The sequence below is a fragment of the Lepidochelys kempii genome, chromosome 2, assembly GCF_965140265.1.
Source record: "Lepidochelys kempii isolate rLepKem1 chromosome 2, rLepKem1.hap2, whole genome shotgun sequence".
Lineage (NCBI taxonomy): Eukaryota > Metazoa > Chordata > Testudines > Cheloniidae > Lepidochelys > Lepidochelys kempii.
Window position 1 is genome coordinate 62,069,483 of NC_133257.1, and position 71,927 is coordinate 62,141,409.

At 43.7% G+C, this 71,927-nt stretch overlaps 3 protein-coding genes across 3 annotated transcripts; all 3 read right to left on the bottom strand.

Moving 5' to 3' along the window:
- Nucleotides 1-1,382: 1,382 nt before the first annotated feature.
- On the bottom strand, nt 1,383-33,618 carry ADHFE1 (alcohol dehydrogenase iron containing 1). Its single transcript, XM_073330997.1, has 14 exons — nt 33,520-33,618; nt 26,412-26,449; nt 22,691-22,734; nt 22,462-22,515; nt 19,685-19,839; nt 18,132-18,328; nt 16,691-16,768; nt 14,137-14,242; nt 12,855-13,007; nt 11,523-11,621; nt 10,253-10,331; nt 10,004-10,100; nt 7,171-7,328; nt 1,383-4,741 (listed from the first exon to the last, which is right to left on the bottom strand). Exons 1-14 carry the CDS (start codon nt 33,573-33,575, stop codon nt 4,658-4,660), a joined length of 1,398 nt encoding a protein of 465 aa, XP_073187098.1. The 5' UTR covers nt 33,576-33,618; the 3' UTR covers nt 1,383-4,657.
- On the bottom strand, nt 29,213-31,409 carry LOC140906649 (uncharacterized). Its single transcript, XM_073330998.1, has 2 exons — nt 30,447-31,409; nt 29,213-29,859 (listed from the first exon to the last, which is right to left on the bottom strand). Exons 1-2 carry the CDS (start codon nt 31,033-31,035, stop codon nt 29,345-29,347), a joined length of 1,104 nt encoding a protein of 367 aa, XP_073187099.1. The 5' UTR covers nt 31,036-31,409; the 3' UTR covers nt 29,213-29,344.
- A 4,238-nt stretch (nt 33,619-37,856) lies between the features above and the next one.
- On the bottom strand, nt 37,857-39,286 carry RRS1 (ribosome biogenesis regulator 1 homolog). Its single transcript, XM_073331000.1, has one exon. It carries the CDS (start codon nt 39,191-39,193, stop codon nt 38,141-38,143), a length of 1,053 nt encoding a protein of 350 aa, XP_073187101.1. The 5' UTR covers nt 39,194-39,286; the 3' UTR covers nt 37,857-38,140.
- Nucleotides 39,287-71,927: the final 32,641 nt, after the last annotated feature.

Below are 71,927 nucleotides of genomic sequence, written 5' to 3' on the forward strand. Positions count from 1 at the left end.
GCCCCCTCCCCCAAGTGATGCAAGTTTTGCGCTGTCTACACCAGCACTATGTCAGTGGGAGACGCCCTCCCATCAACATAGCTTATGCTTCTCGCCCAGGAGGAGTAATTATGCTGACAGGAGAGTACTCTCTCATCATAGCATGTTGTCATAAATATAAAGGGAAGAGTAAACACCTTTAAAATCCCTCCTGGCCAGAGGAAAAACCCTTTCACGGGTAAAGGATTAAGAAGCTAAGATAACCTCGCTGGCACCTGACCAAAATGACCAATGAGGAGACAAGATACTTTCAAAGCTGGAGGGGGGGGGGGAACAAAGGGTCTGTGTGTGTGATGCTTTTGCCGGGGACAGAACAGGAATGGAGTCTTAGAACTTAGTAAGTAATCTAGCTAGATATGCGTTAGATTCTGTTTTTAAATGGCTGAGAAAGTAAGCTGTGCTGAATGGAATGGATATTCCAGTTTCTGTGTCTTTTTGTAACTTAAGGTTTTGCCTAGAGGGATTCTCTATGTTTTGAATCTAATTACCATCTAAGGTATTTACCATCCTGATTTTACAGAGGTGATTCTTTCTACTTTTTCTGCTATTAAAATTCTTCTTTTAAGAAACTGAATGCTTTTTCATTGTTCTTAAGATCCAAGGGTTTGGGTCTGTGGTCACCTATGCAAATTGGTGAGGATTTTTATCAAACCTTCCCCAGGAAAAGGGGGTTAAGATTTGGGAGGATTTTTTTTTTGGGGGGGGGGGGAGAAGAGACGTTTCCAAGCGAACTCTTTCCCAGTAACCAGTGTTAGACGTTTGGTGGTGGCAGCGAAAGTCCAAGGGCAAAAGGTAAAATAGTTTGTACCTTGGGGAAGTTTTAACCTAAGCTAGTAAAAGTAAGCTTAGGAGGTTTTCATGCAGGTCCCCACATCTGTACCCTAGCGTTCAGAGTGGGGAAGGAACCTTGACACATGTCTTCACCAGACACACTATAGCTGTGCCAATGAAGCACTGTAGTGTAGATTTGCCCTAAGTGCATTTGCTAACTGACCTTAGATTTTGCCCTGTGTTTTCCACATGAGCTACCAACAGAAGACAAAAAAGTTGCCAAAGATTAATCTGTGTTAAGTGTTTTTAAATAAAATATTTTTCAATCTATTTTTGACTCCTTTGCTGCTTTGGGTGTTGGACTTGTTTTTAAACTAGATCCTCAACATACTCTGTGATTTAAATGTAAACTATCCATAAGAAAGTCATTGAATCCATGTAAACATCAATCAAGCTCTACTGCTAACAATATGACATTCAAAATATGCTGATTTTGTAACCATTTATAATAGGACTTAAACTCTATATATTGAATATTCAATGAGGTTTTTTTAAATATTCAGACAGTGCAGTAGATAGGATGCTCTTTATTTTTGTAAATTGGACATTCGTTTCAATTATCCATAATGCAATGGTTTGTCAACATACTGTCAGCTCATTGAGTAAGCATCTAATCAGGAATAACCATACTGCCCAGTGAAGCTAATGAACGCTTATTTCCTCTGAATGGTTTGGATTCACAATTACATTTCAAGATTCAAGTTAACACGACAGTTAAAACACAGTTCTCAAACATTTTCACAAGCTTATATTTGTAGGAAACACATCATTACTTGTTTGTATTGCAATAGCTCCCAAAGGCACTAGCCAAACTATATAAGATACATTATGAAAGGCTTTAGTGTTTGAGGCGTTAACATTTTTATAAATCAGAGAACAAGTGGCTCAGATTCTCTACACATGCCCAACCAATGGGTGTTCACGAGTTGTAACCACACATGCACAAGTCCCATATTCAGGAGTACAAACTGGACCTGCACAAAGATATGTGCACATGTTTGAAAATGTGGACTTCAGGTATGGAATAGTGTATTTTATTACATTAAAAACCTCTAATTCAGTGGCAGATAAAACTGCCAGTAAATTATACTTGTACCCCAGATCCCATTCTGGATTTAACCACCACTAGCACTGTCAAACTTACTATTTGAATGGGATGGATTCATCTCTCTTGATTCTTCTCACACAGTTTTCAGCACTGGCTAATGATTAGTAGTAGAAGGATGGTCTTACAGATAATGCGTAAGACTAGGTGTCAGGAGACTTGGGTTATGTTTCTGACTCTGCCACAAGCTTCCTGTGTGACCTTAGACAAGTCACTTAATTGCTCTGTTCCTCAGTCTCCTCATCTATACAATAGGGGTAATATTATTAGCTTACCTCCCGGGCTGTTGTGAGGCTTCATTCACGAATGTTAGTAAATTGCTTTGAGTTCCTTTAATGCAAGGGGTTATATGTAAGTGTAAAGTACTATTAGTAGTGAAGCTATTCTACTATTTACTTGCATACCAATATAAATGCAAAATAAGAACCATGCTAGAGTGAAAGACCCCCTTTCCTTTTTACCCATCAAAGCACTCATGAGAAACAACATACCTAATAAACTCATCCGCTGTTCAACTGGAAGAAGCTACATCCCCTCCAAACCCAAAATGTCTGGCTAGAAAATAGATTCCCACAACAATTGTCTCCTCAGTGCACCATACCATTGCTATTGCACAAAGATGAAACTTCACAGAGGGAGAACAGAAATTATATATAAAAGATGCAACACAACGTTAAGGGCGGGGTGAGTCTTTGTTGAGATAACTTAGTGTAATATAGAAAATAAAATCCACATATTGTGAAACCAGCTTTCACAATTGAAGCTCTTGTTGGCATTTGCACTAGAATGAAGGAGGTAATGGATATGGAATGACAGGGAAAATGAATTAGCTTCTCAGAACAGGCTGAGGGATATTGGCAGATCTGTCTGTATAACCACTGCCCATGCTGTACCTATTCAGCGAAAAGACAGAGGACCTTCAGCCTCCCATCGCTACCCATCCGAGCACTAAAGGGACCTAAAAACCCCACAGCCAATATACTTCCATCATAAGGTCCTAACATGTGGTTGGAAGGCATCAGACTTATTTAGCCAAGATTAATAGTCATAAATGTACAAGACATCCTTTCTCTACTTCAGTGGAAGAGTTGCATGTGAAGTGGCTGCAGAACAGAATCATAATGAGGCAAAGAGTAAAAGTAACTGAGTAAAGGAACTAACTAGCATGTTATGCTTTTCCTACATTGAACTTGTGCTGTGGCCACTGCATGAAATTGGTGCCAGAACAGAATTTAAAAGACATCAGAATTTGTTTTTAAATGAATACAGTATGAGTATTGTGTATACTGCTGCCGGTGTTGCAGTACAATGCCAATGAAATCTGTGCCTAATAGAATAATTTTCAATTAAAAAACTTCCTGTTCTCTCTTTTGTTCTGTGATACAGACGTGCCAACTTTCAGAGTTTGCTGCAGCAAACTCTGAACATGACAGGACATTAAAGCCCTGTCTAGTACAGAGAAACATTTTAGACTGGTTGATATTTTTTGTTTAAAATTTTTTTGAAAACTAACCTTTTTTGGAAAAACTTTCTGCCAAATGTCACCAGTACCAAAATTTTCTATTTTGTGAGAAAAAATTTTTGGCAACATTTTTAATTGCTATTTTTATCAAAATTGTTTTCAAAATTATTGATATTTTTCTGCTTTCTGTAAGAAAACATGGCTTTCAATAAATAAAAATTTGATAAAAAGTTTGATAAAATAGATTAAAATAGCAATACTAAAGTCAGAGTTTTTGTGAAAACCAGTAAATGGGTTAATTTAAAATGCCACAAAACAGTAACAACTTTAAAAATCTCTTCAAAATAATGTTCCTGTTTTCCAATATTCTCTGTATAAGACAGCTGTGTGAAGCAGCAAATGCTATGCTACGTAGGCAGCAAAACTCACTACCCCAAAGGGGCTCAAGAGAGGATGAAAAATCCAGGAAAGACTTTAATACTTACATTTGAATTTTATCCTCCTTCTGCCTGTTCGCTTTCTCAGTTGACAGGTAACCAGTTAGCTACCCTGTCGGAACAAGTGAACTTATTCTCATGCATAACTTCTGAATGAAAAGACAAAAATGCCTGGCAAATCACTTTAAAAATAAATAGTGAAACAAAAAACTTTTGGGAAGCCTTTTCCAGACTTGTTAAAAAAAGTTATATTTTTTTTACCCATGATCTTTACATCAGGCCCCAAATTAAATGAGAAGGTAAAAAAAATCATAAGGTGAACCTTCTGAATTGAGCAGGTTCAAATTTTGTGTTTGAGAATATTGCCTGAGGAAGAGTGGCCTGTTTTTCCTACACAGTTTATAGTTTTAGGGTTTTTTAGACAAAAATAGTCATAGAAAATTAAAATACAAGATAAACTCATCCCCTGAACATTTTCAAAAAAATTTCCATGACAAATTATCTCCATTTTTTGTCCAGCTCTCAAGAGAAAGTCCTCTGCAAAGCTTAAGATCTGAGCCAACAACCTTTACAAGAGTAGTCCCTTTGATTACACAATCAGCCCCATAATCACAAAACAGTGTTGAACTGAACATGAATTATCTGACCTTTTAGTAGTGGATAGTAAAATACAAGCATAAGAGGTACATGTTCCTTCCTTATCTGAACTGGTTTAGACCAGGTCTGTGGGAAATTACCTTCATGTTAGTTTTTAATCATTAAAGAACATGTAAAATATTTAAACTAATAAAGTTTCATGGATGCCTCAAACAGGGCAGATAGCTCTTCTTCCGTCTGGGGACGAGGTGATAGTTTAGTCACTCTTTCCTGAAAGATTAAAGTAAAATTGGATTACATAAGGCTTTTTGCAAAATAAACAGTGTTGAATATACAGTAGAATGTCACTCGTTACTCAGCATTAATGACTGAAATCCACACTATAGATTGCACAGAATTTTGCAAACCAGTAAAGCAAGTATTTAATCAAAGAAACAAGGCTAATGCATCACCAACTGTACTTTAATCAGTTATTTTAACAAGTGTATTTCAGTTTACATTATTTATAAACACACACTCAGAGGCCAGTGGGAAAAACAAAGTTTCTGTCATTACGATAGCTGGTTAAAATCAATATTTCTACTCTCACACTCAACAGCTTCATGAGATTTCCTCCCAGGTTATGCAGAGAACAGCTACAGTACAGAGAAAAAGATAACCCGCCTCACACAGTGTTTAAAAAAAGGCTTCACATTACTTAGGACAAAAACTCAGGTTCTACAAAGGTTTAAAACTAGTTTAACACTAAAAAAAAAAATAGTTATTTAAGGTGCTCAATGGTGTCATCAGACCAATTTTCCTACCAGTCAGTGGAGCGCACAGATGGGCTAAGAACACCTGTCCAAGCAAATGACTGGAGACATGACAACTGTAAAGGGCCACAATGTTCACAATGGCTTTGGATAGAGTGCAATGAATAGAAGCTTTTACTATACCTTTAAATAGATGCAGCTTGCATTCCCTTAACACAGCGTTGGTGATATGGCCAGTACACAGAGAATGGAACAGTGGGTCTGCCTCTTAGTAAATTGGTTGGTAAATTTTGGTGCCAGGTATAGTCATCCACACCCCTTGTGCTCATCAATGGTTGCAGCCAAATTATGGCTGCCTCTTGTATGTTTACATGGAGGAGAGGTGGGGTTAGGGAATAGGTCCTTTCTGACCTCTCCTTTCAAATCCACCCTACCCACCACCTAAACCAGAACACCCACACAGGACCAGCCATTATTTGGCCCATGGAACAAACTTCTCCAGATTTCCTTGTTGTGTTGTAAGCAGGATCATTTTCAACAGATTATTTCAAGTGTAAACATTTATGCTTTGGAGGTTTCAAACCTCCAAACTGGCTGACTAAAATCTGTTCATTTTATTTCTCTACAGCATGCATTTTATGATTGTAGTACACTTGGCAGTGTTTGTTTATTTGTGGTCTCAATCTGCACCAGGGTGTTTTGCAAATATTAATAAGTGGTGTTGGTGTTCCAAAAAAAACTGATGGCTGGATCAAAAGAAAAAATATCAAAGAGTTGACTGTTTGAAATCCGCTTGTGGGTAACGTATTACACAGGCAGCAGCAAATGAATTTGGACTACATTATACTTTATATACTAAATCAGGGTTTGAAAACACACTAGCTCGCCTCATTATACATGCAATCACTAATTACTGCTGTTGTAAAAGGACAGTAAATTAAGTTGGGCTTCTGAATTAATAATCAGTTACAGAGGAGAAAAAACCTCAAGCCACAGGTGAACCTCAGCAAAGCAACAACAAAAATACCTCTTTGGGATGTTGTGTTTATAAAATATTACTTTTTATAGATTATTAAGAGGACCAACATATTTATCAACAAAAACTGTCAAAAAGTCCTGTCGCACACATTTGGTAAAGCATCAGATTGGGAGCAAGAGACCTCGGTTTTCTTGCAAATGTTGCCACTAATCAGTGTGACACCTTGATCAAGTCACTTCCCTTCCTGTAAAATGGGAATGAGGATATCTTCTTTTGTAACATGCTTTGAGGTTTATAGAGGTTATAAAAAAAGTGAAAATTTTTAATTTTTTTCAGCATGACAAACCTTTGTAATATTTTCTCATTTACTTGGAGATTAATGAATTTTCCTCTAATTTCAGTCCATCTTTGAAATGTTTGAGAGTATAAAAACGTAAAGGGTATTACAAGTGTATGTTGTTTCATTGAAGGAAGACATTAGTTCAAATTCAGATGGAGGACAGTGGAACAAAGCCATCTAGAAGAGTACTGAAACTCCTTGGTAGGGAAAACCTAATGCAAAGCAAGTTTAATCATTCTTAGCACATAGCAGTCTTACAAAAGCATCAGATAGAACCTTACCTGCCTGTATAATTAGTACAGCTAGATGAAAAAATGGGAACATTTTTCACAAAAAAACCCCTGCAAAAACATGTTCCTTTTCCCACCTGAAAAAATGTGCATGTTGGAAGATTTGACCAGCTCTAATAATTAGCCTTTCCTTTTGAAGATGAATGGATGACAGATGAAGGCCAAACAACATATACACTATCTCACTGCAAGGAAAAACCCAAACTGTACTAGGAAAAGAGAACTGACTTTATCTAGCATTCTCTCCATTTAAAACTGCTAAAAGAAACATTTATTTTAAAAGAAAATATTTTAAAAGTTTGCTTTTTAAGAAAAATCACCTGTGCTTTCTGTCTTACCTGAGGGAGAGTGCCTCTGACTAAAGCAGGGATATCTGCTTTAGAATAACCAATTGCAGCTAAGCCATCATCAACATTCAGATCAAATAAGAATTTCCGGAGTGTGTCTGCCAAAATAAGCCCAGCATCTTTGATTTTGGCAGTGCGGATGTCAGCTCCTAAAATAAGACAAAGCCTTGACTGTAGAGTGGAGAGAGAGAGAGGAGGAAGCTGTTCTGGATTTAATGTAATCATAATAGCAGCGGCATATATCCACACATAACAGCCTACTTGCTAAAGGCAACCCCAAATAAAAAAGGGGAATCTCTATCTTCATTTTTCAGTTAGACTAGTTTGTAGAGATGAAATAAAACAAAATCAGGAGAGGTAAGTTCACTGCTGCTAGAAAGACTAACTGCCATGTCAAGTTAACTTCCTTCCCCACTGTGCTTGCCTGGAAAAGCACTTTTCAGTCAGACTAATTGCTGGAAGCAGTGGTGGAAAGGAAGTTAAAGCAGATCAATGTCTGTGGATAGCCATAATATTTATTTTTAGGGACAAAGTGCCATAGGCTAATTTTTTCAAAGCCTTGAGTTTGCTGACATCTAGAGGATGTGCAAACCAGTGACTAATGATTCCCTTCCCCTTCTCAATTTTATGTTGACAAGCATTCAAACAGTGGACAAGTGCGTGTGTGGGGCCCTCTATGGGTGGAGCTCAGGTGCTTGCATTATATATTGGTTAGTATGATATAATAATATAGATTAGAATAAATAGGTAGATTAGATAGAAGATGAGGAATTATAGTCCTAGGAACGCTGTGGAAAGGAGGTGAAAGTCAGCTTTTATGGAAAAGCTACAGAAGTTTCTTATATAAAGGGCTATTCATCCTCCCTCCCTGTGTGTCCATAGCTCCATTAGAAATGGGAAATATGTACATGCATAAAGGCAAGAAAAACACCCCAAGTTTTATTTTTAAACCAATTGGGCCAAATTCATTCCACCAGAACTGAACTTGTCTCATGCAGTTTACTGAAAAATGAGTAAATGTGAAACAACTACAAGAAAAAACACTCTGGTTTTCTAAGAACTCAGTGCAACTGTCAAAACAGTTTAAAGTTAATGGGAGGACAACAAACTCATTTCAGGGGGCTTAGATGTTTGGTATCAAGTAGCAAGATGGCAGCAGCTAGAAGAGATTAGGTGACAAAGCATGAGGGAGTCTCGTATGAAGTTTCATGCTAATGGAATGACTGCCACGCAGTCAATGTCCATTCTCTGTGTTGCAGTATAAAGGGCAGTTAGAATATAAGAGCTTCAGGGAATGATCTGATAGTAGCAAAAGAGGAGGAAAGGAAAGAAAAGAATGAGGAAAGGAAGAGGTGGTCTGAAAAGCCAGACTAAAAAGTGATGAAAAACTTATTATTGTTCCAGTGACTGGCCTTCTGCTAACCTAAAGAATGCATCACTGTTCGGGCTGCACTTATATTTCCTTTACTGCAATAAATCTACGGCCACACATCCCTTTTTCTATTAGGAGAGGCCTTAAGCTTTTATTTGGCTGTACTCAAATCTGCAGTTGTACATATACATAAACATAGCCGTTTGTTACTACTTTACCGCAAGGCATAGTGTTTGACAACCTAAAGTATTTGAAGCAGCTACTGCAGTCACTTGGACACTGAATTATGGTCCCAAAGTAAATACCCAAGATGAGTTAATTTATACACACTTGATACATTTTATACAGAATCCTTTTATATAACAGCAAAGCAGACAGTAACCAATTGAATTTCCATTGAGGAAGTCAAATGTAACTAAGAATTGCAATGCTTTTTAGCAGCAACTTATACAGCAAAACTAGAGGAGATGCTGTTTGACTAGTTAGCCTTAAAATAAAGGAACCAAAGTTCTAATTCTCCAGATACTCTGGGCTGGCCATCTAGCATACATATTTTTAGTATTTTCTCAGCCAATGTGTCATTCAGAGTATTACCATTTGAGTTAGAGGTTACTATTGAAGGGCTTCTTATAGGGATGTAGGAATTGCAATAGGTAATCAGACAATTTGTCCATCTAGTCCAGTATCTCTGAGTGTGGCCAACAACAATTGCTTTGGAGGAAGGTGCAAGAAACCCCATATCCAGCAATTACAGAATCATCTGTCAATAGGGGAAGTTTCTTTCTAAGTCCACGAGTCAATGGGTGGCATATGTTCTGAAGCAGAAGGGTCTAAATCCCTTCTAATGTTGTATATATCCTTTTTAAAGTAAGTATAGACATTTTCCCAATCCATCTAAAGGGCTAATCTTTTCTTGAAGCCTACCAAGCTCTTAGTCTCTGGATATTTTGTGGCAATGAGTCGTACAAGTTAATTATCCACTGTGTAAGAAAATATTTCCTCTTTCAACGTTTCCTGCTTGCAAGTGTTTAATTTTATTTGTTTTATAAATCACTTCCTTTTAGCAAATGCAGATGTAAGTGTACTTAAATGTGTACGTTCCTTTTCTTTTATATGATGAAATAAGATTTTCAGGAATCTTCATCATATTTGACTTAGGTACCTTGTTGGGAAGCCTCAGGCTGGATCACTTTAAGGGAACTATGTTGTTTGGACTTCTGAGTAACCAGTAAGGTAATAAAGAAGCTGTTTTATGCTGGTTTGGTAAATCTAAGTATTGGAATATACACCAGCTTTTTGGGGTTTGGCTGTCCTATTCTTTGCAGTTCACCCTAATTGAATGATCATAGCTGGTCCCCATTGGGACCCTGGTAGCAGTAGATTTTATGGCCCCCATTAGGACCATGGTAGCAGTAGGTTGTACCAGTAGGTTTTATGAAGAGAGATTCATACCCAGTATCTCTGCAGCCTCCAAGTGCCGTTCAGGGCACATCTCTGCTGTGAAAGTAAATACTGCTGGGGCGGTGAGTACCACAGAAAGACCATGTGGCTGGAGAAAAACAAAACACAGTGCACATTAACTAGACTTCTCACTGCTGCTACAATACGTTTGTTAGGCCAAGGTAATTTAAAGCTTGTTAATGTAAGATAAGTACAAGAGCGAGGAAGAACTGTAGGAAAATGAAAATAATCAGTTCTTACCACCAGAGGATGATCAACATTATAATCCTTTGCTTTGTAACTCTTCACCAAGCCAGAAATAGGGTAAGACATTCCATGGCTGGAGAAGAAAGGAAGTGGTCAGGGAACTAGCCTGGGATCTGGGAGACCTCCATTCAATTCCTTGCTCTGTAACACTTCCTGGGTGATCTTGAGCAAGTCACTGAGGGGCAGATTTTTAAAGGCTCCTAAATACGTAAGTCCCACTGAAGCCAATGGGAACACTTCAAAAATCTTGCCCTTAGTTGCACTGTGCCTCAGGTCCTTATCTATAAACAGGAGATCACAGCACTTCTCTATCTCACACATTAAAAGACTGTGAAGAGTTCAGATACTGGAGTAATGGGGTTGGCCCAAAGTACCTCAGACATTCTTCACCTTACTATCAAAATCTGGGAGTTTCTTATCATGCTAACAGTGCTTAAGGGAAAGTTTTGGAGGTTTATTTACAAAGGGGATTTTAAGTGATCAAACCAAAGGAGTGCAGGGACGAGCCTGGAATAGATGAATATTTATAAGTTGCAATGATTTTTCAAAGAATTTTGGGCCTAGGCCTTGATTCAACACATTAAGCACACGATGAGCATGGGAGTAGTGCCACTGAGCTCAATGGGAACATTAATCTGTACTTTACTGAACTGAAGATGCGACAGTCATTAGCTTATTTCAATGGGCATCACTTAATCCACAAAAATGTTAATTATAGCTCATTTTAGCCTGAAAAACAATTAACCCAGGAACAAGTTTTATTGCATGTGGCCTTGATTCAGGAAAGGCAGAAGATCTTTCCTCTGGGTATGTTCACTAGCTTGGTGTTATAGGTGTTATTGGTGCTGAGTACAGGGCTCCACAACAGAGAGTTAAACGTGTTATTTATTTTTAGAAGAGTGGACACTGACATTTGATTTTTTTTATTTTTTATTTTTAAAGAAAAAATATTATGCAACCTGTGCCTACAAGCAAGGTAAAGTAGGCCAAATTTTGGTTCTAGAAACTTTCATAAGACCGGACTGTGTTATCCTTATGAACAGCAAGAAGTAGCATACTCCACAAAGGGTCCCATCAACTTCGGTAGGAGTACTCATGACATAAGGGACTCTTTCACATGAAGAAGGGTACAACAATCTGGCCCAAAGTATCTTATCACATCACTAGATCAGGGACTACTTGTCTGAAAGATTCCTTGGCAATTTGAAACAAACACTAAAGAAACAGGGTTTTAGAAAGGGGCTGACACACATCCTCTACTCACCAAAGATGAACACCAGCATTTCCAAAGCCGATGCCAGCAAAAGCACTTGCTAGGTGCATGTTAGCCCTTGCTTCATGATCACCTGGCATTCTGACAGCTCTGTGCACAAACATTGAGCACTAAGAAATCCACAGCTGCATTGACACACTCAGGAGAGAGGTGAAAACGCTCATTTGGGGGGTGAGTAATACAATCTGAACTAAAATAAAAATGGAAAAAGAGCTGGGAAAAGAATCAGATAGAACAGGGGTGGGCAAACTATGGCCCGCAGGATGGGTCCGGCCCCTCAGGGCTTTGGATCCGGCCTGCGGGACTGCCCTCGGTGGTGCTGCAGGTCCCGTGCTGTTCTCAGAAGTGGCCGGCACCACGTCCCTGGGCGGGGGGCAGAGGGACTCAAGGGCGACTTCCACCCTAAAGGTATAATAAATAGGATATCCGGATAACTATGTACTATAAAAGCCTTTTATAAAACACCGAACAGCTGAAAGTTACTCACGGACTAGATCTTCATCTCCCACTGAAGTTAACAAAAGCCTCTCCATTTGGGCTGTACCCTAAATGAGCTACTTTCAAACAAACATATAATTTTAACACCTCACAGATGAACGTTTACTTGATGTACTTACATAGTATTTTGTATAAATGTTCTTTCACTATATTGAAAGCCATATAGACAGATGATAGCAGTAGATGTGTTACCTTATATTGTGTTCTGTTTAAGGTTGGTATGGAAAGGTGAATATTCAGAGGTACATTGCTCTAGGATTTAGCTGTGCAACTTATGACTACACATTGGGGATTCTCAACTAAATCCTCATGCATTGCTTTAGAAAGTCACCCCTGAAGATCAACTTTGCTCAATTTAACCTAGTTCCAATTTTACTGGACATTTTCTGCCTTGCTGAGGACAAAGTCAGGGTCTAGGATAGAAAATGATGTCCTAATATAGTGATTCACCTCATCTCACGGTATGTCTACACAGCAAAGAAAAACCCTTGGCTGGCCCATGCCAGCTGACTTGGATTTGCGGGGCTTAGGTTGCAGGGATGTTTCATTGCTGTGTAGACTTCCAGGCTTGGGCTGCAACCCGAGCTCTGGGACCTACAAGGTCCCAGAGCTCGGGCTCCAGCTGAGCCCAAACGTCCACACAGCAGTGAAACAGCCCTGTACCCTGAAATCCTGAGTCAGCTGGCACAGGCCAGCCATGGGTTTTAATTTGCGGTCTAGACGTACCCTCAGAGTCTAGCACTCAGGTCCTCACCAGCATCCTTTCTGCCAGGTGTTCATGATCAAACTTATCATCAAGGTGAAAGGTTGCTAGACATACATTACCTTTTCAAATACTTTGCCACAATGCGCAGTGCATGGACAGCCCAGACATCACTGATAGGATTGCTGCCTTGGTAAGCAGGCCGGTTGATTGGATTTGAAGGGCAGGGACTGCGCATCTTGTAAGGAAGAGCGGTGTACGCTTCTAGTGCGTGACTAAAAGAAAGAAATACTTGAAAACGGAAGGGTTCCATTTTTCTCCTATACACAGTCTGTCCTGCAAGGGATTTGGCATTTTACAAGCTCAGTTCCATTGAACAACATGAAGCTCATGCAAAAGGGGCATTCCCTTCTAACAGGACAGGAGAGATTTAAAGACTCCAGGACTATAAACATAAAAATCTACCTTCTTTTAAAGGTTTTGACCTTAAAAAACTGGAAGTATGATATTCAAGAATACTGGATGGACAAGTGTCCTAGGTATGGCAGTCATGAAACGTAAGAATTATTTACATTTTTAACCAATAGAAAAGCATAGCCAACCCATTTAGAACTTAAAAATAACTAAACTCCATTAAAAATAATGAATTTTTCCATACACTAGAGTCAGCGAATAGTTTGAGAAACACAACAAATACAACTTTCAATACATTTGTCATCCTATTTTAACATCTGCTATCTCCTGAAGGTGTCTCTGCATAAACAAGCAGCCGTATCAATGAATCCAATCTTCTGAATATCTTATGCAGTTAAAATCCTTAATCTATGATTGTTTCAATGTGACTTTCAAAACTTTGAAGGATTTTTGTGCTAAGCAATGTACTAAAAGCACTGGTTTGGAGCAGCTATAATGCAAACTGGGCCAGTTTTGTGAGTTGAGGAAGATTGAGATCTTCTCTGCAGCGCTCTGCACCTCACAGACTTTCACAAAAAGCTTTGTCAATGTGCTTCAGTACTGACCTCTAAAGTCCCTGCTATTCTAGTCTCTGCTCATGAGAAGCCGATGACTGTCAGACAGCCTAAATTAGGTTTGCCATGTGTTGTGTCTGCTCCAGCAAAGCATTTAAACCTTCATAGCTGGCCTCAAGGATTCACGCTTCTGATAGTTGGTATTTTGGCTCATGCATCCAATGTACATTTAAATTGAGTGAGGCACTTTGATTTGTTTCAAAAGGGGTCAGAAGGACTGAAGGGAATGGTGCATTGAAGTAATAGGAAGGTGGGAGTGAGACAGACTGAAAATGGACACTTTAGGGAAAATGGTGTTTTTCTGCCTCTAAAATATTTGTTTTTCTAAGTTAAAATGACCCCCCCCCCAATCCAGCACCCCACATAGACTACTTACCAAAGCACATCAAAGCCACTGTTGGCTACTACTCGCTCTGGCATATGGAGCGTATGCAAAGGATCAATCATACCCAATGTGGGCTTAATGGCTCTAGAAGCAATGCCTAGAACATGTGAATTATAAAACTGTGTTAATAAAAAGGATTGTTGTCAATAAACAACACAGAAAAGAGAAAGCCTTAATCCTCAAATTGTAAAAGAAAAGTTATAGTCTCAAAACACGATTGCCATTAAAGATAAGAAAGAAGGAAAGGGAGAGCCTGAAATGCATATTCCTCCAAATTCTATTGAGAAAACTGACCAAGATTCTGCAAAAATATTCACTTTGTCAGTCTTAAAGACAATATTTCTGGGGGAGTGAATCATGCAGGTAATGGGATAGGTTTTTCACCTCTAAACTATTCAAATCCATCCTAGGAAGGTTGGTTGCTGAAGGGTGTTACTAAATGCTGGCTGATCAGGGCCCTCAAGTGAAATGAGCTTATGCTCTTCATCTTGTCCCAGGTTTCTACATCGCAAAAATGGGACCCCTCAATGGCAGACTCAGCAGAAAGGGTGAAAATACAAAGACTGAATGGACACAGAAATTGAATGATCTGCTCAGCCCTACAGTGATCCATTTTTCCATCCCAGCATAGGAAAAGGAGGAGACTGTCAACCAGTAGAAACAGAAATTGACTTTAGTTTGGAAGGAATCAGACTTAGTGGAAAATAATTCAGATGCTGATTTACCAATAGTTTCTGCACACCTATACAGGGATTGCAGGTCTCGAACCTGGGTCCGCAGCCAACACCCAGCAGCTTACTGGTACCAGAGGGGAATGTGGGCTGGTAGACCCGAGTGGAGGAGACATCTGTCCTTTATGATTGGCTCAAACTCACTATTTAATCCAGAAGGAGGTCCAAGATGTTGTCTGAGCAACTAAGTGAATCCCTGGCTGGCTGCTACATTGGACCCTGCCCTCCCACCTGAATCCTGATTCCTGCCCTCCTGCCTTTTTCCAGATCTCTGCTTCTGGGCCCCCACCCACAAGTAATGACTCCGACCCTTGACCAGACTCCTGACTGTCTTCAGCTCCAACCCCTGGCTCCCAATTCAGACTCTGACCACTGGACCTGACCACCTACATCCCAATCTTTGACAATCTGCTTATTAGAACCCCTTTACCTTCCCCAGCTAATGTGGAAACTTTGCCTTTATTTCTGATGTATCTCATTTATTGGCTTTGTTCAGAGTTACAAGCCCCCTCCCCCCACCCCCAATCCAGCTGACTTTGCATGCACAAATAAAAATCTGAGGGCACAGGATGGTTATCAACTGGAAACTCAGTTTTTCTGTGAGCTTAAGGGGTCTGCTATACAGGAGACTAGAATGTTTCCTGCCGCATGGAGCGCGCATGAGAGGTGACTCTTGCCTGGACTGAATTCCCTGGGGCAACCCTTTGCCTCTCAGCTGGAAACCCTCCATAATGCCCCAGCAGCTGCACTGTCAAAGTGATTATGGAATCACACCGATCTTTAACTTAACTGCTCACAAGTAAGCAGCCATCAGATAAGCAGAAGGAATATTTGGTTCATTTTCTAAAATGAATTGATGTTTTGCTGCATTTGGTATCTGTGTCTTGATACTTTGGTGATGGCTCTTTAGACATGCTAATAATAATACTTACATGCTTTAGACTGATTGAAATCACAACTAATCTGAGTTAAAACTCCTTAATCTGCCCTGTTGGGCCCCATATATATTGCAGCACACATGGTACATAAAAGCCACCCAATGTTAAAAGACCACTGCAAAACCTCAGAAAAACTATGACAGGTTTCAGAGTAACAGCCGTGTTAGTCTGTATTCGCAAAAAGAAAAGGAGAACTTGTGGCACCTTAGAGACTAACCAACTTATTTGAGCATAAGCTTTCATGAGCTTTTTCATACTTTGTGTGTATATAATAAGATCTTCTACACTTTCCACAGTATGCATCCGATGAAGTGAGCTGTAGCTCACGAAAGCTTATGCTCAAATAAATTGGTTAGTCTCTAAGAAAAACTATAAAGTTTAAAGATGACATTTTAGCCTTAATCCTATTTTCCAGGGATGAAAAGGTCAAAGGAATAGACAGTGTTCCTTTCTTTTGCAGGCATAGGTCCAGAGAAGTCAGGAAAACAAACATTTGGACCCAATTATACAAAGAACTAGGGGGTCTTAAAAACAGAAAGACAAAAAAAAAAAAAAAAAAGAAATAAGGAACAGTTGGCTGAACCCAAATATAAGCAGAAATGTCCTGTGCACTTAACATATTTCACTTTAAAGATTTTACTTTCCCATTATGCCTTCAAATCACGATCTGCTGCATTATAATGCGCATTTCATTGCTAACATGCTTTAAAATTTCATTCAAGAGAGAAAGCTTTAATCTGCTGAGATTTGTCTGTAGCTGTTGAATACAGTGACATGAGAGCTGAAATTGCAGAAGGTGTTTCTTTATCTTATAGCAGAGGAAAATGATGCAAGTTTGGAAAAGAATCTAGATAAGTAATAGACAAAAAGTCTTACCGGTTTTTACTTTTAGTTCTTTGTAGTCAAAAATGGCAATGCCAGTGGTTTCACTTCCAGTTCCAGCTGTTGTGGGAACTTAAAAAGAAGAACAGACAATTGTAATAATGCAACAAAAGAATAAACGTTACTCACCTGTCAGCAGAGTTCTTGGAGATGGACTCTGCACGGTCACACTCTTTGGATTTGCTGACAGTGCAGCCGATAGCACAATGGGCGCATCCCAGGAGTAGGAACATGCACTCGAAGGTAGTATTTTAAGTTTAAACTTAGCATAAAACAAAGCACAATGTTATATAAAGAATAGCACAGCATTCTTTTATCAACTTTAGAAATGGCTTTTCTAGCATAGGCACAAGTCCAGGATTATTACATATTTGTAATGTGGTAACACCCAAAGCCATAAAGACTATTGTGGCCCCATAGTGCTATGTGCTGTACAAAGGCATAGCAAGACAAGGGATGCTGCCGACCTTTTAAATGACCATTAACATCTGCTGCTGCGCATCCAACCTTAAACCAGGCTGTATTCATCATTGGCGGAAGCAAATGCACATTTTGTTAATAAAAGCAGCTCTCTTTGCATTTGGAAGCTGGAACAATGATGATTTGGGCTTAATCTGCCTTGGGTTCTATATCAAAGCAGCTTTTAAACTTTACTAATCATCATTCTTTGTTAATCATCCACCTCGTGGGATCAATTGTACATGGTTTTATAAGTGTGAAAGAAAGGGAGAGCTGTTTTAAATGGAAGATAATAAAGGTGGTATGAACAAAGAAATGCGTAAATTACTAAGAGAGGATTCAAAGCCCATTAAAGTCAACGAGAGTTCTTCCATAACTTGAGTGGGCTTTGGATCAAGCCCTAAAATCTGGATATAATAGATAATTAACTGGTTAGATAAATGTATCGCCAGTTATCGTATTTGGGACTAGGTAGGTCAATGCTAATAAAATTCTGATATACTGTACCATTAAAAAACCAGCGATCGAAAAAGGAAAGAAAACACCATCCAATTACATAAGCAATAAAATGCATTCCTTATAGCATAAGGATTATATAGTTAATAGTGGGGTGTACAGATCAGAGTATTTTATACTTATATAGCTCCCATCATGACGTACTTTGGTATCGTATATCAGAACCAGTTAATAGATCTAGGTCCAATGGATCAGACAGAAGTAGTCATTTTATCCTCTAACCCCCACAGAGGAGTAAAATAACTTAACTCAAAAAAGAGCAGCTGGTGACAAAGAACAAGATCCCATTCCCACTTAAATCAAACTTCAATTGAATTCAACTAGAGCAGAAGCAGGCCCAAGGAGAGGGTTAAATGGTCAAAGGTAAACTTATTTCAAGAGGAAGAACTTACACAGAGCCTTGAAGGAAGAAAAAACAAACAAACAAACAAACAAAAACACTACACTTCTGCTTCTTTACCTGCAATGAATGGCTTGAGAGGCACAGTAACAGACTTTCCTTTTCCAATGGGAGCATTGACATAATCTAAGAAATCTGATTCAGGACTGGATGCATACAGGTTGGCAGCTTTACAAGTGTCTATTACAGAACCACCACCCACGGCAACATAGGCATCAAACTCTTCCTTTTTAGCAAACGTGATGGCATCCATGAAACTTAGAAGGAAGAGAAGATTTTGTCATTAATCATGCACTTTGCAAACTTTACTGTTAAGCTCTGTGTTAAGATTCACGGTGATTGGGCAACAAAATGGCAAATGAAATTTAATGTGGATAAATGTAAAGTAATGCACATTGGAAAAAATAACCCCAGCTATACATACAATATGATGGCGGCTAATTTAGCTACAACTAATCAGGAGAAAGATCTTGGAGTCATCGCGGATAGTTCTCGGAAGACATCCACGCAGTGTGCAGTGGCAGTCAAAAAAGCAAACAGGATTTTAGGAATCATTAAAAAAAGGGATAGAGAATAAGATGGAGAATATCTTATTGCCCTTATATAAATCCATGGTACGCCCACATCTTGAATACTGTGTACAGATGTGTTCCCCTCATTTCAAAAAAGATATACTGGCATTAGAAAAGGTTCAAAAAAGGGCAACTAAAATGATTAGGGGTTTGGAACGGGTCCCATATGAGGAGAGATTAAAGAGGCTAGGACTTTTCAGCTTGGAAAAGAGGAGACTAAGGGAGGGGATATGATAGAGGTATATAAAATCATGAGTGGTATGGAGAAAGTGAATAAGGAAAAGTTATTTACTTGTTCCCATAATATAAGAACTAGGGGCCACCAAATAAAATTAATGGGTCACAGGTTTAAAATAAATAAAAGGAAATTCTTCACACAGCACACAGTCAACCTGTGGAACTCCTTGCCTGAGGAGGTTGTGAAGGCTAGGACTATAACAAGGTTTAAAAGAGAACTGGATCAATTCATTGAGGTTAAGTCCATTAATGGCTACTGGCCAGGATGGGTAAGAAATGGTGTCCCTAGCCCCTGTTTGTCAGAGGGTGGAGATGGATGGCAGGAGAGAGATCACTTGATCATTACCTGTTAGGTTCACTCCCTCTGGGGCACCTGGCATTGGCCACTGTCAGCAGACAGGATACTGGGCTGGATGGACCTTTGGTCTGACCCAGTATGGCCATTCTTATGTTCTTAAGATCAATGTACGTGTCATTGACAAATCAGAGGCACTATGGGTTATGTATACACGGAAGAAAAAAAAAAATGCAGCAGCAGCAAGTCTCAGAGCCCAGGCTCCGAGACCCTCCCTTCTCCACAGGTTTCAGAGCCCGGGCTCCAGCCCGAATGTCTACACTACTATTTTTAGCCCTGCAGCATGAAACCCATGAGCTTCTGTCAGTTCACCTTGGCTCTGAGACTCACTGCTGCGGGTTCTTTTTTGCAATACTGATGCACCAAAAGATACTATAGTGATGGGTATAAGAGCCTAAATAGATATTCTGAGAATATAAGTTTTCGGAAGCATATAAAAGAAACAGTACCTCTGATCCGTTGGCTCCACCCGGACATCATCATACATTTGAAAAGTGATTCTATTTTTTGTCAAGGAATTCAATACTTCTTTTACTGGAGGGAGCTGGCAGAGGTTCTTATCTGTCATCACACAAACTTTTCTAGCACCCAGATTCTGCAGATCCTACAATATCAATTAAAAAACAAAGTCTGAAATCTTAAACTACAATATTTAAACCGCAATCCAATTAAACTGAATTATTTGATACAAAATATTAAAATTTGCAATAAGGTCTTTCATCACAAATGTATATAACATCGATACAGTAAAATAAAATGTTTCACATATGCATATAGGGTTATAGAAAAAGGTGTAGTTTAAAACATAACTCAGGCATGTAGAATTGAGGACATGCAAGATACTGGAAGTACACTAGTAGCTGCCCCCATGAGTGAATAGACAGCAAGCCAAAGCCACATAGGTGGTAGTCAAGTTTATAGAAAAAAAATGCATCTTAGATTTCAAAAAGTATTTTACAATTGCATTTATTTACACAGCCCAGGAAATCTAAGAGGGCAATACTAGAGAATTTATCTAGCCTAGATTTTCAAAGAATGCCTATAAACCAAGTACTAAAGCCCAGAATAAGAGGAGTACGTACCTAACTGTAAAAGCTAATTTTTCTGACATAATGTGAATGAAGTGGACTAGATCATCTGGGTCTATGAATTGAAGCTAGGTCTCCTATATGGCAGTAACTTTGCATTGCAGCATTAGTGAAGAAGTATGGCACATTGCTCAGCATTGTGCAATAATATATTTGAAGATCCTATTACAACACATACTTGCAAGGGGGCCAAGTTAAGGTTGCTATGAAGACGAACGCTTGACTTTCCTTAATTCTGCAAAATTAAAATCTGAAAAATTTAACACTGCATTGATAAAATATAGCTCACTGTATGCAATTTTTAAAAATATTTTTTTCTAAAAAAATAAGTGTTTGGAAAGAATGTGAAGACAGAATACCAGATCACCCTTTACTACAACAATTATTGCTATAGAATTCTATCTACATAAATTCTGAAGTTTTTAGTGATCCTGGTATTCAGTCCTCAATACTATTGTCCAATGACAGCAGCTATATTTAACTATCATTCTTGCTACGTACAAAACAATTTCATTTACAATGTTTACATTGAAATTAAAACTGGCAATGCATAAGTGCCAAGAAGGGGGTAATAACTGCAGAACCTGATAACAAAGACGGTGCAAAACACAAGAAGTTAATCATGATACTTGACTCATCCCACACCTTTGATAGCAAGGCCGGGGGTGGGGAGCCCTGACTTCAATGGCACAGGATCGGAGCTCAAGGTGAACAAAAATTAAGAGCCTCAACCAATGTCCAATAAAGTGAATGGAAAGTCTCCCATTCACTTCCATGAGCATCGGCTTAGGTCTTAAGTGACTGAGGTCTTGAAGTTAAGGCTAAGATGGGATTCAGGAGACCTGAGTTAATTCTCAGTCTCTTGTCGAGACTTCCTGTGTGACACTGGGAAGTCAATTCAATTGCCTGACAACCAGTGCAAAGTTGATGTAAAATGCTACTATTCTGATTTGATGGTATTTTACAACCATTTTGCACTAGTTCAAATGACTGTATGTGGTGCAAGGCAACAAAGAATCAGGCCCATTATATCTAAGCCTTGGTTTTTCATCTATAAAACCAGTTGGTAACACTTCCTTTTTCCACCACTGTGTCTGTCTTCTCTATTAGACTCTAAACTTTTTGGAGTAGGGAATGTCTCTCACTACAAGTATATACTACATCTAGCATAACAGAGCCCTAATCCTAATTCTTATTTTTAAGGAATCTAATCTGGGGCAAATAGAAATGTTGCTCTGTATCTAAAAGGAAAGGCAGGGCTACATACTGTGCTACAGGTGAATCTGGCTTTTACTGTCATTGGCAGTACTCTTGTTGTCCTGTTTCCAACATCTATCCCCTGTCCCTGCAAGTGCAGCTGATACCAATCATTTATCCCATCCACAATGTGTTTATACAGCTTTTATTATTTGAGTTTGACACACCATTAACTTTAAGATTATGTAAAATCTTCTGCAGGAGACAAACTGAAAAGTTCAAAAGAATTGTTGTAGGGAAAGTGTATTCAGCAGGCTTACCCTGAGCAGGGACTCCATACACTATAGAGGGTATACACATTTAGTATGCAATGTTTAGTATGGTCTCAAGGTCTTTACCTTTAGGTTCCTTTTTCACAGGCACATTGTATATTCAAATAGCTTCATAAATACCTAATCGGAGAAATGAATGTGCTACATTTTTTATATTAAAAATATATTTTTCTCTAGGTCTGAAAAGCTCAGAAATATTTTAAAATCTCCTATTTATTGGTATAAAAGGTTTCCAAAATTTCACTCAGGCTGAATGAAGACTGGGAATTTTCAGCCCAAAAATGTTTTTTTTTTTTAATAATGAAGAACAGAGTATAATGGTTTAGAATGAAAGTTTCAACACCATTATCTAGGCGCTACAGCAAGACAAATAATAATTAATGATACCACCAAACTTGTATTTACTATTATGTATTAGCATGTGTAACCCACATTATAGCTATTTGTGTTACAAAAAAAGTATATTTTCATTCCATATACAGGATATTTAGCCTTAAGTCTCTTAAACTTGATGTATGATACAAACATTTCTGTAATACAGCTAAAATTAATGTCAGTTGCTGGTAAGTAACATTTCATAGATGAAAGATGTACCAGATAAGAGCTTACCATGCCTACTTCTTTAGTAACACCTTCTCCGTATCTGATATTTGACACGGCCATCTACAAAAAAAATTAAAGAATAGTTCTGTTAGAAAAAATAACTACACAGAACAATTTCTTCAATTGTGAATATACTTTAATAATTAAAATATCTTTTTTAAAAGGCCATACTTAAAGTTATATAACATACTAAATCTTCTCTCTAAACGGAAATAAACTTATTTATTAAATCTACCTCAAAAGCATAGTCTGTTCTCCTCAAAGCAGCATGTTCAGGAGCTGGAATGGAAGTTAAATAATAGAGTTAGCAGGAAATTTGATATGTAAAATAAATCTTTATTACAATTTTCAACAGTTTCAGCTAAGCAACTCCCCCTGGCTTTAAAATGTGATTTTTTAAAAAAAATGTGTTTACATATTGCTCCTTGTTTGACTTTATATCTCCATTTTTGGTTGGGATTTCCTTGTTTTGAGCCTGATTTTGCAACCCTTACTCATGCTGAACACTGGCTTAGACCACTGCTGATCCTGCAAACCTGTCCATATAAGTAGTCCATTGACATGCTAGTTTAGGTTATGAACTGTGCTAGTTTGATAGATGTTGACAATTGAATAAGAGTGGATTTTTTTTTAAAAGAGTTAGTTCTTTATTCTTACATACTCTGAATAAGTTTAATTTTGCATGTATTTATAGCTAAAATATTTGCTAAGAATCTAAAAAGATGAAAGATTTATTTTAATGATAATACAGACTTGAGCACAGCACTTAGATTCCATGACAATATGGTTATATCCACATCTAGGAGATAGGTATACATTGGCCTCCAGGGCAATACTCATTACATATAACACAACACATATATGGGTAAAAGGCACTCTGTACACAAGAGACTGAAGAAAGATGGGTATCAGGATTTACAATGGCCCCTTGCTCTGAACTAGTACAGAAATCCTACACGTTCCGTCATCTCACCTCCCCATTGCCAAATCTTTCTCATACAAGCTATGGAAAGCTTTCCATACTCACAAGTTTGCCACAAAATTGAATAAAGAGAATATCAGAGAGACAAAAAACAAAACAAGATAAAATAGTCTGCCCTCCCAGCAAAAAATCAAGTCACTCCATATGTATGGTATAAAGTGGAAACTTACTATTTGGATTCAGATCCAATGAATGAAGCCATCATAATGAGCCTACAAGTGCTTTGCGTTGCATTGGAGTGCTGATCCGCAAGAACACCACAAACATTAGGATCCCTTTATGTGCGCTGTATTCAAGCTCAGGCCTGCTACAATCAGTTCGTTCAGCCTGGCGAGGGGCAGTAATGTACATGTTTGACCTTTCCTCGTGTTGGAGTCTGTTGCAGTTTCAGTAATTAATTTGTCAGTCTGAGGACAAGTCCTAGTCCCTTATATCCATTTCCTTTTGATGGTAAAATAGAAGTTGTGCTGCTGTATTCTTTGGTACAGCTTAACTTTCGTTAAGGACTTTATTGTGCCATAAAAACTGTATTGCTTCTACAGAACACTGGCATAAAACACAGACATTTTCCAGACAGAAGTTGCTATTAAGTCATTCCCCACTTTTTAGAGATCTATAGAACAGATAATAGCCTTGCTACCCTGTATCATCAGTTTTTGCTGTGTAGTATACAGGTGGGATTCCTACATCATGTAGGCTTCCCTTTCACTAAGACCTGTCTTGAAGTAACTCAATAGGGCACCAAACAGGTAGTCAGGAGACCTCAGATCTTCTTCCAGCTCTCCCATTTTCTTTGTGTGATGTTGGGCAAATAAGTTTACCCTCTTGGTTCTTCAGTTTCCTCATCTGCAAAATGGTGATGGATCTATGCATCTTTGTAAAGCTCTTTGAGATCTCTGACTGAAGTGAATTGTGTAAGTATTAAATATAATCAGATTCCACTATTTTCAGTTAGTGTATGACCCATAAGTTTGTTTAGTTTCCAGAGCCCCCAGTCCTGCAACTAGGCGTATCTGGAAAAGCACTTTCCACGTGCAACTCCATGGCACAAGGGTCTGCTCTACTGAATCTGATTGCAAGATCAACAAGGCCTAACACTAGAGATTAAAAGGTAAAGGCTTGCAGGTTCAACTTTTCATAAGTGACTAATGATTTTGAATGGCTCAATTTTTGAGAACCCAGCTTGAGTTACCTAACCCTTGACCCTAGCTCTAAACTGAGCCATCCAAAATCACTAATCACTTTATGAAAATTTAGGCTATAGGTTTAACTTCTATTTATAAGCCAAGTCTATTCCAGTCTCTTGGCATATTTCCAGCATTTTAAAAACAAACTTACAGGATGTATTCAATGATAATGAAAGGACATTTCATACATAAAAATGATGAAAGCAGATTTAATACTTATACTCTCTCTCTATATATATATATAACTGTAATAATAATAATGTTTATAATGTTCCTTTATACATTATCGGTGAAAATATCCCATTTCATATTAAAATTAGGGCTGTAAAGTAATCGTAGTTAATACATGCAATTAACGCAAAACAAAATAACTAGATTAAAAAGGTCACGATTAATTGCAGTTTTAATCGCACTGTTAAACAATAATAGAATGCCAATTTAAATTTATTATAAATATTTTTGGATGTTTTTCCTACATTTTTAATTACAACGCAGAATACAAATATTTTTCGATTCACCTCATACAAGTCCACTCAGTCCTACTTCTTGTTCAGCCAATCACTCAAACAAGTTTGTTTACATTTACATGAGATAATGCTACCCTCCTTCTTATTTACAATGTTACCTGAAAGTGAGAACAGGTACTGTTGTAGGCAGTGTTTCCTCTAATTTTTTATGTCCATGTGCAGAATGAATTTGGTTATGTGCACCAATATGGGGATCCTCTACTTGTCCCCAGAACTAGGTGATGTGTGGCGAGAGTGGGGCTGAGGGGATCGGAGTGTGGGAGGGGGCTCAGGGCTAGGGCAGAGGTGTGGGAGGTGGGCATGTGAGGGCTCCGGCTGGGAGTGCAGGCTCTGGGGTGGGGCCGGGGATAAGGGGTTTGGGGTGCAGGAGCGGGCTCAGGGTTAGGGCAGAGAGTTAGAGTGTGGGGGTGACGGGCTCTGGCTGGGTGTGCGGGCTCTGGGATGGGACCAGGAGTTTGGGGTGCAGGCTGCCCCGGGGCTGCGGCAGGGAGAGGGGACTCCCCCCAGCCCTCTCTTGCTGCAGCAGCTCGGGGCCGAGGTGTCTCTCCTCAGCCATGGCAGCTCCAGCGGGGTTGGGCTGGGCAAGGGGCTCCTCATTCAGCCTGCGTGGCCTTTGATATCCTGCTGCGTGGCCATGCAGCTTAGAGGGAATTTAGGTTGTAGCCAACTTTGCAAGGTATTTAAATGCCAGATATGCTAAGTATTCATATCCCCCTTCATGCTTCGACTTGTAGGCTCCAAAGTTGTATTTGTTTTGTTTTTGAGTGGTGTTATGTAAAAAATAAAAAAATTCAAACATTTGTAAATTCTACTTTCACAATAAAGATTGCACTACCGTGCTTGTATGAGGTGAATTAAAAAAATACTATTGTTTATCTTTTTACGGTGCAAACATTTGTAAGACAAAATAATATAAAATGAGCACTGTACACTTTGTATTCTGTGTTGTAACTGAAATCAATATATTTGAAAATGTAGAAAAACATCCAATATATTTACAATAAATTTAAATTGGCACTCATTGTTTAACAATGAGATTAATTACAACAATTTTTAATCTCATGATTAATTGTGATTTTTAAAAATTGTTTGACATCTCTAATTAAAATAGTTTTTACTGCTGTTTGGTATCGATTACCTACACTTTCTAAGTATACTATATTTATTATCACTTTGCCCTACCTTTGTTGTAATTTTTATTGAATGCAAGCCTGAATATGAAAAAAAGAGAAAATGCAGGATCATTAAGGATAATCTTACCTTGAGAGTAAGCGTGGGAATGAGCTGGACACCGGCACCTAATTAAATGAAAAAGAAATGTTTATTTCAAAAAGAAATAGGAAAGCAAAACTAACAAGTCTACTTCTAAGGGTATGTCTACACTACGAAATTAGGTCGAATTTATAGAAGTCGGTTTTTTTGAAATCGGTTTTATATATTCGAGTGTGTGTGTCCCTACAGAAAATGCTCTAAGTGCATTAAGTGCATTAACTCGGCGGAGCGCTTCCACAGTACCGAGGCAAGCGTCGACTTCCGGAGCGTTGCACTGTGGGTAGCTATCCCACAGTTCCCGCAGTCTCCGCTGCCCATTGGAATTCTGGGTTGATATCCCAATGCCTGATGGGGCTAAAACATTGTCGCGGGTAGTTCTGGGTACATATCGTCAGGCCCCCGTTCCCACCCTCCCTCCCCCCGTGAAAGCAAGGGCAGACAATCATTTCGCGCCTTTTTTCCTGAGTTACCTGTGCAGACGCCATACCACGGCAAGCATGGAGCCCGCTCAGGTAACCGTCACCCTATGTCTCCTGGGTGCTGGCAGACGCGGTACGGCTTTGCTGCACAGTAGCAGCAACCCATTGCCTTCTGGCAGCAGACGGTGCAATACGACTGGTAGTCGTCCTCGTCGTGTCCGACGTGCTCCTGGCCACGTCGGCTGGGAGCGCCTGGGCAGACATGGGCGCAGGGACTAAATTTGGAGTGACTTGACCAGGTCATTCTCTTTAGTCCTGCAGTCCTATTGAACCGTCTTATGGTGAGCGGGCAGGCGATACGGACTGCTAGCAGTCGTACTGTACCATCTTCTGCCAGGCAGGCAAGAGATGAGGATGGCTAGCAGTCGTATTGTACCATCTTATGCCAGGCAGGCAAGAGATGAAGATGGCTAGCAGTCGTACTGTACCATCTTCTGCCAAGCAGCCATGAGATGTGGATGGCATGCAGTCCTTCTGCACCGTCTGCTGCCAGCCAAAGATGTAAAGGATAGATGGAGTGGGTCAGAACAAGAAATAGACCAGATTTGTTTTGTACTCATTTTCCTCCTCCCCTGTCTAGATCACACTGCAGTCAGTCACAGAGAAGGCGCAGCGAGGTTAATCTAGCCATGTATCAATCAGAGGCCAGGCTAACCTCCTTGTTCCAATAACAACGATAACTTTGGTGCACCATTTCTTATTGGAACCCTCCGTGCAGTCCTGCCTGAAATACTCCTTGATGTACAGGCACACCCTTTGTTGATTTTAGCTCCCTGAAGCCAACCCTGTAAGCCGTGTCGTCAGTCGCCCCTCCCTCCGTCAGAGCAACGGCAGACAATCGTTCCGCGCCTTTTTTCTGTGCGGACGCCATACCAAGGCAAGCATGGAGACCGCTGAGCTCATTTTGGCAATTAGGAGCACATCAACCACCACACGCATTATCCAGCAGTATATGCAGCACCAGAACATGGCAACGCGATACCGGGCGAGGAGGCGACGTCAGCGCGGTCCCGTGAGTGATCAGGACATGGACACAGATTTCTCTGAAAGCATGGGCCCTGACAATGCATGCATCATGGTGCTAATGGGGCAGGTTCATGCTGTGGAACGCCGATTTTGGGCTCGGGAAACAAGCACAGACTGGTGGGACCGCATAGTGTTGCAGGTCTGGGACGATTCCCAGTGGCTGCGAAACTTTCGCATGCGTAAGGGCACTTTCATAGAACTTTGTGACTTGCTTTCCCCTGCCCTGAAGCACATGAATACCAGGATGAGAGCAGCCCTCACAGTTGAGAAGCGAGTGGCGATAGCCCTGTGGAAGCTTGCAACGCCAGACAGCTACCGGTCAGTTGGGAATCAATTTGGAGTGGGCAAATCTACTGTGGGGGCTGCTGTTATGCAAGTAGCTCACGCAATCAAAGATCTGCTGATATCAAGGGTAGTGACCCTGGGAAATGTGCAGGTCATAGTGGATGTCTTTGCTGCAATGGGATTCCCTAACTGTGGTGGGGCTATAGACGGAACCCATATCCCTATCTTGGCACCAGAGCACCAAGCCGGCGAGTACATAAACCGCAAGGGGTACTTTTCGATAGTGCTGCAAGCTCTGGTGGATCACAAGCGACGTTTCACCAACATCAACGTGGGATGGCCGGGAAAGGTGTATGATGCTCGCATCTTCAGGAACTCTGGTCTGTTTCAAAAGCTGCAGGAAGGGACTTTCTTCCCAGACCAGAAAATAACTGTTGGGGATGTTGAAATGCCTATATGTATCCTTGGGGACCCAGCCTACCCCTTAATGCCATGGCTCATGAAGCCGTACACAGGCAGCCTGGACAGTGGTCAGGAGCTGTTCAACTACAGGCTGAGCAAGTGCAGAATGGTGGTAGAATGTGCATTTGGACGTTTAAAGGCGCGCTGGCGCAGTTTACTGACTCACTTAGACCTCAGCGAAACCAATATTCCCACTGTTATTACTGCTTGCTGTGTGCTCCACAATATCTGTGAGAGTAAGGGGGAGACGTTTATGGCGGGGTGGGAGGCTGAGGCAAATCGCCTAGCTGCTGGTTACGCGCAGCCAGACACCAGGGCGGTTAGAAGAGCACAGGAGGGCGCGGTACGCATCAGAGAAGCTTTGAAAACCAGTTTCATGACTGGCCAGGCTACAGTGTGAAAGTTCTGTTTGTTTCTCCTTGATGAAACCCCCCGCCCCTTGGTTCACTCTACTTCCCTGTAAGCTAACCACCCTCCCCTCCTCCCTTTAATCACCGCTTGCAGAGGCAATAAAGTCATTGCTGCTTCACAATCATGCATTCGTTATTCATTCATCACACAAATAAGGAGATGACTACCAAGGTATCCCAGGAGGGGTGGTGGAGGAGGGAAGGAAAATGCCACACAGCACTTTAAGCACAGCACTTTAAAAGTTTACAACTTTAAAATTTATTGAATGACAGCCTTCTTTTTTTTGGGCAATCCTCTGTGGTGGAGTGGCTGGTTGGCCGGAGGCCCCCCCCACCGCGTTCTTGGGCGTCTGGGTGTGGAGACTATGGAACTTGGGGAGGAGGGCGGTTGGTTACAGAGGGGCAGCAGTGGCAGTCTGTGCTCCAGCTGCCTTTGCTGCAGCTCAACCATACACTGGAGCATTCTGGTTTGGTCCTGCAGCAGCCTCAGCATTGAATCCTGCCTCCTCTCATCACGCTGCCGCCACATTTGAGCTTCAGCCCTGTCTTCAGCCCGCCACTTACTCTCTTCAGCCCGCCACCTCTCCTCCCGGTCATTTTGTGCTTTCCTGCACTCTGACATTATTTGCCTCCACACATTCGTCTGTGCTCTGTCAGTGTGGGAGGACAGCATGAGCTCGGAGAACATTTCATCGCGAGTGCGTTTTTTTTTCTTTCTAAGCTTCACTAGCCTCTGGGAAGGAGAAGATCCTGTGATCATTGAAACACATGCAGCTGGTGGAGAAAAAAAAAGGGACAGCGGTATTTAAAAAGACACATTTTATAAAACAGTCGCTACACTCTTTCAGGGTAAACCTTGCTGTTAACATTACATACATAGCACATGTGCTTTCGTTACAAGGTCGCATTTTGCCTCCTCCCACCGCGTGACTACCCCCTCAACCTTCCCCCCTCCCTGTGGCTAACAGCGGGGAACATTTCTGTTCAGCCACAGGCAAACAGCCCAGCAGGAATGGGCTATACTGAGTGTCCCTGAAGAAAAGCACCCTATTTCAACCAGGTGACCATGAATTATATCTCACTCTCCTGAGGATAACACAGAGAGAGAAAGAACGGATTTTGGTTGAATGCCAGCAAACATACACTGCAATGCTTTGTTCTACAGTGATTCCCGAGTATGTGTTACTGGCCTGGAGTGATAAAGTGTCCTACCATGAAGGACGAAATAAGGCTGCCCTCCCCAGAAACCTTTTGCAAAGGCTTTAGGACTACATCTAGGAGAACCGCAAATGCCAGGGCAAAGTAATCCTTTCACATGCTTGCTTTTAAACCATGTATAGCATTTTAAAAGGTACACTCACCAGAGGTCCCTTCTCCGCCTGCTGGGTCCAGGAGGCAGCCTTGGGTGGGTTCGGGGGGTACTGGCTCCAGGTCTAGGGTGAGAAACAGTTCCTGGCTGTCGGGAAAACCGGTTTCTCCGCTTGCTTGCTGTGAGCTATCTACAACCTCCTCCTCCTCCTCCTCCTCATCTTCTTCGTCCCCAAAACCTGCTTCCGCATTGCCTCCATCTCCATTGAAGGAGTCAAACAACACGGCTGGGGTAGTGGTGGCTGAAGCCCCTAAAATGGCATGCAGCTCATCATAGAAGCGGCATGTTTGGGGCTCTGACCCAGAGCGGCTGTTCGCCTCTCTGGTTTTCTGGTAGGCTTGCCTCAGCTCCTTCAGTTTCACGCGGCACTGCTTCGGGTCCCTGTTATGGCCTCTGTCCTTCATGCCCTGGGAGATTTTCACAAAGGTTTTGGCATTTCGAAAACTGGAACGGAGTTCTGATAGCACGGATTCCTCTCCCCAAACAGCGATCAGATCCCGTACCTCCCGTTCGGTCCATGCTGGAGCTCTTTTGCGATTCTGGGACTCCATCATGGTCACCTGTGCTGATGAGCTCTGCATGGTCACCTGCAGCTTGCCACGGTGGCCAAACAGGAAATGAGATTCAAAAGTTCGCGGTTCTTTTCCTGTCTACCTGGCCAGTGCATCTGAGTTGAGAGTGCTGTCCAGAGCGGTCAGAATGGAGCACTCTGGGATAGCTCCCGGAGGCCAATACCATCAAATTGTGTCCACAGTACCCCAAATTCGAGCTGGGAACGTCGATTTAAGCGCTAATCCACTTGTCAGGGGTGGAGTAAGGAAATCGATTTTAAGAGCCCTTTAAGTCGAAATAAAGGGCTTCACTGTGTGGACGGGTGCAGGTTTAAATCGATTTAACATTGCTAAATTCGACCTAAAGTCCTAGTGTAGACCAGGGCTAAGAGCAATTGTCATGTCTTATAAGTAATTTATCTTGCCACCATATCTCACAAGAATTGTCACTAACAGGGACTGCCATCTAGTGTTCCACATAGGTAACAATGTTTCTTTATTACTCAAATGCTGAATTGTTAGATCCTAATTTAAATGTGTCTGAGTACGGCTTAGGTCTGATTTTGGTGCAGTTTAAATTAATTAGTTCCTCAAACCATCTATTGCTTAAATTGCACTAAGAGAATAGGTGCCTATGGAAACACCAGAGAACATCCCTAAAGTAGAGATAACACTTCCCTACCTCACAGGGGTGCTGTGAAGATGAATTAATATAGTCAAGGCTTTCAGAGTACACAGTGATGGAGGCCACAGAACAGGCTAAATAGGCAGATTACTAGGGGGGAGGGGATCCCAGGGAAGAAGAATTGCTCCACTGGAGGGTGAGGGAGATGTGATGGTAATAGCATGAAAGTTGCATTAAGCAAAAAGCTTCCTGTGTTGTGCTGATGGAGCCCTAAGGAGATGGGTCTGGAGCAAGCCCAACACTTCTGTCAGGCTGCTGTGGACCAGCCACAAGGCATAGTTAGGTCAGAGTACTGTGTTGAGCAAGTTCCTGCTGCTAGTTCTGGGGACGAGTAGAGTATCCCCTATCTGAAGATTTAAAATGATGAAAAGATACCTTTCCAAAGCTCTAGGTGCTCTAACGATTAGACAATATACTGATGTCCCCTCAGCATTAAAATAATCACGCCAACAATATACTGAGACTATCAATGCCAGTGTCAATTAGAGATTATGGTTTTTGTGATGCAGACAACTGGGAAATATATGGTTTCAGCTATCACTTACCATTTCACTGCTACTGCATTTAAAAAAAGAAAAAAAAATCACAGTATGTCCAATATTGAGTTACTTGCCCTTCTCCAGATCAAATACATGGTCTTAAGAAACATGCAACCCGTGGTACATAGAGGTTGGATAATCTGCACTGAGGAGGCTGGCTATTAGCCAGGATGGGCAGGGATGCTGTCCCTACCCTATGCTTGCCAGAAGCTGGGAATGGGTGACAAGAGATGGATCACTTGATGATTACTTGTTCTGTTCATTCCCTCTGAAGCAGCTGTTTCCCACTGTCAAAAGACAGGACACTGGGCTAGATGGACCTTTGGTCTGACTCAGTATGGCCGTTCTTATGTACTTTGGCCCAAATCCACGCTTAGACTACTGAGAGGCAGTCAAAATGGACAGAAGTAAGACTAGATTTGGTTGCCCTGGCTTTTTTGAGAAAGTATTTCTTCAGGTGATTTTGACACCCCTACATTTTGCAGCTTTGACACATGCAGTGCACAGGCTAACGTCAGCAGCAAGGCCTAAGCACAAGGTTTTGAGGTGGATGAGCAATATGATGCAGATGTGGATTAAACAGCAAGATGAGTTCTGTCAATTGAGAGCACCGTTACACACAGTGAAAGGGACTTTCTTCCTTTCACTGCAGCAGGCGTTCCTGCTCCTGCCCCTTTACACCAAGAGGTGGAAACAGGGCCGGCTCTACAGTTTTTGCTACCCCAAGCAGTGGAAAAAACCTGCTGCCGCCGACGGCAAAAGGAAGAAACTGCTGCCGATTTGCCGCTGCAGCGGGCAAAACAGAAAGGCTGCCGAGGAACTGCTGCCCCTTTCTAATGGCCGCCCCAAGCACCTGCTCGGCATGCTGGTGCCTGGCGCCGGCCCTGGGTGTAAAGGGAAAAGGCAGCCGGGGGGTTAGTCATTTCCCAATGCTGGACAGAGAAGGCAGACACGGTTTGCTGGAAGTGGGGGTGGGATGGGGATGGGCATCTTCTCCTCTGCAGTCGCTCTGCTCCCAGAAAATACACTACAAAAGGTACAAGTTTCTAAGCTGCAGACATAGTCCTGCCTCTGTGGAGCTTGCAGATCTATGAAATTTGTTGCTTGCAAGGACATTCTCTTGTTGTCAACAAATTTGTCGTCTTGCAAGGACACCCCTTACTACAGAGGCTGCCAAAGTTGACTGATCAGCCACATCTCATGTCACATACCCTCCCACCTTTAACCAAGCCCGGCAGGCCTAGGGGTCAGGGGCACACTAGAAGCTGGTGCACAGAGGCAAACACTCACGCTGCGCGCTGCAGCTGCCTCAGCAAGTGAGCGACTCTCTCCCGTCCTCCTGCCATCGCGGCGGCTGCCGGGGGAATGGCAGGGCACCAGCAGGGCCTGCCGGGAAAGCGAGCGGCAGCAGCTCAGCTGTACACAGCACGCATGGGAGGGAGCGAGGGGGCGGACTGCAAGTTTTTGCTAAACTCTGTCCCCTACCCCGTTGGATCTAGCCGCCACATGACAGAAGTCTGCTCCAGGGACAGAGGGGCTAGCTGATCGCTTTGAACGCCCGCCTCTGGCTACTTGGTCCATTTGAACTAAGGCAGAGATCCGAATCACTGTTTTAGGTATTTGGGTATACCAATGGTTTTCAGCCTTTTCTCATTTGTGGCCCCCTAAAAAAAATTTCAAATAGAAGTGCAGAGCCCTTTGGAAATCTTAAGGCTGCAGTCCCTCATGTGTCCGCAGCCCAGAGGTTGAAAACCACTGGTGTTTACTACTGGCTTGTTCATCCCTAGCAGGATAGGGTACTTACATAATTTCAACAAGTTTACAGTGTTATAAGACTATAAGTCACTTTCAGTAGTGGATAGGTCCTTAAATTTTGTTTCAATGTTACAAAAGGATGGGAGGGGTCCTGAAGCTACCAAAAATGTATTAAGTAATTTATGGACAGCCCTTATCTGAGAAAAATCTCTCCCCCAAAACAGTCTCTCCCCCCTAGTTTTTCCTGCATACCTCTGTCTCACTCATTGTTCATTTCCTAATGAAGAAGCACCTGGTGATGCTGTAATTAAAGTTTTGATTTTCCCCTCTAAAACCTACCTATACAAACTCCAATTACCAAAAATGGGCCCCAATCCTGCAGAAACTGAAAATCTGTTAGTCTCTAAGGTGCCACAAGTATTCCTTTTCTTGAAGGACACCCATAACTCTACCTGCATTAGTTCTATTGACTTCCATTTAGCACATGCACATACATATGCAGACTTGAAGCCTTAGACTGCAATGAGGCAGAAAGCAGTTTTTAAAAAATAGGCATCTCTTCCTTCCATAAGAGATTAGTCAGAGTCAAAATTTAAAAGCCAATGTGAGACAAATAGCAATCTCCCAGTTTGGGAGACTGACCTGAACAGTAAGACTGCCAATTCCTTAGTTCCAAATATGGACTAATTTTCAAAACCATGGGTGGTATTTCAATGGGGACAGTAAGCAAAGAGTGATCCTTAGACAAAATGTGAGTGTACTTCAGAAATAAAGGCATCACAGAAATGCAATATATTAATATTAAAATTAGCACACATCAGTTTGGTTAGTCCAGGTGCCAGGGCCTACAATTTTTTTTTAAATAGATGTATTGTATCTTTCAGAATCCAACTGGTACTCTGCATTCTAGAAAGCAAAGGGGTCTCATACTGAGAGATACTTATAAAAGTAGAATGGGGAGAGGGCAAATGGAGACATTACATTAGACCCAATTAGGGTTTGGATATCCCCTCCATTCCCTTGCAGAAACAAAACATGATATCCCAAAATAATGTACATATGGTTGCATTGTTGGTTACAGAAATATAACCTTTTTTTTAAAGTCATTATCTGTTAAAGACTGATATCAGAAAAAAAAGTCAGTGTGTAAATTCATGGCGTTGTACCTCTTATAAGAGCATTTGTTCAAAAAGGTACCTCCATTTTAATATCACAATCTCATCATTATATCAGTAATCAAACAGGTCTTTTAATTAGGAGTATTAAAGGCTTTCAGCCAAAAAAATCTTCCGTAGGGGGAAAAAAAAAAAGAGATCTTAATACTTCATTTATTTCTGAAATCTTTTAAACACTCCAGTTTTCACAACTAGCAGCAGCCCTGGAGGGACCCACTCCTTATCTTTTCCCAGTATAGCCTCTCGGAGATCTAGATCCTGAACGTTTAAGCTCCACAATGCTAATAATTAATGGCTATATCATCTCTCCAAAATTCTTGTGACTCTCAAAGAAGAACTGTAGCATTCTGGCTGTTGTGCAACCCTGGTAGCATATCCTGTCAAATTCAAAGAGACCAGAGCAGTGGTTCTCAACCTTTCCAGACGACTGTACCCACTTCAGGAGTCTGATTTGCCTTGCGTACCCCCAAGTTTCACCTCATTTAAGAGCTATTTAGTTACAAAATCAGACATAAAAACAAAAGTGTCACAGCACACTATGACTGAAAAATTCCTTACCTTCTCATTTTTACCATATTATAAATCAATTGGAATATACACATTGTACTTACATTTCAGTGTATAGTATATAGAGCAGTTTGAACAAATCAATGGCTATGAAATTTTACTTTTTACTGACTTCACTAGTGCTTTTTATGTAGCTTGCTGTAAAACAAGGCAAATATTTAGATGAGTTGTACCCCTTGGAAGACCTCTGCACATATCCCTGGTTGAGAACCACTGGACTAGAGTTTAAACCTGGGTTTGAAACAGTTGTGCCTTTTACATGGCTGCAAGTGCTGACTCACCTGTTGTCCCGCATAGCTTTGTCCAAATGAACTCTATAAAAGGTGGCAAGTTGGAAAGTAGTGATACTCTCAGTTCCAACCACTTGACAGCAAAATAATGGTACTTAAAGCAAAACCAATGAGTATATGTGATGTTTACATGAGTTACATGCAGTAGATACTCCAATACTCAAGCCTTCAGGTCTCAGCGTCATCCAACCCCCATCCCAATACTTCAGCTCCCTCCAACCCCACTCTCTCTTTTCCTCACCCACATTACTTTTACATAGACCCAGCGTTTCTTAGCAACTTCTGACTGGCTTGTGTCCAAAGCACATGAACTGAGAATCTGTAATCTTAGGAGTAACAACTTTTTCAGATAGTGTTAATATTTTGAAGTATGTAAACCAGTCCAGTATGAGCTTTCACTTGATTTTTCAATTAAAGAGCAAATTCATAAAACTAGCAAGTAACATTCCATGTGGAAACAAAGGAGCTGTGGGAACTAGAATTCCTATTACCTCATTTAAACATTAAAATATATTACTTAATTCTAGTCTCTCCCCACACACCAGAAAATAGTTCCCTACAGGTAGCTGAACCTGTTAATAAGGCCATAACTTTGTGTCCGGTTTTAGTAGCAAATCAGGGCTACAGAGTTCACACAGCAAACACTGATCTGAAGATTTTGGTTCAGGCCCATCTCTACTTTCAAAAGAAAAAGACAGTGGGCTTGTACATTTTTATCTCTGTGATAAAGGAGACAACATGCTGGGTTTTCAAAAGGATTTCTGTCTTAAAAAAAATCTCTAAAATGCCTCTACCATCAGAACTCAAAGACTAATGGTAAAGTGTCAAGAGTGAAAGTTGAGGGGAAATATTTATAGTCAGTTTGGTAAAAAGCTATGGAACTTAAAAGGCTAGTGAACATTCAGGATAAAGAGTTGCTTTTGTTCACAGATTCACCCTTTCAACTTATAAAGGTGTTAAATGTCACAACTATCCAAGATCTTCTACAGCCCTTCCACAGAAATCAGATGAATATTTCTGCTATTTCTAAAAAGGCTAAAACAGTAAAAACCCCATACACATTAAGATAAGGAGTGCCAGAGAATGTTTTATGCAGTTAAAAATTTTTTTTGGCAGATCACTTTTGAAATATTGATAGGTTTCAGAGTAGCAGCCATGTTAGTCTGTATTCGCAAAAAGAAAAGGAGTACTTTGTGGCACCTTAGAGACTAAAATTTATTTGAGCATAAGCTTTTGTGAGCTACAGCTCACTTCATCGGATGAATCCCACTGAATGCATCCGTTGAAGTGAGCTGTAGCTCACGAACGCTTATGCTCAAATAAATCTCTTAGTCTCTAAGGTGCCACAAGTACTCCTTTTCTTTGAAATACTGCCCACATTTCTCCAGACAGAGAGAGAGAGCTTGCGAGTGAGCTCTTCAGCTAGGTGAAGATGTTTAACTTCTACACAGTCCAAATCAGAGAGGGGAAGCACTACCTTTCAGTCAAGACCACAGAATGGCAGTACACCTGTTATTTTAAATATAGGCTAGATCCCTTCTTATCCAAATCCTACCAGTTGGGGAAGGGAAGTGGAGATGAACTTTTATCTTGTCTTATTGGAATGCCACTTCCATCTAGCTGGGTGATATACCGGTTTACTCTCTGGAGAGCAGAGGCCAATCCTCTTGGTATAGGCAGCACTACCCCTTGTGCCATGAGCACACAATACAGCTACATGTTTTATACTTGTAAAGGACCCCAGCTGAACTGCTGCAGGTCATCAGGGGCTCCTGTCCCAGTCCCATCTCTCCCTCATGACATTAAGGTACACCCCCCCCCCCTCACTGACGAGCAGACAGCTAGACAAAGGCAGGTTTTATTGATAAATAGGTGGGCGGGAAGGGGCGCCCCCAGCCTGGAACATCCCTAGGCCAGGGGAACAAGCCCCGCGGATCCTTAGCGGCTACACAGTGCACCAGTCAGTCCCGTGCAGCCCCTTGGAACGGATGGAGGCGGCGGCTGCAGCTCAGTGTCTCGAGAGCTCCCCGGAGACCTCCCTCCAAGCTCAGCGTCCCCACCGGCCGGGGCAGCCCCCGAGTCCCTCCGGGCTCAGTGTCTGGCAGGAGGAGTCCTGCGGCCGGCTCAGCTCCTCTTTCTGCCCGCCGGGCGCTGCTGCTGCTGCCGCCGCCGCGGGGCCCCGCCCTTCTTGCCTTTGCCGCCCGCCGGCCCCTTGCCGCCTCCCGGGCGCTGCCGGCCCCGCTTGCCCCGCTGCCCGCGCTTCTTGCCCTTGCCCGCGGCCGCCTGCGCGTCCTCCTCGCGCAGCTGCTTGTTGACGGCGCGGGTCAGGTCGAGCGGCGGCTTCTTGCTGCCCAGGCCCCGCAGTAGCTCCAGCTGCCGGCTCCTCTCGGCCGCCAGGTCACCGAGCAGCGGCTGGAAGTGCCGCTTCTTGCCGCCCCTGGGCGGGGGCGCGGCCGGCTCCTTGGGCAGCCGGGGCTGGAAGCGGCCCAGGGAGGCGGTGGAAACGCGGGCCACTTGCGTGGCGCGGCCCAGCTCGGCGCTGCTCTGGTGGCCGGTGGGGTGGAGGCCGCGGCCGGGCAGGGCGCCCCGGGCGATGTTGCGGAGGCGGTTGAACTCGTTGCGCGCCACCTTCTCGCGCTTGTCGCGGAGCCGCTTGGCGAACTGGTCCTCGTGGGGGTCGGCGCCGGCCGGCACCTCGATGAGCCAGTCCCGGGCGGGGTCCCCGCCGGCCCGCTCGTAGCCCCAGCGCCGCCGCCACTGCTTGGCCGCCTCGTCCCACACCAGCGACGTGCGCTTCCGCCGCCGGATGCCCTTCAGCCGGGCGAACTGCTCCCAGCGGGTGGGCGGCCGGGGCCGCGGCAAGGGCTTCTCCCGGGGCAGGCGGTAGGAGGGCTCGGGCAGCTGCGCCACCAGCGGGCCCGTCGCCCCCTCGGCGCGCCCCGCCGGCAGCCCCCACAGCTGGGCCACCAGCAGCTGCGTGTTGTCCCGGGCCAGCGAGCGCAGCCGGCTCTCGCGCTGGGCCCGCGGCACCGGGGGCGGCGGGTTCCGGTCCAGCGCCAGCAGGTTCCCCAGGTCGAACTCCAGCTCCAGCTCCTTCTGCACCGCGACACTCCGGTGCGGCTCCGCCTCGCGCTGCTCCGCGCGAGCCAGCAACTCCTCCAGGCACAGCGCCGCCATGGCCGCGAGACACCCGGCCAACCGCTCCCCACGTGCGGCAGGCTTCACCGGCCTGGAAGAAAGGTTAAAGGGTTCGTTTCCGGCTGGCGAGGGCGCACCGGATGTGCGTGTGGACCAATGGGCGCGCCCGTAATGGCGACACACACTCTCTGCCCAGAACAACAACTCCCAGAACGCACCGTTCCTTGCTTTGCCTAACCGCGGGCGTCACGGTGCCGCGCTGCCCCCTGGGAGCTGTCGTGCTCTACGGCCAGCTGCTGAGGCCAATGGTGTGTATTGCGTGCTGGGATTTGTTGTTCGACTGCCTATTCTGGATGCCAGGTGGGCCCTGTAGTCCTTGAGGGTTCGGCCTAGTAAAGCAGCGCGTCACGGGATGCACAATCTGCGCAGCCGCAGCCTGGGGAGCTGGTAGAGCTTTGCATGCTGGCTCCTGTAGTCTCCCTGGGCCATACTGGCTCCTGCTGGGTGAAGGGGAGGGTAACAAAATTACCCTTTTGTTCTTTTTTGCTGGGTAACTTTATTAAGAATTTATCCATTGCCGATTATTATTACACAAAATTAATGGGGTGGGGCTGAGGGGTTTGGAGTGTGCGAGGAGGCTCAGGATAGGGTAGAGGGTTGGGGTGTGGGGGGATGAGGACTCTGGCTTGAGGTGAGGGGTTTGGGAGGGACTCAGGCAGAGGGTTGGAGTGTGGTGGTGAGGGCTGTGGGGTGGGGATAGGGATGGGGGATTTATGGTGCAGGATTTATGGGCTCAGGGCTGGGGCAGAGGGTTGGGGTGCGTGAGAGTGAGGGCTCTGGGGTGGGGCTGGAGATGAAGGGTAAGACATTCCTTTCCTCACCCAGGCTGGAGGGCAGGCAGAACTGAATTATTGACATGGCTGTGCAGAGTATTACTACTGGGAATGTACACTGATTTAACTGGATTTGTTGTTTTAACTATTATACAAATATTTCAGCCTAGTAACCAAGATGGAAGGAATCTAAAAGGGTGAATCTTCATTATTATACACAGAGTGGTAAATGCGAAACTCTATTATCGGGACTGTGGCCAGCCTGAAAGCCATATATTGTAAACAAGTATTTCTTTACCTATTTATGATTCTCTCACAGTCTACGCATCTCTTATCTTGGACAATGAAAATCAATTAAGGTGCTTTCAAGTTCTCAGTGCTGTAACGTTTGGGTTGCGAACACTTGATGGAAATTTGTCCTTGCTGTAAAACCAGTGTTTTCAATGGAATTTAAAAGAATAACAGGGGGAACATTTTTCTGTGGGTCTTAAGGGTTTGCTTTTATAAAACTTATTTTTTAGATAAAGTGGAGTTGTCACCTTACTAAGGGCTTGTCCACACTGGGGTTTTACACTGAGACAAACTGTGCCAACACAAGTCATGGTTAATTGGGCATGGATTGTCTACCCCAGGGGCTTGCACAAATGCAGCTATATTGGTGTAAAATAGCCCAGTGCAGACAAGGCCTACAAGTCAGACAGTCTAGCACTCACAGCAATGCACCCCTAAGATCCACTTATAAAGAATAAAGGAAAGAAATGCCAACTCCTAAGCAAAGAATGGGCCTGGGGATGACGGATTCACAGTGCAGGAGGAGGCTCAGGGCTGGGGCAGAGGGTTGGGGTTTGTGGGGGGGTGAGGGCTCTGGGGTGGGGCTGCGGGGTGGGGCCAGGGATGAGGGGTTCACAGTGCAGGAGGGGGCTCAAGGCTGGGGCAGAGGGTTGGGGTCGCGAGAGGTGAGGGCTCTGGCTGGGGCTGGGCTGGGGATGAGGAGTTCAAACTTTGGGGTGCAGCAGGCAAGACTGCCCTGAGACTGGGGCTGGAGAGGAGGACTCCTTCCAGCGGGGAGAGGGCTGGGAGAAGCGAGCTCTGGGGGAGGAGCCCCTCTTCTCCCCCCTGGCATGACACTCACCAAAGCCCCAGGCTGCTGCTCAGGAGGTCCAGATTGGATAAGCCCCCTCAGAGTCGCCTGCAGGGGGCTGCCATGCCGTTGTGCCTCCTCCCCGCCTTCCTCTGCAGGAGCAGTAGTCAGCCTGCTGCCAGCGCTGCTCCCTTAGCAGGCAGCGGCTGGTGAGGGAGTGCAGCATGGAGCTGCAGGGGGCAGCCACCCACTGTCCAGGGCACAGGTGAGGCACAGACACTCCGGGGAGGTGTGCGGTGGCAGCAAGCGGGGCCGGGGGACGCTCTGGTGGAGGCACGCGGTGGGGCCGGGGGAGTGACCCAGCCCCAAAGATTGGTGGAGCTGGGCTCCCAGGGTCCTGAATTTGCTGGAGCACAGGCACCCCGGGCCCATACAGCTCGCCGCCCCTGTTCATCACATGACATAATCTTTAATTAAAGATTAATCTTTAATTGCTGGACACTCAGCAACCCTACAATAGTACACACGCAGGTGTGCTGTTATAGCTGTAACTGTGTCTGTCGCATGCTTCCCTGAGGACAGCATCTGCTCTGCTAGTACTGACCCAGCGTCACATACACATCAAAATATTTCTGTCTAAAGATACCTAAAATTACCAAGTCTTCACTTATTTAATTTTTAACACGTTAATTCCGTGTATCACAGCAAAAACATTATCAATTTATCCAGGTGGGTGGGCCCATATTTACTCAGGGCCAAATTCTTCTGAGTTATATAAGTAAGATTCCATTGCAATTGTGTAACTGAGAGCAGACTTTGGACCTAAAATCTATGGCAGGATCCAAAATGAGGATGGGGAGGGCGAGGGAAGGAACATGGAAAATAAATCAGGTTACACATGAACTACAAACACATGAAACACCACACGCACTTCTTTTTGTAGATTAGAGGAAACTGCTCTGCTCATATTAAAAGGCAGTGCCTGGTCAGTCTCCTTAATCTTTTAAAATAACCACTACTGGCATGCAGTTGTTCAGACTGGTGACAGGTAGTTCATATTTGTCTCTCTTGTCCACCTTTCTGTCTTGCTGCTGTGAAAGTGAGTAGAGGATAATGGAAGTGCCTACACGCTGCTACTGAAGAACAGAGTTTTTATCCTATGTTCTCAGAAAATATATAGAAGGAACAGAAGATAGGCAATGCAAATTATTAGAGGCATGATGTAGTTATGATAGAGTTTTCTTTCTTTTTAAATCAACCCATGTACCAGCTGACTGCAGCTCACATATCAAGTATGAGTAAGGCTACGATTTAGTCACGAAGGTCATGGCAGTCATAGATTCCTTGACTTTACCAGACCTCCATGACTTCTTTGGCTTCAGCTGTCAGGGGTTGAAGCTGGGGCTTGAGGCGGGACTGTGCACCCCTGCCCTGAAACTGGGGCTGGAACCAGAAATCTGCAACTCCTACCCCGCGGCTTGCGGCAAGGGCTGCAGCTGGGGCTACGCATCCTTGCCCCATGAGTCATGCACCCCCCTTGCAGCTTCCCAGGGCCATGAACCCCCCCTTCCGACTGCGGCAGGGGCTTGGCAGGGGCACCCGCACACCACAGTTGCCAACTTTCATGCAGTAAATAAGCTCCCCAACTTTCACAATAAGCCAAAAATCAAGCTAATCCCATTTCAAAACAAGACAAGCCAATCCCTAAGAACCCCAACACTCTATGTGACTAGAGCCCCCAGGTGTGCGGTCGGGGACTGTGGTGGGCCTGCTGTGCATCCCTGACTCTTTCCCACCTTTGCCTCTGCTTGCCCCTTGTCCCACTTTCCACCCCTTCCACCTGCTTGCTGAAAGCCAATCAAAAAAAAAGAAGAAACAAGCTACAAGCCAAACCAGCAACAAGTTACGAGCCAAAAACTAGCCAACAAGCAACTCACAAGCCAATTAAGCCAAAACCAAGCCCAATTCCTGCATTTTTTCTGCAGGTTTGGCATGTCTGCTGCACACCCCTGTCCCGCAACTGCGGCCAGCTCTGGAGTGGGTAGCTGTGCCCTCCGCTGCGGTTGCAGGAGCCGGGACTTGGCCTGTTAGTCCCCCGCCCCCCCGCATGGGACTCCATTCACCCCTCTCTCCCTCACCTAGCCCTCCCCCCCCATGGTTATTTTTAGTAAAGTCACGGACAGGTCACAGGCTCCTTGAATTTTTGTTTATTGCTCGTGATCTGTCCTTGACTTTTACTAAAAATAACCATGACAAAATCTTATCCTTAAGTAGGAAAACCATGGACATAGGAAATGCTCTGGGTGTTTAAAAAACAGATCAATGCCTCTCTGGACAATTTTTTTAGTTACCACAAGAAGGCACTATATTGCATATTACATTTTGTTCACTTCCCTGGACAACTGATGTTTTCAGCCAAAATTACAGATTCAAGTGACTTTAAAGAGAGTTGTTCTCATCCTTTTGAAGGCTTGTGGGCACTATTTCAGAAATGGAAATATTTACACCTGTGTCCTGCATAAGAAAGTTCCATTGCCATGTTTTATTTTCATCTGTTTTACTAATGCTGTAAAGTATTAAACATCGGAGCAGATTCAGGGGCACACTTTGTTTTGTTCTGCTCCAATGACACAAAGCAGCCATAGACCTAATCGAGTTTATGGTTTTGTATTGCTGGAACAGCACAGAGCACTGAAAGCATGACAATGCATTTGGCTTACTTTTTGGAATGGTAGCAAGAATCAGTTTGGAAAAAAAATTCAAATGAAATCCTGAAGGCAAAAACTGCAGTTTTGGTAATTCCTATTTAGGATTTAATTCCAGCACACCTATCTACTCTGAGCAGTATCTAGTGAAGTCGATAAGCTTGCTTATCCATTTCATTACAGCAGTTTAACTCTGGTATGATTCCATTGCTGGAGAAACAAGGCTATTGCTCGAGCTTCCCTATGTCTCACACACCTCTGACAATCATTTCAGCCTAGGGTTGCCAATTCTGACCGAAACTATTCCAGGAGATTTTTTTTCTCAACATGTAATGTCATTTTCTTAAAATATCCTATTAAAATCTCCTGGATTGCTTTCAATAGTCACCAGGAGATGGATGCAGATTCCAGGAGACTCCAGGCCAATCCTGGAGGGTTGGCAACCCTATTTCAGTCCCCTGTGATTGTTGGCAGCCAATGTAACTTATGCCGGGGAGCAGACCTGGCACACAGCTCAGGGGTGCAAAGGTGAGCTTCACACCCTCTTTTTCATCCTCCCTCTGGTTTGTACTGTGTTTCTTTGACAAAACCAAAGAACTGGTTCAATTGTAAGTCTCTGAATACATGATTATACAGAAACGATCATAAGCACTTGTGGTAACTTGTAGACCCTTTAACAAGGCCTTTTTCTATTTAAAAAGAAATTACATGCCCAGCACATTATATGGAGCTTTGAAGTTGTGGCACAAGTAGGTCTAAAAGTTTTGTAACTATCTTTTGTGGAAATAATACACCCCATAGTTTGGTAATAACACAATTTTTACATATGTATGTATGTATTTACATAAAGACTCTGAAGGAACTGTTTGAATCTTTTACATAATCAACATTTGTTAAATCATAGCAAAACTTCCTCTGACTTCAGTGGGGCTATAGACTTCAATGGTGTCAGATTTCACCCCCTGTATACATTTTTGTATAGTGATTCCTTAGTACTGCACATACCTGCTCTCTCTGTGTGGGATATATATCTGCTTAATTTACTGACAAAACCAAACTTTTAATGCTGCGAGCACTGAAGAACCTGTATAATGTAACTGAAGAGCAAGCTGTATTCAAGTATTATCAACTAAATTGCTAGCTATTAAATCTCTGACTCCAGAATCTTTATTGGTTTTAACAGTGATGATGCAGACAGGAAAAAAGTTAATTTTCGTGATAGCAGGATGTGAGTGTAATCATGGCTGTTGGAAAGACTGGACTGCTTGACTGGATATGTAAACCAAAAAAAATTGGAGAGTGGAAGTCATTGATGACGGCCTGGGAAAATATAAAACAATGAAATGTGATTTTTAGAGATGGTCATTTTTTAACCACAACCACACTTTAATGTTAAGGTCATAACATAAAAATGAACACATAGCTCCCCTTAAAGTGTGTAAGAGGCCTCCATATCCAAGGGAAGAATCTGGCTTCTTATAAAACAGGGACAGATAATCTTGTGGTTGAAGCATGGAAATGGCAGTTCTGAGATGTGGATTCTAATGTCACGTTGCTTCTTGGGCAAGTTATTTAGGCAGAAATTTTCAAAGGTGCCTATTATTTTTAGGTGTCTCAGATTTTGGGGGCCCAGCTTTAGAAACCTAGATCTAATTTTCAGAGGCGCCGAGCACCCATAGCTCCTACTGTCTGGAGGACAGTTGTAAGTTGGAGTTGTAAGTACTCAGCACTTATGAAAATCGGGCCTTGGTATCTCAAACTGGGCACCCCAAAATTGGAGGCCCTCAAAATTAATGGACACTTTACAAAATTTGGCCTCTCTTTGCTTGAGTTTCTCCATCTATACCATATGGATAATAATTGTTACTTCACAGAGTGTTGTGCAGCTTACTTTGTTATTGTTTGCTAAGTGTTTTGGGATCTTCAGGCAGTATTTGGATGCTATGGTGATTCTGGTTTATAGGTTTTTACTCACTCATCACCATGATATATATCTGGACACCCGTACAAAACCCAAAGATAGACACAGACATATAAAATTAGACAGATGAGATAGGTGGAAAGTGCCATAGATATGAAAAGTGTAATCATAGTTTGTAAAACACACAATGTTATACGGATGTATTGCAGTGGTTTCCTAGTCACTGAGGCTGGGATTTTCAACAGACCTAATGGGGTAAGGCACCCAATTCTCACTGAAAGTCATTTGGAGTTGGGCAACTGACTCCTTTAGGTCCCTTTGAAAATTCTAGCCTGATTTCACATATCAAGTCCAATTTTTAGATTTGGGCACCCATTTGGCAATTAGGCATCTACACTAGATTGAGAATCTAGATGTTGAAATGAAAATGCACATGCAGAATTGGCTACCCTGCCTTAGACATCCATATTTGAAAGTTTGGTCCACCATGGCCCCGATCTTGGGAAATACTGAATGCCCCCAGCTCCCATGGTTTTTAATGGGAATTGAGGATGCTCAGCATCTTGTAGGAAGCATTCAGCATTGCACTGGACTGAACTCCAAATGAGCTACAACATGTAGGTTGTAGCCAGGGATTAATCTAGGGAGCAAAGTGCACCAGTCACAGGTAACAAGTTCTTTACTCTTCCAGCTATGTAAGATATTAATTATGAGACTAGTGAAAACACACATAGAGACAAGAAGTTTTTATTTAATACTTAGATACAAGAAACTATAGAAAAGCAAGAGAAGTACAGGAACATGTAGGTATTGTAAAGCACCTTTTAGCCCCCAGCATTGCACTGTGCATGCTTACAGCTTAGGCTGGTGTAAGATAAAGAAATTCCCCAATGTTGACATGCTTACAAGCTGCGGGAAGCCAGTGAAGATGAAATAAAGTAAGTGGAGAGTGCATCATAGGTGGAGGTGACAGTCCAGGCTTCTGCCTTCTTATCTCCCAGTGGCCTACCATTGGTGTATGCCAGGCATGGATGACATGCCTCAGTGCAGGCTGTGCCTGCGGGACGATACCATCCACTCCCCAAACAAAACGGCATAGTGCGAGATCATGCCGCATAGGCTATACCACTACTTGACTAAAAATGCCACAGCATGCCACTGTTATCAGCCCAATGTTCCAGCTGGGGATGGTCTTGACAACCTTTTATACACCTTTTTCCATTCCATCCACATGCATCTAGGACCATATCTGATCAAGTGTGAGTCTCTATTTATATTTGGAATTCCAGGAGACCAATTTTAGGGTTCTGGTTGTCCATATGTGCTATTCCCATTGACTATAATTCCATTTCCAACTGCCAGTCCAATCATTTGCATTGGGCCCTTTCCCAGTAGTTTTGATATGTCAGTGTGGTTAGCTCTTATTGCAGAAACCTTCTAATATCTACCATCTGTTCATGGTTTACCTATTTATCACAAAGTGCATTGCTAAACTATCACAAGATACATATTACTAACTTCTAGGCCTCACTGTAAAGCCTTAATACTTAAGACCTATACCCGAGGCATATTTTTTAATAATTTTTTTAATCTTCTACTTGCTGTTACAGATACAATAATTCCATCATTATTTTACCCAAAACTATAGACCCTCCAAGATCAGGTCAAGGGTTGATGGTCAAGAAGGGATAAGATGATAAGATGTCAGCATCTGTTTTCCTGTGTTTTAAAATATTTATCCTCAAAGAGGAAGAGAAGGAAGGGATTATATAGCTTAATCATGAATTTCTTTCCTTCTGTTGGATTGTGTTACAACTTGAAGGTTACTATACAATAGGGCTTTTCTTGGTATAAATAATAATATTCATGTTCATTCTTTTTCCCCCTCTGATGACACTCCATTAACTTAGATTTACTCTCCAAACTTTTGGCAGTTACCTCTGGATGGCAGTAGATATAGTTACAAGATGATTCAACCAATTCTTAAGCCTGCTCTGAGAATAGTACTAAGTATTTTTTTCAGGAAAGCTCAGTGTACCAGTAATTTGGTAAAATAGCAGAAAAGGGGCCCTTGAAATATTTCTACAAATCATTCCTCTTTACTGATTTATGATTTTAATTCAATATTGCTTGAAGTAAAAGTTTACTTTTAAGGATTCGTTTATATGACAGACTTTATAAAAATTATTTGCTCATCTGGATCTAGATTAAGTGCTGAAATCTGTGGGCCAAATTCTGTCCTACGTAGCAAAAATATCCTAATTTACTACATTGTAAGGTCCTAACACCTGTAGATGCTAATGTAATCCAAATAAATAATAATAATGAATTTGGCTTCAGATGATACCTTTCCTGTTCACCATAACCTCAAAATACAAATACACTGATAGGCAAAAAAATGTGGGCAATTGCTATTTGGATGATGATTTTGCCTGAGAAAGGACTGTAGAACTAGGTCCTAAATCAGCACAAACAACAAAATACATTTGGGGCCAAATTTTGCAGAGATTTAGTTGCAGAGGATATAAGTAAGTTCAGAATTTGGTCCTCAGTATGGTCTGTAAAAAATGAGGATAATAATACTTCCCTACTTCACAGGGAGTGTTGTGAGAATAAATACATTAAAAGATTGTGAAGCATTTTGCGATCTACTGATGAAAAGCTATCTAAGAGCTAGGTTATAGTTATTATTTTATATTTAAACTATCCCTGCAAACAGAATTACTGAATACACTTTCAAGGCAGTGTGATCATGCAGGGAAATACATGCACAAGTCCTGCTCACAAATAGCAAAATGTTCGTATGTGTGAGTGTACCTCCCACACGCTACTTTGATAATGTACCCTGTAGGTGTCCATGTAAAAGATACTAAGTGCTATGTTACCAATGTGATGTTTCAATTACATCAGTTACAGTCACTTCAAGGGTCTCGCTAACCTGTTTTTTGTTGACAATTATCAATGAAAGGAAAAAAACCTCTTGGCTTAAACCTTTTCACACACAGTATTGCAGCACTTTATATGTTTAATCCAGGCTATTAGGCAGCAGACAAGCAGGGTTTCCATTCACACACAACTGCAAGTGACTCATGGAAGATGAGAGTCATTTACGAACAGTTGTATACTCTGGTACCAAGTACATACGTTGTTCTCCACATTAACACAAGCAGAGTTTGTGTTAACACATAAGTTATTTGATTTTAAATTGCACAACCACCTAACAGCACTCAAAGCGGCAGGGAACTCTCTGTTCTGATCAGCATTCAGTGCTCTGCTTTCCTGTTTAAAGGGTGACTCTTTGATCTCAACAACCAGCTCCCCGACTCTGCCATAACAACATCAGCTATTCTACAAAGTACTTATTCCATGTTTCCCCTGTAGCATGCCTTTGCGTCTTGCGTTGTACTCATCTGCTGCTCCATTCTGAGTGTGCTGGCAGTACAGTAAAATGGACTAAAACCTCAGTCTCTGAAGTGCTATATATTGGTGCTTCAGAAATTGGGATTCTAGCCATTTCACTCAGTTACTGACTCATTCAGTCCAGGGGCAGGAAGCACAAGCAGTGAGTAGTGGTGAAAGGAGCAATACAAGTAGGGGACTGTGGGAGGCAGAAGGTACGTCCACAGTGCATGGTTCTTCCGGCGGCATGTAGAGTACATACTCAGATAGTCCCCCACAATACATGTATAAATAGCAACGTAGATGGTGAGGTACAGCTTAGGCAAGTAAGACACACCTGAAGCCTGTGAATATGTATCCAAGTACATACCCTATAGGGCTCTCTACTTACCCAAGCCCCGCCTCCCTGTTGAGATGGCCACTTTAATCAATGTGGTGTCCCACTACCTCCCCATTGCTGGAGCCTTTTTCCAACAGTTGGAAAAGACTCCAGCACAGTAAAAAGCTCTAGCAGCAGGAAGCTGCCATGTACTTCTGTACCAGATATGGACTGGCTACAAAGCTTGCTTATACACACCAGATGTGTTCATTATAAAATCCTTTAATGCTCTGCCCTGGCTAAGGTTAGCTTTAAATAATGTATTTTTATAAACAGTGCCACTTAGTGGCTGAACAGTATATTGCAGTTTATCATTTCATGCCAGAGCCTATCACTGACACAGGCAGGTTTGCACCACGATGTGGATGCAACAGGCTTTTCACCATGGCATGTAGCTACACATACCCTACATGCCACTGCCTTTTTATTCTGTGTTTGTACAGCAGCTTATTGTACACATAAGCACCAGGGGGTCCATGACTAAAGTTCCTGGTTGCTATAGCAATACAAATAAAACATAAATAAATACGTAATATACAATCTCTTTGTAGCTTTCAACAGCATTGAATACAAATACAATAGCTCCTGAGGATACAGTTGGAGCTGATTGCTCAGCATTACAATGACTCCATTCATTCTTCACAGACAGGACACAGCAATTGGTGATGGGTCCTCCCTGCCTCCGCCCCCCGGGACCCTCACCTATAATTCATGCAGAGACCTATTATTTTCAATTTCCATCTGAGCCCGCTGGGAGAGGTTGCGAGATGCCATGGGCTCTCCTACCAGCAGTACTTCAGTAACACCCAGCTGTCTATTTTCTTCTTAACAAAGACAACCGACTCCATCTTCAAGGTGTCAAAAACCACAGTGCCTTCATTCTGTCTATAATACCATCTTCCAGTCACTCAGGTTTATAACCTGAATGTCAACACTCTACGCCTCTGCCCTCTATTAGACCTTGAATCTGTAATCCATCTCCATTCAGCAAAGCACTTCCTCATGTGCTTAATGTTAAGCATGTATTTAACTTCTTTGCTGAAGAGAGAAGGATTTAGAACATGCCTAAATACTCTGCTCAAACTGTGCCTCTGAACTTCCTCAGCTAGGCTATGTCCAAACCTCCTGCTCCTACCTCCATAATTTTTGCAAAATCTGGCCTTTTCTCTCTATCCATATAGCTAAACTTCTCTTCCTTGCCATCTCCTCTTAACTACTGCAACATTCTTCTCTCGGGCCCTCTCAACAGCCACCTTGTCCCCATCAGGTCCATCCAAAATACTGCTTCTAAGATACCCTTCTTAGCCAGTCATTCTGATCCTGTAACTCCTTCCTGCCTTTTAATCCCTCCCTCAATGTGTTCAGTTCAATTTTCATGTCCTCACGTGTAACCCTTCTGCCAGTCAGAGTTGGCAGCAACAAGGGCCGGGTTCAGTATCTAGGGGTTCCTTTTCAAAAATACAACACAAACCTGGCTTGAGCCCCCACCCAGTGACCTGGGACAATTACACACCATCCCCTGGGCGCCTCTAAGAGGCAATACTTTCCCTCTCGCAAGCACAGAGTCTGAGTGTAGCAAAAGCTTTTAATAAAAGGAGGGGAGTAACTCAGCATTAATTTGGGAAAACACTGCAACTAGGGTTCATAAACATAAACTATGAGCAAAAGACCCACCCCCAAGTAAGTTGGGCAATATCCTTTTCCTGGGGTGAAAGTAGGCCAGTGTGGGCTGGTACAGTGTGCCGGTAAGAAGCCGGTACTGGCCCATATGCAGTTGACACTAAAGCACTGCCCCTTTTGGCTCTCACTCGCCCCCATCGGCAGCCCTGCCCTGTCCCAAGGCTCTCGGCCGCTGCCGGTATGGTCAGCTGTGTACCAGCTCTTACCGGTACGCCAGACTGGACTGTACCAGCTTACTTTCACCTCTGTCCAACACCAGCCACAAGTGATCATTTGGGCAAGTAATCCCATCATGCTGAGCACCTAGGCAGGGTGGGTGTGCCCATGCAAACAAGATCAACTCCTGAATTCCTTTTCCACAGCTCACCACTAGATGTCAGGGGAGAGCTCATTCAGACTCTGCTTACACATGTACAAGGCCCTTCACAACTCAGTCCCTCCCTACTTATCCACTCCTGTATCTTATGCCCATCCATCTCCCTCCATCCCCCAGTGAGCACTTGGCTGTGCATGTCACCTAATTAACTCAATAGGGTATTGACCCAGGTGTTTGGGAACCTGGGTTCTATTATCATCACTTGCACCGACTTGCTGGGAAATCTTGGGCAAGTTGCTTAGCCTCTCCATGCGTTGGTTTACCAAGCTATAGAATAGCTATAATTCAGATACATACTGCACAGAAGCTTAATGAACTAGTTCATGTTTGTAAAACACTTCAAGATTCTTGGATAAAAGGCAGAACAGGAATAAAAAGTGTCATTACCAAATGCACTGGATGGCTGGTTCTCCTGCCTCCCAGCTCTCTGTGCGGAAGAGCATCCAAGAGTGTGTTGCCCAACATACAGGTGGCCCTGCATTTCTGCAGGGATTTCTCTGCTAAGGCACTATACAATAGTTGCCCAGATTTTTCCAGAAAGCACTGATACGAACATGGTTAGTCATGTGGTAAGTGTGGATACACCAATACATCTGAAATATGATTGAGTTGTGAATTAAGCTTATGACGCAATCACTTTTGTTGCTGTGATGGGGCATGGCCCTCTGCTCCTATCTTCTCGTATAAATTGCTCTCACCACCCCAGTACCGCTGTGTTCTTTATTAGCCCTGGTCTACACTATGAGTTTAGGTCAAATTTAGCAGTGCTAGATCGATTTAACCCTGCACCCATCCACATGACGAAGCCATTTTTTTAGACTTAAAGGGCTCTTAAAATCGATTTCTGTACTCCTCTCCCAACGAGTGGATTAGCACTGAAATTGACCTTGCTGGGTTGAATTTGGGGTAGTGTGGTTGCAATTTGACAGTATTGGCCTCCGGGAGTTATCCCAGAGTGCTCCATTGTGACCGCTCTGGACAGCGCTCTCAAGTCAGATGCACTGGCCAGGTAGACATGAAAAGGCCCGCAAACTTTTGAATCTCATTTCTTGTTTGGCCAGTGTGGCAAGCTGCAGGTGAGTGCAGATCTCCTCAGCAGAAGTGACCATGATGGAGTCCCAGAATCGCAAAAGAGCTCCAGCATGGACTGAAAAGGAGGTATGGGATCTGATTGCTGTATGGGGAGACGAATCCGTGCTATCAGAACTCCATTCCAAAAGACGAAATGCCCAAACATTTGAAAAAAATCTCCAAGGACATGAAGGACAGAGGCTACAACAGGGACCCGCAGCAGTGCCACGTGAAACTTAAGGAGCTCAGGCAAGCCTACCAAAAAACCAGAGAGGCAAACGGCTGCTCGGGGTCAGAGCTTCAGACATGCTGCTTCTATGATGAGCTGCATGCCATTCTAGGGGGTGCAGCCACCACTACTCCACCCCTGTGTTTTGACTTCATCAATGAATTATCTCTCAACAGGAATGCACATTTTGGGTACGAGGAAGATGATGATGAGGAGGAGGAGGTCGAAGATAGCGCACAGCAAGCAAGCGGAGAAACCATTTTCCCCGAGAGCCAGGAACTGTTTCTCACCCTGGACCTGAAGCCAGTACCCCCCGAACCCACCCAAGGTGGGCTCCTGGACCCGCCAGGCGGAGAAGGGACCTCTGGTGAGTGTACCTTTGTAAATATAATACATGGTTTAAAAGCAAGTGTGTTTAATGATTAATTTGCCCTGAAGACTTGGGGTGCATTCACGGCCAGTATAGCTACTGAAAAAGTCTGTTAACGTGTCTGGGGATGGAGCAGAAATCCTCCAGGGACATCTCCATAAAGCTCTCCTGGATGGTCACTCCTCATGATCACCTGATTGAAATAGGGTAATTTTATTAAGGGGACATTCAGAGGTGGCCATTCCTGCTGGGCTGTGTGCCTGTGGCTGAAAAGAAATATTCCCCGCTGTTATCTACGCGGTGGGGGGAGGGGTGAAGCGATCATCCCAGAGAATTGGGTGTGTGTGGGGGGGTGGCCGTTACTGCTGGGCTGTGTGCCTGTGGCTGAACAGAAATCTTCCCCGCTGTTAGCCACGTGGTGGGAGGAGGGATGAAGCGATCATCCCAGAGAATTAGGTGTGTGGAGGGGGGTTTAGTTGGGTTTGTGCTGCACGTTAACCTGAAAACCGCAGCCCCTCCTTTTAAATTTTAAATGGCCAACCCAATGGCTGCTTGGTTTGGGAAATGAGGGTGCTGCTGTTTGAAATCATTCCCACATGTTATGAAGATTAACGAAGCCAAAAGACTGGGGCTTACCATGGCTGCCTGCAAGCCGAATTCTGTTGCCCGGCCCTGCGTGTTTGATCTCTCACACCAAACCGGCAGACCCTCAATATAAGACGCAAAATGCAACCTTGTACCAAAAGCACATGTGCTATGTAATGTTAACAGCAAGGTTCACTGTGAAAGAGTCTACCCGTTGTTTTCTAAAATGTGTCTTTTTAACTACTACTCTCCCTTTTTTTCCCTCCCACAGCTGCAAATGTTTCAATGCTCACACTATCATCTCCGTCCCAGAGGCTAGTGAAGATTAGAAGGCAAAAAAACCGCACTCATGATTAAATGTTCTCTGAGCTCATGCAGTCCTCCCACACTGAAATATCCCAGCAGAATGCATGGAGGCAAGCAATGTCAGAGTCCAAGAAAGCACAATATGAATGCGAGGACAGGTGGCGGGTTGAAGATGATAGGTAGTGGGTTGAAGATGACAGGTGGCGTCAGCTTGCTGACAGAAGGCAGGAGGCAATGCTGAGGCTACTGGAGGATCAAACTGATATGCTCTGGCGTATGGTTCAGGTGCAGGAAAGGCAGGAGCACAGATCACCGCTACAGCCCCTCTGTAACCAACCGCCCTCCTCCCCAAGTTCCATAGCCTCTTCACCCAGACGCCCAAGAACGCGGTGGGGGGGCCTCTGGACACCCAAGAACTCTACCCCAGAGGATTGCCCAAGCAACAGAAATAAGTTTTAAAATGCAGTGTGGCCTTGTCCTTCCCTCCTCCCCCACCCCTCCCGAGCTACCTTGGCAGTTATCCCCCTATTTGTGTGATGAATTAATAAAGAATACATGAATTTGAAACAACAATGACTTTATTGCCTTTGCAAGCGGTGATCGAAGGAGGGAGGGGAGGGTGCTTAGCTTACTGGGAAGTAGAGTGAACCAAGGGGTCAGGTTTTCATCAAGGAGAAGCAAATAAAACTTTTACACCGTAGACTGGCCAGTCATGAAACTGGTTTTCAAAGCCTCTCTGATGCTCACCGCGCCCTCCTGTACTTTCTAACCACCCTGGTGTCTGGCTGCATGTAATCAGCGGCCAGGCGATTTACCTCAACCTCTGACCCCGCCATAAACGTCTCTCCCTTAATCTCACAGATATTGTGGAATGCACAGCAAGCAGTAATAACAGTGGGAATATTTGTTTCGCTGAGGTCTAACCGAGTCAGTAAACTGCACCAGGGCGCTTTTAAACATCCAAATGCACATTCTACCACCATTCTGCACTTGCTCAGCCTGTAGTTGAACAGCTCCTGACTACTGTCCAGGCTGCCTGTGTATGGCTTCATGAGCCATGGCATTAAGGGGTAGGCTGGGTCCCCAAGGATAACTACAGGCATTTCAACATCCCCAACGATTATTTTCTGGTCTGGGAAGAAAGTCCATTGCTGCAGCTGTTGAAACAGACCAGAGTTCCTGAAGATGCGAGCGTGATGCACCTTTCCCGGCCATCCCACGTTGATGTTGGTGAAACGTCCCTTGGGATCCACCAGTGCTTGCAGCACCATTGAAAAGAACCCCTTGCGGTTTATGTACTCACTGCCAAGGTGCTTCGGTGCCAAGAGAGGGATATGGGTTCCGTCTATGGCCCCACCACAGTTAGGGAATCCCATTGCAGCAAAGCCATCCACTATGACCTGCACATTTCCCAGGGTCACTACCCTTGATAGCAGCAGCTCAGTGATTGCGTTGGCAACTTGGATCACAGCAGCCCCCACAGTAGATTTGCCCACTCCAAATTGAAAAGGAGTACTTGTGGCACCTTAGAGACTAACCAATTTATCTGAGCATAAGCTTTCGTGAGCTACAGCTCACTTCATCGGATGCATACTGTGGAAACTGCAGAAGACATTATATACACAGAGACCATGAAACAATACCTCCTCCCACCCCACTCTCCTGCTGGTAATAGCTTATCTAAAGTGACCACTCTCTTTACAATGTGTATGATAATCAAGGTGGGCCATTTCCAGCACAAATCCAGGTTTTCTCACCCCCCACCCCATACACACACAAACTCACTCTCCTGCTGGTAATAGTTCATCCAAAGTGACCACTCTCCCTACAATGTGCATGATAATCAAGGCGGGCCATTTCCAGCACAAATCCAGGTTTTCTCACCCCCCCCTCACAAACTCACTCTCCTGCTGGTAATAGCTCATCCAAACTGACCACTCTCCTTACAATGTGTATGATAATCAAGGTGGGCAATTTCCAGCATAAATCCAAGTTTAACCAGAATGTTTGGGGGGGGGGTAGGAAAAAACAAGGGGAAATAGGCTACCTTGCATAACGACTTAGCCACTCCCAGTCTCTATTTAAGCCTAAATTAATAGTATCCAATTTGCAAATGAATTCCAATTCAGCAGTTTCTTGCTGGAGTCTGAATTTGAAGTTTTTTTGTTTTAAGATAGCGACCTTCATGTCTGTAATTGCGTGACCAGAGAGATTGAAGTGTTCTCCGACTGGTTTATGAATGTTATAATTCTTGACATCTGATTTGTGTCCATGAAAGTGCCCTTACACATGCAAAAGTTTCGCAGCCACTGGGAATCATCCTAGACCTGCAACACAATGTGGTCCCACCAGTCTGTGCTTGTTTCCCAGGCCCAGAATTGGCGTTCCATGACATGAACCTGCCCCATTACCACCATGATGTTCAAATTGCTGGGGCCCGGACTTTGAGAGAAGTCTGTGTCCATGTTCTCATCACTCTCGTCACTGTGCTGCTGTCGCCTCCTCCCCTGCTTTTGCAGGTTCTGGTTCTGCATATACTGCGGATAACGCTCAGAACTGCCGCGGTGATCTGAGTGGGCTCCATCCTTGCCGTGGTATGGCGTCTGCAGGAGAACAGGAGAGCAGAGGGGCAGCGGAAGTGGAGGGGGGATGATGATGCTGACAGCAATATGGCGCCAGCATGGAAAAAGGCGCAAAACTATTGTCGGCCGTTACTTTCACAGAGGGAGGGTGTGGGGAGCAAGAGGTAGGTTGGCAGCAGATGGTGCAGTACGACTGCTAGCCGTCATCATCTCCTGGGTGCTTGCCAGCAGACGGTGCAGTACGACTGTAGCTGTCATCGTTTCCAGGCAGACTGAATCTCCACGAGACTAAACTTAAGAAGAGAATGACCTAGAGTCACTCCTATTTATGTCCAGGCGCCCCTGACAGATCTCACCGAGGTCTGCCAGGAGCACCCATGTCTGCCCAGGCACCCTCGACCGACCTCACCGAGGTCGGCCAAGAGCACCCAGGAGACAACAAGACGACGATGGCTACCACTCATACTGCACCGTGTGCTGCCACAAGGCAATGAGCTGCTGCTGTGTAGCAATGCAGTACCATGTCTGCCAGCACCCAGGACACGTATGGTGACGGTGAGCTGAGCGGGCTCCATGCTTGCCGTGGCATGGTGTCTGCATGGGTAACCCAGGAAAAAATGCGCGAAACGATTGTCTGCTGTTGCTTTCACGGAGGGAGGGAGGAGGGGGCACCTGACGACATGTACCGAGAACCACCCGCGACAATGTTTTTGCCCCATCAGGCATTGGGATTTCAACCCAGAATTCCAATGGGCGGCGGAGACTGTGGGAACTGTGGGATAGCTACTCACAGTGCAACGCTCCAGAAGTCAACGCTAGCCTCGGTACTGTGGACGCACTCCGCCGACTTAATGGTCTTAAGTGGGGACACACACAATCGACTGTATAAAATCGATTTCTAAAAAATTGACTTCTATAAATTTGACCTAATTTCGTAGTGTAGACATACCTGTAGTGTTTTATCAACCACCACCCTCTTACTGTCCTGTGCAGAAATTCTTATTTCCAGTGTTATGCAATCATAAGAGAGGAAAGATCTCTCCCTTCACTGTGGTCCTGCTGGCCTTTATCTCTCTTCTTCTTCCCTCCTTCCCATGCTCCTTTTTTATTAGTGCAGCTAATGGCCTAATTAGCTCCTTAGCTGTCCCCAACCCAGGCTGATCTAATAATTAGCCACTCTTTCCCTCAGTCAGGCCTTCTCTGGGGGAATAATTGGATTTACAGTGACCGGAGTGCTGGTTCAAAGGTTCGGTCTCAGCACTCTGACACAATTGCAATCAGATCAGATGAGAGGGTCACAAACTAGTTACAAAGCCAGTGGTTCTCAAACTTTTGTACCGGTGAGCCCTTTCACACAGCATGCCTCTGAGTGTGACCCCCCTTATAAATTAAAAACACTTTTTAATATATTTAACACCATTATAAATGCTGGCTGCAAAGCGGGGTTTGGGGTGGAGGCTGGCAGCTCGCGACACCCCCCGTGTAATAACGTCGTGACCCCCTGAGGGGTCCCAACCCCCCAGTTTGAGAACCCCTGTACAAAGCCCTGGTTGTACACATAGTGCAGATAGAGCTATAGATGGAAGGCAGTTGTTTTTACTTACTTGGTAAATCCTTGATTTTCTGTATTTCTCATGCTACCATCAATGACACCACAAAAGTGTACAGGCATAGAGAATATAGGAAAGGAAAAGGGACCCCAAATGGAAAAGTACTTTATACAAGAGTTGGAAAGGATCAGTAGGGGAGGAGGGGGAGAACAACATCTCCTAAAAATGAACGGTTTGATGACTGCAGCGTTTCCTTCATTCCAATTTACTCAAGCTGTGCAAAACAGCTCTAACTAGAGAACATTCTCATTATGTTTTCGCTGATTAGTGCTGTGGGAAAAAAAGCCATGGTTGGTATGGGAGCAGTTGTGGATATTCTGAAATCTTGGGATGCAGTTTTATTCACACTACAGGTTATTCTGATGGGAAAATAACCCGGTCTTCTAAATTAATCCTCTAAACTCAAGCAGCTTAGGCCTGGTCTACACTATGAATTTAGGTTGAATTTAGCAGTGTTATCTCGATTTAACCCTGCACCCATCCACATGACAAAGCCCTTTTTTTCGACTTAAAGGGCTCCTAAAATCAATTTCTTTACTCCACCCCCAATGAGGGGATTAGCGCTGAAATCGGCCTTGCTGGGTCGAATTTGGGGTACTGTGGACGCAATTCGATGGTATTGGCCTCCGGGAGCTGTCCCAGAGTGCTCAGTTGTGACCGCTCTGGACAGCACTCTCAACTCAGATGCACTGGCCAGGTAGACAGGAAAAGGCCCGTGAACTTTTGAATCTCATTTCCTGTTTGGCCAGCGTAGCGAGCTCACCTGCACAGGTCACCATGCAGAGCTCATCATCACAGGAGACCATGCAGTCCCAGAATCGCCAAAGAGCTCCAGCATGGACTGAACAGGAGGTACGGGATCTGATCGCTGTATGGGGAGATGAATCCGTGCTATCAGAACTCCGTTCCAAAAGACGAAATGCCAAAATATTTGAAAAAAATCTCCAATGGCATGAAGGACAGAGGCTATAACAGGGACCCGCAGCAGTGCCATGTGAAAATTAAGGAGCTCGGGCAAGCCTACCAAAAAAACAGAGAGGCAAACGGCCACTCCAGTTCAGAGCCCCAGAAATGCTGCTTCTATGATGAGCTGCATGCCATTCTAGGGGGTGCAGCCACCACTACCCCAACGCTGTGCTACTCCTTCCAAGGAGTGGGAGGCAACACGGAAGCGGGTTTTGGGGGCAAGGAAGATGATGATGATGAGGAGGTTGTAGATAGCTCACAGCAAGAAAGTGAAGAAACCGATTTCCCCAACAGCCAGGATCTGTTATCCTGGAGCCAGTACCCACCGAACCCACCCAAGCCGGGCTCCCGGACCCTGAAGGTGGAGAAGGGACCTCTGGTGAGTGTACCTTTGTAAATATTATACATGGTTTAAAAGCAAGCATGTTTAATGATTAATTTTCCCTGGCATTTGTGGCCAGTACAGCTACTGGAAAAGTCTGTTAACGTGTCTGGGGATGGAGTGGAAATCCTCCAGGGACATATCTATAAAGCTCTCCTGGATGTACTCCCAAAGCCTTTGCAAAAGGTTTCTGGGGAGGGCAGCCTTATTCTGTCCTCCATGGTAGGACACTTTACCACGCCAGGCCAGTAGCACGTAGTCGGGAATCATTGCAGAACAAAGCATTGTAGCGTATGGTTCCAGTGTTTGCTGGCATTCAAACAACATCCGTTCTTTATCTCTCTGTGTTACCCTCAGGAGAGTGATATCATTCATGGTCACCTGGTTGAAATACGGTTGTTTTAGTAAGTGGACATTCAGAGGTGGCCATTCCTGCTGGGCTGTTTGCCTATGGCTGAACAGAAATCTTCCCCACTGTTAACCATGTAGTGGGGGGAGGGATGAAGCCATCATCCCAGAGAATTGGGTGTGTGTGTGTGGGGCAGGGTTAGTTGGGTTTCTGCTGCACGTGAACCCGGAAACCGCAGTCCCTCCTTTTAAATGGCCAACACATTTTAAATGGCCAACCCAACGACTACTTCGTATGGGAAATGAGGGTGCTGCTGTTTGAAACCATTCCCACATGTTATGAAGGTTAAAGAAGCGAAAAGACGGGCTTACCATGGCTGCCTGAAAGGCGAATTCTGCTGCCCGGCCCTGCGTGAGTGATCTCTCACACCAAACCGGCATACCCTCAATAAGAGGCAAAATGTGACCTTGTAATGAAAGCAAGGTTTACCGTGAAAGAGTGTACCCATTGTTCTATAAAAAGTGTCTTTTTAACTACCACTCTTCCTTTTTTTTCCTCCACCAGCTGCATATGTTTCTCCTTCCTAGAGGCTAGCGAAGATTAGAAGGCGAAAAAAACTACACTCGTGATGAAATGTTCTCTGATCTCATGCTGTCCTCCCACACTGACGGAGCACAGCAAAATACATGGAGGCAGACAATCTCAGAGTGCAGGAAAACACAATATGACCTCAAGGAGAGGTGGCGGGCTGAAGATGGTAGGTGGCGTCAGCTTGCTGAAAGAAGGCAGGAGTCAATGCTCAGGCTGCAGGAAGATCAAACTTATATGCTCCAGCATATGGCTGAGCTGCAGGAAAGGCATCAGGAGCACAGACCGCCGTACAGTCCCTGTGTAACCAACTGCCCTCCTCCCCAAGTTCCATAGCCTCCTCACCCAGACGCCCAAGAAAACGGTGGGGGGGCCTCCGGCCACCCAGCCACTCCACCCCAGAGGATTGCCCAAGCAACAGAAGGCTGGCATTCAATAAGTTTTAGTTTTAAAGTGCTGTGTGGCCTTGTCCTTCCCTCCTCCCCCACCCCTCCTGAGCTACCTTGGCAGTTATCCCCCTGTTTGTGTGATGAATAAATAAAGAATGCATGAATGTGAAGCAACAATGACTTTATTGCCTCTGCAAGCAGTGATCAAGGGCGAAGGGGAGGGTGCTTAGCTTACAGGAAAGTAGAGTGAATCCGGGCGGGGGGCAGGGGGCGGTCCCACCACTCTGTGCTTGTTTCCCGGGCCCCAGAATTGGCGTTCCACGCCATGAACCTGCCCAATTAACACCATGATGTGCACATTGCAGGGGCCCATACTTTGTGAGACATCTATGTCCATGTCCTCATCACTCTCATCACCGCGCTGCAGTTGCCTCCTCCTCGCCTGGTTTCTCTTTTCTTGCAGGTTATGGTTCTGCATATCCTGCTGGTAACGCGTGCAGTATTTATTGTGCTCATAATTGCCATGGTGATCTCAGTGGGCTCCATGTTCCCAGTGCTATGGCATCTGCGCTGAAAAAAGGCGCGAAATGATTGTCTGCCATTGGTCTGACGGAGGAAGTGGCGACTGACAACATGGTTTACAGGGTTGGCTTAAAGGGAATTAAAATCAACAAAGGGGGTGGCTTTAAATTAAGGAGAAACAGAATGGCCCCCTCAAGGGTAGAACTCAAAACCCTGGGTTTAGCAGGCGGTTGATTTCATGGAGGGAGGGAGCGAGGGAGGGAGGAGAAAATGAATACAAAACAAATCTGGTCTATTTCTTGTTTTGGTCCACTTCATCTATCTTTATACATCTTGCTGGCAGCAGACGGTGCAGTACGACTGCTGGCCATCGTCGTCTCCTGGCTGCTCATTAGAAGACAGTGCAGTATGACTGCTGGCCATCGTCGTCTCCTGGCTGCTCATTAGAAGACGGTGCAGTAGGACTGCCGACAGGACTGAATCGCCATGAGACGAAACTTAAAAGGAAAATGACCTGGCTGAGTCACTCCCATGTTTGCCCAGGCGCCCCTGACTGACCTCACTGAGGTCGGCTAAAAGAGCACCCTGGAGTATGGCGACGATGGCTACCAGTCATACTGCACTGTCTGCTGCCAAAAGGCAATGGGCTGCTGCTGTGTGGCAATGCAGTACCACATCTGCCAGCACCCAGGAGACATATGGTGACTGTGAGCTGAGTGGGCTCCATGCTTGCCGTGGTATGGCGTCTGCATGGGTAACCCAGGAAAAAAGGCGCGAAATGATTGTCTGCTGTTGCTTTCAAGGGGGAGGGGGGGCTGACAACATGTACTGAGAACCACCCGCAACAATGTTTTTGCCCCATCAGGCATTGGGATTTCTATCCAGAATTCCAATGGGCGGCGGAGACTGCGGGAACTGTGGGATAGCTACCCACAGTGCAACGCTCCGGAAGCTGACGGTTGCCTTGGTACTGTGGACGCACTCCGCCAACTAAATGCCGACTAAATGCACTTAGAACATTTGTGTGGGGATGCACACAATCGACTGTATAAAAATGCTTTCTCCAAAACCGACTTCTATAAATTCGACCTAATTTCATAGTGTAGACATAGCCCGAGTAAAGAGAAAAATAAATGGATACTATCAATTTCTTATTTGCTAAAAACCTTAGTTTCAGATTGGAAATTTACTGATCCATGTTTGTAATCTTAATGGATTCAACAGCTTTCCTCAGTGCTTCATAGGAAAGAACTGCTGTATGTATGCTTGTATAGGCACAGGCATCAGATGAAATTTTTATCTACACTACAAACTTGAACACTGCAATTTGAGGTTCATTGGAAACAATTTATAGTATTGTTTTATACATTCACATTTGATGTCCACCTATCATATTAAACATAGTGCTGTAGAGTGTAAATTTTTAAGGAAACATGTTTGTAAGCCTGTGCTTTCCCATTAAGGCCCACATTCAGCAAGGTACGTATGCATATGCTTAACTTTAAGCAGGTGTGTAGTCCCTTTGATTTCAAAGAGATTATTTACATGTTTACAGTTAAGCACATGCTTACATGCCTTAATGAATCAAGGCCTTGATCCCTCTCTTTTGGAAACCCTGATTATGTGTTTCATGACATAGAAATATATAGATGTAATTGAGCAGACCAAAGCCCAAGATCTTTATTTGATTTTCTTTATTATCATTCTGTAAAATTCAACTAAATTATTACAAACCTGTCCCTCCATGCAAATGTCTGAGATATTCAAGTCCCAGAATAAGCTGCCCTAAATCTTCCATTCTGCCCTCTTCCCAGGGCCGTATTATAACACCAATTTTTAAGTAGAAGTTCCCATCAGCATAGGAGTTCTGCCTAAAAATGAATGGCATGATATAGCCTTTGCCCCATGGGATCCAGGAGTCAAATATTGCTTTCAGGTACACCAGTACCTAGGATAGCCCCAGTAAAGTGAGTGTAGTTACGCCGGGTTTCACTTCAGAGTAAACGAGAGCTGTCAAGGTTCCTTCCCCACTCTGAACTCTAGGGTACAGATGTGGGGACCTTCATGAAAAACCCCCTAAGCTTATTTTTACCAGCTTGGGTTAAAACTTCCCCAAGGTACAAACTATTTTTGTTCCTGGGCTTTATTGCTGCCACCACCAAGCATCTAACAAAATATAACCGGGAAAGAGCCCACTTGGAAACGTCCTTCCCCCACAAAATCCCCCCAAGCCCTACACCCCCTTTCCTGGGGAAGGCTTGATAAAAATCCTCACCAATTTGCACAGGTGAACACAGACCCAAACCCTTGGAACTTAAGAACAAGGAAAAAGCAATCAGGTTCTTAAAAGAAGAATTTTAATTGAAGAAAAAGTAAAAGAATCACCTCTGTAAAATCAGGATGGTAAATACCTTACAGGGTAATCAGATTCAAAACATAGAGAATCCCTCTAGGCAAAACCTTAAGTTACAAAAAGACACAAAAACCAGAATATACATTCCATCCAGCACAGCTTATTTTATCAGCCATTTAAACAAAACAGAATCTAATGCATATCTAACTAGATTGCTTATTAATCCTTTACAGGAGTTCTGACCTGCATTCCTGCTCTGGTCCCGGCAAAAGACACACACAGACACACAGAGAGAACCCTTTGTTTCCCCCCCCTCCAGCTTTGAAAGTATCTTGTCTCCTCATTGGTCATTTTGGTCAGGTGCCAGCGAGGTTATCTTTAGCTTCTTAACCCTTTACAGGTGAAAGGGTTTTTCCTTCTGGCCAGGAGGGATTTAAAGGTGGTTAGCCTTCCCTTTATATTTATGACGAGAGCATTCTCAATTGGTGCCGTTCTCCATATGGTCTGCCAGGAGGGAATCTGGGGCTTTTGATGCAAAGATAAAAGATGACTAAAGCTAGGCTGGTGCTAACTAAAGGAACCAGTAATACCTTGTCCTCAGCCCTGTTTTACCTCCAGCTCCCACTGAACTGACTGGAAAAATAATTGTTGTCTTCGGCCTTGATTGTAAGAATGCCAAGCACAGGCCTAACTTTAAGCCCGTGAGCAATCTAAGTGACTTCAAAGATTAAGGCTAGGTATGTGCTTAAGGGCAGGTTGCCAGGTGTCCAGTTTTCAACCAGAATACCCGGTGGAAAAGGGACCCTCCCCAGCCTGGTGAAAATGAGTAAGTGAGTGAGGGTGGGGGAGAGCAAGTGATGGAGGGAGGGGGGATGGAGTGAGTGGGGCGGGGCCTCGGAGAAGGGGCGGGGCAAGGTTGTTCGGTTTTGTGTCATTAGAAAGTTGCCAACCCTAGATCAAGCCCCCCCTTGCCTGATTTTCAAAGGTGCTGAGCACCTGCAGCCATTAGGCCTTGATTCAGGCAAACTCACAAAAGTCAACAGATTTAAACACATGCTTGTAATTAAGCATATGCCTCTGTGCCCTCCTGAATTGGGGCCCTGTCAACTGTCGTGTGAACTGGGACAGGGGTGCCAGAATGGGGAGGACGAGGAGGCCATGGCTCCATCTCCCACTTTTTACTGGCTGTAAGGGTGAGTGATGGGGGGCAGGGTCTTGGGGGGTAGAGGCAGTGTGGGGGTGGGGCTTTGGGAGAAGGGGCAGGGTGAAGGTGAGGGGAGATGGGGCAGCGCAGGGGCAGGGTCCCAGGGGAAGGGGTGGTGTGGGGGTGAGGCTCGGATCAGGCACTAGTGGCCTCCGCCACACTTTTAGGGAGCTTCCACCTCTCCTGAATTGAGGTTGCATTTTCTTTGAACTCCTCTAGTGCCCTGATGTTTGGGACCAGGGACTTGAAAGGTAGCAGAGGATATCAGGGATGTGCCTTTTTTTTTGCCATCTCCATGAAAATCTGCCCAAATTCAGTCTCTGAAAAAAAATATCACCATTTGCACATGCTCAGTAGAGACTTCTTTGGCTTTTGCAGGTAAAATCTCCAAAGATTCTGTCCACACTGGGCAGGCTCCAGGCTGGGTCTGAGCAGGACATTTCCTGCACTTGCATCTGTGGGCTGTGCCAGGGTAAAGGCACCTGAACTGAAAGCTAGGAGCCTGTCTTTCCTGTGCCCTCAATGACTCCTCTGCTGGGCCCAGGCAGCACGGAGGAGGAAGCTGCCTCATTCAATGATGTGGGGACAAGAACAGAACCTCTATGTATGGGGAGGGGTAGATTGGTACAAGGACAAGAGGGAAGGAGACTGAGATTGAAGGCTGGTGGGAGAGAAGGAATATGGGACTGGGAGTTGGGGTGTGTGGAGGCTGGGACAGGCTGGGGAGACAGGGAGTACTGTGAAAGAGCACTTAGGGGGTAACACAGAGATAGGATTAGGAGCCAAAGGGGCAATTGAGACAGAGAACCAATGGGCTTCAGGGCATTGGTGAGAGGAGGCAGATTTGATGAGGAGTTAGGGTGCCAGGGGGAAACTGGGATTTGTTGGGCTAAGAGACTGGGACAGGTATCTGGAGGGGAGGAAGGAGGACTCTGAGATTGGATGAGGAACCAGGAGAGGGTGATTGGGACTGGAAGGGAGTGGGTATGGGGAACATGTGTGGGAGGAGGTAAATGAAAACCAGGGTGGGGAAGAGAGACTGATTGGAGGAGCCAGGAGAGGGTGGGGACTGGAAATGGCTGGACAAGGAGCCTGGGTTTGGGAGGGGGAAGTCTGGAGAGGTCAGACGATACTTGCTGAGCAAGAAGACTGGGGTTGGGCTGAGAAGCCTGAAAAGTGGAGACTGGAATTGGCTGGTTGAGGAGAATGGAATGGGATGAAAGACAGAAGGGGAAAAGACAGGACTGGAAGAGAGAGATTGGAAAGAAAGGGGCACATTTAAGAGGGGAAAAGGGCAGAAGAGTGTCTGTCCACAACAGCACAATTCCCTGCAGAGACTAAAATGGACTCAAAATTCCTTTGAGGTCAGCTAATATCCATGAAACCCATTGGCAAAGTGGTAGAATTCATGTCCCTCTCTGCTTAACGACCAACTGTGAGATGATTACTGGAGTGCTAACTATGGAATGAAAAGTTTGGATTTGTGACATCATAAGTAAGTCATCCTCCGCTATTCATATTCTCTTCTTCTTCCCCATAAGGAATGTGACATCACACATCAGCCAGACAGCCAACAATCACTTCTGAACCATACATGACCTCATCAACTATGAAGAACCTGATAGAATCTGCCTCATTGAGACCTGGCTGGTAGACACTGCAAATCCTGTGCTAGCCCACCTTGATCCCACAGGGTGCATGCTACATCACAGACCCAGACAGGCCAAGAAGGCAGGTGGCATTGCATTCATCTTCTCTGCAAACATCAAATCCAAAAGAGGTGCCTCAGGTTCAAGTTCATTCAAATTAATTCAGTTGACAAAAGAAACCAAAGTCAATGCTAACATAGATTTTACACTCACTCACAGACCACCACAGACTAAATTATTGTTAAAGGAGCTCACTCCCACCTTCTCGGCTTCTTGTCCTGGGAGATTTCAACATGCACGTAGGCAAGGCCACAGATGCAAAAGCCCCAAAACTCATCTCTTCATTTGCCACCTAGGATTTTCACAGGTCATCTTTAGTCCAATCCCCATACCTTGGATCTGATCTTCAGCCTAGATGTCAAAGGTGCAGTGTACCCCAGGTTACCAGTTTTACCTTAAACCACCACTCCTGTAAACCCCACAGTACTTGTGAGCACTTATAATAATAATAATAATAATAATAAAAGGTTTATTTAAGTAAGAATACAGGTTTAACTAGAAATCAGAGAGTGGTGGAAACAAGTGGTTACAATACAAAACAAAACATAAAACGCAAACCTGGGTCTACATGTATTAATAGCTACCTTTCCTATTTAATAAAGTAGATTTTCCCTTTAAAAAGCTCAGTCTATTGCAGAGCAGGCTGGCTGGCCAGCCAAACCTGGATCCAGATGTTCATGAATGCCTCCCTGCTCCTGAAGGGGTTTCCTCAGTGAATGGATCCAGAGTGTCCTTCCCCATACTCTGTTATACTGAAAACAGTCATTTGTTTCCATTCACAGACAGCATGGAACCACTCATCAAAGTTTCTTCTTAAGTGATTTCGACTGTTTGTCATCTCTGATGGTTTTCCCATTCAAAGTCTTAGTTTTGCACAAGGCTAAACAATTAAGCCTTTAATTTCATCACCAGCCAGCCAGCATGGGTTGACAACTCCCTCTTGCCCAAGTGGGCCATAATCAAAACATCTTGGTGACTAATCTTAACTTTTTACTTGAAGTTCATAAAGCATACTTGGTTCCTTGCATATGACCCTTTTGTACATTTCACAATTATTATGAGTCTTGACAAGTTATGAGCTTTCTGTTGACATCTCACATGCTATCCCCTATTGATAAAGACCCTGAAAGATATGTGTTCAGTGTAATGAGTTTGTTAGGCCTGAGGTGAGAGCTGTTTACAAACGGTAGGGGATCCTTTGCCAAGGTGTGTCTGTATCACAGTGGTGTAAACTTCATGGGCCATATTTGTCCCTTGTGTTATCCCATTGAAGTCAAAGTTACAAGTAGCCTCTTTTGTGGGTCCTGCAATGGCAAGGTCTTTCTTCTTAGTACATTTTCCCTTGTTACTGGGTTTCCCATAATTATTCTTCTAAAATTTGCAGATCGGAGCTGGCTGAAACTCAGAATTTCTGTTTGTGGGAAATTTTGACATTTCACATTTGCTTTTGTCACTTATAAAAATGATAAGTCAAAATTTTGAAATTTACCACAAAACAAAAATTTTGAAATATTTCATTTCACTAGTGTCAAAGCACCTTGTTGAAATGTTTCATTTTGACTTTATTTATATTGTTATTGTTATTTAATATTTATTTATATTGTTATATATATATATATATATATATATATATATATATTTTATTTATTTTGATGTTGTCAAATCAGCATTTTCTTGCTCATGGAAAACTATTCTGTCTCAAAATTTTTGACCAGTTGCCCTGCAGATAGACTAAATCCTCCACCTCCTAAATAAATTTTCAGTTCTTGTAGCCTTTATTTGACTCTGGCTTATTGGAACTATAGAAAAGTTCTTGAAATGTTTATGCCAAGAGGAAATCAGTATGATGGTCATTAATTTTCTTGCTACTGTACCCATATGTGTAAGATTATGCAAATGTTCTATTTGTTTTAATGAGTTTGTCACATAAGTTCTGTTGTATCATAGTATAAAAACATAGGAACATAAGAATGGCCATACTGGGTCAGAGCAATGGCCCATCTAGGCCAGTATCCTGTCTTCTGACAGTCACCAATGCCAGGTGCTTCAGAGGGAATTAACACAACGAGCCAATTATGGAGTGATCCATCCACTCCCAGCTTCTGGCAGTCAGAGTTTAGGGACACCCAGAGCATGGGGTTGCATCCCTGACCATCTTGGCTAATAGCCATTGATGGACCTATCCTCCATGAACTTATCTAATTCTTTTTGGAACCCAGTTATAGTTTTGGCCTTCACAACATGCCCTAGCAACAAGTTCCACAGGTTGACTGTGCATTGTGTGAAGAAATACTTCCTTTTGTTTGTTTTAAATCGGCTGCCTATTAATTTCATTGGGTTCTTGTGTTATGTGAAGGAGTAAATAACACTTCCTTATTCGCCTTCTCCACACCATTCATGATTCATAGACCTCTATCATATCCTCCCTTAGTCATCTCTTTTCTAAGCTGAAAAGTCCCAGTGTTCTCCTGATATGGAAGCTATTCCATACTCTTAACAATTTTTGTTGCCCTTCTCTGTACCTTTTCCATTTATATATATATCTTTTTTTGAGATGAGGCAACCAGAACTGCTTGCAGTATTCAAGGTGTGGGCATTCCATGGATTTATATAGTGGCATTCTGATATTTTCTGTCTTCTTATCTATCCCTTTCCTAATGGTTCCTAACATTCTGTTTGCTTTTTTGACTGCTGCTGCTCATTGAGCGGATGTTTTCAGAGAACTATCCCAATGACTCCAAGATCTTTTTCTTGAGTGGTAACAGCTAATTTAGACCCCATTATTGTATATGTATAGTTGGGATTATGTTTTCCAATGTGCATTACTTTCAATTTATCAACATTGCATTTCATCTACCATTTTGTTGCCCAGTCTCCCAATTTTATGGGATCTCTTTGTAATTCTTTGCAGTCAGTTTTGGACTAAATATCTTGAATAATTTTGTATCATCTGAAAACTTTGCTACCTCACTGTTTACCCCTTTTTCTAGATCATTAATGAATATGTTGAACAGTACTGGTCCCAGTACAGACTCCTGGGGGACACCACTATTTACCTCTCTCTAGGGTGACCATATTTCCCAAAGAGAAAACAGGACACAGCCGCTTGCCAGAGGTCCCCGTTCATGAGACTGTTGCCCGTGGCTACAGCCCATGGCTAGAACCACTCAGGACACTGTCAGCCTGTTGCTGGAACCCTGTGGGGGCTCCCTCAGGAGGCTGTCGGCCAGTGGCTGGAACCCTGAGGGGGTGCCCTCAGGAGGCTGTCGGCCTGTCGCTGGAACCTTGCTGTCCCCACCACATTCCTCCACACCACACCCAACTTTTTTTGACAAAAGTGGGCATTTGTCCCGTTTGCTCTTTCCAAGTGATCAAGTGACCAAGAACAAACGGGATAAATGCCTCCCTTTGAAAAAAAAAATTTGGGACAGCAGGGACAGGGCTTAAAAAAGGGACTCTCCCAGCCAAAACAGGACGTTTGGTCACCTTATCTCTCTTCATTCTGAAAACTCACCATTTATTCCTACCCTTTGTTTTCTGTCTTTTAACCAGTTACTGATCCATGAGAGGGACCTTCCATCTTATTTCAGGGCTGCTTTAAATTTATAATTTAATATAATTTCAAAGTATCAAGCTGTCAAGGTTCCTCCCCCACTCTGAACTCTAGGGTACAGATGTGGGGACCTGCATGAAAAACCTCCTAAGCTTATCTTTACCAGCTTAGGTCAAAACTTCCCCAAGGTACAAAATATTTCACCCGTCGTCCTTGGATTGGCCGCTACCACCACCAAACTAATACTGGTTACTGGGGAAGAGCTGTTTGGACGCGTCTTTCCCCCCAAAATACTTCCCAAAACCTTGCACCCCACTTCCTGGACAAGGTTTGGTAAAAAGCCTCACCAATTTGCCTAGGTGACTACAGACCCAGACCCTTGGATCTTAAGAACAATGAACAATCCTCCCAACACTTGCACCCCCCATCTCCTGGGAAATGTTGGATAAAAAGCCTCACCAATTTGCATAGGTGACCACAGACCCAAACCCTTGGATCTGAGAACAATGAAAAAGCATTCAGTTTTCTTACAAGAAGACTTTTAATAAAAATAGAAGTAAATAGAAATAAAGAAATCCCCCCTGTAAAATCAGGATGGTAGATATCTTACAGGGTAATTAGATTCAAAAACATAGAGAACCCCTCTAGGCAAAACCTTAAGTTACAAAAAAGATACACAGACAGAAATAGTTATTCTATTCAGCACAATTCTTTTCTCAGCCATTTAAAGAAATCATAATCTAACACATGCCTAGCTAGATTACTTACTAAAAGTTCTAAGACTCCATTCCTGGTCTATCCCCGGCAGAAACCCAGCATAAGACAGACACACAGACCCTTTGTTTCTCTCCCTCCTCCCAGCTTTTGAAAAGTATCTTGTCTCCTCATTGGTCATTTTGGTCAGATGCCAGCGAGGTTACCTTTAGCTTCTTAACCCTTTACAGGTGAGAGGAGCTTTCCCCTGGCCAGGAGGGATTTCAAAGGGGTTTACCCTTCCCTTTATATTTATGACACGCCCCCCAAATCTCAGCTAGGGTGAAACACTGGCTGGGATTTCTTCCTGGAGCTCTAGGAAAAACAGAGTTAATAAGACACATGCATCTCTAAATATACTACCAAGTACATAAAGACTAACAATATTTTCCACATCTCAAGGACGATTTTAACCAGTTGATTCTGGGAAACTTTCCCGGGAGAGTGCATCAGCCACTTTGTTAGAAGCTCCTGAGATGTGTTGGATGTCGAAATCAAAATCTTGGAGAGCTAAACTCCACCGAAGAAGTTTTTTGTTAGTTTCCTTGACGGTGTGAAGCCACTTCAGTGCAGCATGGTCGGTTTGCAGGTGGAAACGCCATCCCCAAACATATGGGCGTAGCTTTTCCAGAGCGTAGACAATGGCGTAACATTCTTTTTCAGTGACTGACCAGTTGCTTTCCCTCTCAGACAGTTTTTTGCTGAGAAACACTACAGGGTGGAATTCTTGATCAGGTCCTTTCTGCATTAAAACTGCTCCCACACCACGCTCGGACGCATCTGTGGTTACTAGGAACGGTTTGTCAAAGTCTGGGGCCCTTAGTACAGGGTCAGACATGAGTGTCGCTTTAAGCTTGTTAAAGGCCTTCTGACACTTT

Coding starts and splice junctions, on each gene's coding strand:
- RRS1 (XM_073331000.1), bottom strand. CDS start 39,193: ATGGCGGCGCTGTGCCTGGAGGAGTTGCTGGCTCGCGCGGAGCAGCGC.
- LOC140906649 (XM_073330998.1), bottom strand. CDS start 31,035: ATGCAGAGCTCATCAGCACAGGTGACCATGATGGAGTCCCAGAATCGC. Junction 29,860..30,446: donor AGGCGGAGAAGGGACCTCTG/GTGAGTGTACCT, acceptor TTTCTCCACCAG/CTGCATGTGTTTCAATGATC.
- ADHFE1 (XM_073330997.1), bottom strand. CDS start 33,575: ATGGCAGGAGGACGGGAGAGAGTCGCTCACTTGCTGAGGCAGCTGCAG. Junction 22,516..22,690: donor GAACAGACTATGCTTTTGAG/GTAGATTTAATA, acceptor TTTTTTTTGTAG/ATGGCCGTGTCAAATATCAG. Junction 16,769..18,131: donor TCTCAAGCCATTCATTGCAG/GTAAAGAAGCAG, acceptor CTTCTTTTTAAG/TTCCCACAACAGCTGGAACT.